Raw genomic sequence first — 72,089 nt, forward strand, 5'->3', positions numbered from 1 at the left:
TCAAAAGAGCCCACAGAAAAAATATCTTTATTTCGATTTCCAAAAGAAGAAAACTTACAAAAAAAATGGATTAGAGCTATTCCACGAAAAAACTGGAAATTGAATAGTTCACACAGAGTGTGTGCACACCATTTTTACGAGGAGGACTTTCAAGAAGTTTCTGCTGATAAGCGACCCAACCGACGCAATGCTAGAGAAACTCAACAGTTGCAGTATATTCGTTTAAAGGCTACAGCTTTTCCTCGTAAGTTTTTGCCAACATATCTTTCTAGTTCTTTGCCTACATCTCGTCCAACAACTTCCAGCACTTTTGCCTCCAGGCGAGATTCTGAAAACAACAGAATCAAACAGTTAAATGAAGAATTTATGAAGAAGGATGTTTTAATTGATTTTTCTTCGGCAGTGGCTATTTGACCAGCTCCGGTCTTTGAATCTGAAACACTATTTGACCGGTCATGACGTCACTTCATAAGCACTTTTTTCTTTTTCTTTTTCAAAGCAAAAGACGATAAGCGCCTTAAGTTTTAAATTCAACACGGATTTTTCAACTGAATCCGTGGCGCATACGTAACATCTCGGGGTGCCATTCCAGAGGGAATGAGTTCGATTATACTCGGAAGCGTCTCTTTTTTTTTTTTTTAACTAAATTTTTAAAAGTGGAAAGTTGTCTTGAAGGGTTGGTTGAGATGATGATTTGAAACTTGACTGATTGTTGTGCGACAATGAGACTGGATTTAATTTTTAACTTCGGACTTCAGCGAAACGTAATCTTACAGCCTATTAGAAGGTGTGATTTTTTCAGAGAATTTGTGCTAAGAAATGAAAGGAATTTGTTAAAAATAAAAACTAGAAAAAACTTTTTTAATTCGTTTTGAAGCTTTTTTATTCACTTGTTGATTCATTCATATCAGTTTGTATCCTTTTGTAGTTAAAAAAAAAGAAAAAAAAAAGAACGCTTCCGGATAGTATCGAACTCATTCCCTCTAAAATGGCAGCCCGAGACGTTACGTGTGCGCCACGGACTCAGTTGAAGTAATCGTGTTGAATTTAAAACTTAACGCGCTTATCGTCTTTTGCTTTGAAAGAAAAAAGTGCTTATGTAGTGACGTCATGACCGGTCAAATAGTGTTTCAGATTCAAAGACCGGAGCTGGTCAAATAGCCACTGCCTTTTTCTTCCTTTGTGTCACAACTGAAAGATGTGATTTTGCCTGCAGGGTTTGTAACAGTTGTTGAAGAGAGATTAGTTACATTTCACTACATCAAGCATGGTGATGATGCATCAGTAGCACCACAATTACTTGTGTCTCTTACTGTAATGGAAGATTTTAGGATTTCTGCTTTTGTTTCTTCTGTACTCGTTCCAAAAAGTGCTTATAAGCATTTGTTGAGCTCAGATTCCTTGAAAACAATGACTGAGCTGGCTAACATACTTGCCTTTTGCAAGTCTTTGAGTAATGTCCAGTCCAGCAAAGACAAGCCTACTATGGATTGTATTGGTGTAGCTGTGATATTACTGGAAAGTTTCATTGCAAATGAAATAACAGATGATGATCATGATTGTGTTTTAATTGGATTTATTACTGAACAGTTGAAACTTCTTAAAGTTCAAAAAAATGGTCGACGGTACTCTACAACCATAATCACTACATCATTTCTGTGGCAGCTGACAAGCACTGCACTGTACAAAAAATTATGCAATGTATTTATTTTACCTTCCATTAGTACATTGCGCAAGCTTTCTTGTGCTACAACAGTAGGTACTGGAACAATAGATATGCAATACTTGAAGCAACGTATGTCCATTCTCTCTGATAAAGAAAAGGTTGTGACGCTAATGATCGATGAAGTTTATACCGCTCAACGTATCGAGTACAGTAATGGCATGTTTGTTGGTCTAACTGAAGATGGATCACCTGCAAAAACTGTGCTAACTTTTATGATCCAGTCTACATGCTCCAAGTACAAAGACGTGGTTTGTTTAATACCAATGAGTAGACTGAACACTGAATTACTACGGTCATGGTTCGACAAAGTAATGCTGGCACTGGATGAAGTCTGCTCGGTTATAGCTGTTTCTGTAGACAATCATGTTTGCAACAGGTATGCGTCCTATAATCTTATCTTTTTGTTTGTTCTTGAAAGATGAAACTGATTTATATGCATTATATATAGTATAAACAGGACAAAGTAAAAAGTATCTGCTTTTGAAAATATCGTACTTGAAACGTATGTATCAAGTACATTATCTTTCGCTGAATTGATTTGGACAACCGTTCAATGACCTGTGTCAGAATATGAAAACTTTTATTCATCCATGAGTAACACTCTGTTTCATTTGCAGGAAATTATATGTTGATTTGTGTGGGGGAGACTTGAAGACATGTATTAGCCATCCTACACAGCCAGATCAGCCTTTGTTTCTTCTATTTGATTTTACACATAACTTTAAAAATATTTTCAATAATTGGCTTAACAAAGGTAGGATGTCCATTCCTACTAATGGCTTTGAACACTTACTTGGAGAATCTTGCACGGCTTTATTTAGCCATATTAAGCGATTGTATGCTATTAAGGAGAACAAGGTCTTGAAAGTCGCACATGCCTTAAAGAAAGTATCCTTGGACCCAAGTAACATCTCTCGAACTTCTCCTCAACATGCGTTAAGTAAGTACAACATCAGCTTAAACTGAGCTGTGATCTAACATAGACACACTTGTCAAATTGAAACGTAGGCAATATGTGTTTGAAATATGAATTCATGGAAACAAATCACTTGAATTTTTTAAGGACAATAGTGTGATAACTACACCTAATCCTGAATTTTCTTAACCTGGTTCCATATTGTCAAGAAATTTGACAATCCAGTGTATGTATCATTTAACAATGAGCTGTTTTGATCAATGACTGGTTTGCTTTATTTTAATGACTTTAAGATCAGGTTTGCTGGACATGACTATCCCCAACCACTAGAGAAACTGCATTTATTGTTTGTTTATTTATATATCTTTAGGTGTATTTAGTGAATCTACAGTGCGTGGACTCCAGTTTTACGAAAACAACAATCCTGGATTCACACAAACATCCAGATATGTGCAATTTATTGTTGATGTATGGAAAGTCATGTCACTGAAATCACCAATGAAAGGTAAATAGCTATAAGGCCTGCAAACATTATGTTTATTGGTTCATAATTACACTTTTCATGACTATGTCTCTATGTCACAATATTTTATGATAGCCCTTTATACTTTTATGCAGTAATATTCATGATCAGTGTCAACACAACTTTTTGTACAGTAAAGGCTGTTAATCCTCCAATTCAAAAAAAATTACATTATGTAGAACATGTGTTATTTTGATATCTTGTTCAAATGGGAAAGGCATGTTAAAACTACCCATAGCACTGCTAAATGTTTCTATAAATGTATGTGAGATGCATATCCATGTATTAACTATGTCAAAATGCTTTAGTACCTTTTGTGACCGCTCAAAACCTTTGTTCAAATTTTTACGGTGTGTGTTTCAGGTTATCATAAAAGAGGTGAAATGTGCCAACCTCTTCGACTTGCTGAAGAAGGGACTCACAAAGGCCTAAAGTTGTTGGCTGATGCAGCTAAACTGTTCAAGCAATGGAAGTCATCAAACAGCGTTGGCTTGACAAAAGAAACTTTTTTAGCTTGCAGCCAAACCATAGAAGCTATGCCTGCCCTTGCGAAATATTTGCTGCTGAATCATGAGTTTGATTATGTTCTTCCGGGAAAGTTTTCATCAGATCCCACTAGAAGGCAGGTTTGGATGGTATCGTCAGTCCAGTGGTGGCAACTTTTATATGTCTTTAAAGCAGTTGCTTCAAGCTGAAAAAAAGATACGCTGCCTCAGTTTGTTTCAGCAGAAGGCAATCGTTGGCGCTGGTTGCCTTTATTTGCATAGTGGTTTGCTTGATAGAAGTGAAGATGGAAATGATGACACCACTTGGCTTAGTGAGTTTTTAACCTCTGCAAGTCTTCATGACTTATCCGATTCAGATTGCTCTGTTATATACTACGTCAGTGGCTACATCGGAAGATCTATTTCCCGTCGCAGGAAATGTCAAGGATGTACATTGTACAGACCTGTTGATAACAGGCGATGAGGAAGAACATCGTTACCCTTCTCAATGTTTTTTACCAGAAATGGTACGTTTGCTGGAGATGGCAAATCGAGGTGGTTTGTCGAAGCCATCGGAATTCTGCTTTGCAGTATGTGCTTTAGGAGTGAAAGCTTTTAAGTGCATTTCAGAAGATGAACAGGTTAAAAAAAAGTTCTTAACGTATCACAATTCTATTCAAGCGTATTAAACGTGGCTGAGAAATCTGACATTGATTGTGTTTTAGTCAAACAAAAGTGTTGTGATGGCCATTTCAATTTTGAATTTATTATTCAAACGGCCTTCAATTGCTTTGCAAAAAATGAATTGAAACGTTTGAATAACGTTGTCATTGAGCCTCCAGCAAAGATGACTCGCACTGTTCGAAAACTCACTAGCAGAAGTTCCACTAATTCTACTTTGTGATAAGTTTTTTATTGTATGCTATGCTATTTCATCATACTTGTAGACCGTTAGAGCTACTCACACATTTTCAACATGATTGATGCTGAGGCAATGTGTGTGTTCAATTCGTATTTTTTCAAATTGCATTTGGTGTCTCTGTATTTTACTGTGTTACTGTCCACTTTAACTCGGTAACAGTCAGCTGCAAACGTGAGTTAGCGAGCCCAACCTTTATGAATCCTTGGTTTGCAAAGTTTGCTGTTGTTGTTTTAAATGTAATTGTGTTTGATACCTTATATGTTGTTTGTTCCACACAACTGCGTGAGTGTGTTGATGCTTCTGCGTTGCTGTGGAAACGTGTTTGCTGATTTGCAAAGTTGCATTTTGTGTTTCCGTATTCTACTGCGTAAGCGTTTATTTGGCGTTCTTATATGATCTGTCACAGCATAGCCAAACTTGTTCTAAATATCTTCATCATCATCAAGTTCCTTCCTCTCGTCGAGGGTTGGAGGTAATGAGGCGCCAAGTTTCTCTGTTGTGAGATTTTTCTACTGCAGTTTTGTAATTAAGTCCTGACCAGTCTTCAATATCATTAGTCCAAATTCTTGGTGGTCTGTGCCCCTATTTCGTTTGCCGTTCTAAATATCTTATTTACGCTTAATTTTGCATTGTGTTCTGCTTTTGAACAAATCTTTTAGCTGTAGCATAACGATTCAGAAAGACTGTTTGGAAACGTTATGCATATATGGTGATTTTACTGATTGCATATCAAAGTTATTGCAAACCGTACATTCGAAATGGGTTGAAATACTTAAATGTTTTGAATGTGCTTGAAAATACACCATTCAGATTATTTGGAAAATCGAAATGATTTATTGCAATGTGTAAAAAATAGTGTTAGAATGTTTTCGCAATCTTAGCTATTTAACACTCCGCTTGTCAATAGCAAAAATGAGTTCCCCATCCCTACCTTATGAATCCCTGCACTGACCCTTAGAATTAGGTATGGTACCGAGAATAGCGACAGCTGATATCAAATAGCCTAATTTGTACCGGTTTGTAGGCCTGCTGGAAAACCATTCCCTCTTTGTTAGGTTATCATTCTTTCCCAAAACATTTTCATTTTGCACAGTTTCTGACAATTTTTCTACCGACCTAACACGTGTTGGCCTTGGTTGAATTGAACATGTTGAGGTTGCCAAAGGAGGGGGTAGGGGGGGGGACAAAATTGTTTAATCATCTTAGCTGTTAACTAAACAAAACAATTGTAGTTAATTGGGCCTAGGTTGGAGCTCTGCAACGGGAAACATGGACAAAATCATTATAATTGTAGCTGTTACTCGAGAATGTTGGGATTTTGCCAAAGGGCAAAATTTTTTTCAGAGGAGGGGGCGAGGCCCCCCTGGCCCCCGGCTGGCTACGGGTCTGGATCATATACTCGATTGTCAAACTTGTTCAAACAATAAACCATCCCTGGAGTCTATTAGAATTGTAGGCTACGTAAATGCTTCACCGAATTTTATCCTGAAATCCATGAGGCTAATTTGCTCATAAAATCTTGCAATCCTCGCCTCAATAGGCATATGTTTGCCGCAGGCGCCTCCTAGGCCTATCTGCTAAATGTCTTCACGTAATTTTGCGTCATTGACTTGTGTTTTTTCCCAGGCAATTAAGCATCATGTGATTTTGCCTCTCCATGCAAACATTGATCCGGATTCATAGGAACAACCAGGGCCGGATTAAGGTTTTGAAGGACCTGGGGTCATATGGTAATCTGAGGCCTATATTTCATTCCCCTCATTGTACCAATCACAATTAAAATGAACTAACAAAAATTATACCCGAACTACAGTATTTACTTATTAAACACATTCAAAGGACATGTTTTCTGGATTTAGACAAAGCAAAGAGCTTTACATTCCTTAGCTCTACTCTGCATTGAAAAGAAAGCTTTGGAAAAAAATATACACCGATGAAGTTATTACTAGCTCTGGAATGCAACCTTTTCTGGCCCATGGATGAACGCAGTTAATTCTTTACTCTTTTAAGCACTGAAAATGAGCGCTCAGCACCTGAGCAATTAAAAATCATGAGACAAAGATACATTCTTAGTAGGCTGCAACAGATAGGCCTCCGTTACGAAATGCATACATCAACTCATTTTCATTAATAAATCTAAACATTTGAGTTTCTATCCTGCATCGCTGTTAAAATGGAGTTGTTTTAACAGTGCAGAAAAATGAATCATCTCTTCAAGCAGTAGGCTAATTCTTCTAGATCATCTAGATAATTGCGAAGCAATGTTTTTGCACTCTCTTCAATGTTTCAGTTAGACATGGTGTTTAATTCCGCCAGAAACGAAAATTTTATTTGAAGACGATCAAATGCTGTAATTCGGGATTTCATACACAAAATAATTTGGGCAATGATGGACAAATATGAGTCTACTTTGAATCTGCTCGATGGATCAAGTGTTGTGTCTTCAGATCCACCTCCGCTATCCAAGCATACTTTTCTTCTCTTCTTTCTTGAAATTTCTTCAATATAATGATGACAGACACTTAGGCCTAATACTCTACTCTTTTCTTCGAGATCTTGAAATTGGGATCTTAATGTTTTAACAAAATAATGTAGACCATGAAGAAAATTTGTTAGCCTACCTTATTCAAAGTAGTTTTGCTATCCTGCAGCGCCGGACTAGTTTTATGAAACCGTTCCATTATGCACGACCATAACTCAATTAAATTAACGGTTTCAAGTTGTAGAGCACGTTAGGTCTCGCACCCCCCTTGGAAATTAGCTTACTCCTCCTGGGGAGGCGTACCCCTAAGAACCACTGGTCTACACAGTTAGCATTCGTTCTATGATTCTCGTCCTTTATTCTTTAGATCCTGACAGTAAGCATGTCAGTTGCTCTTAGTAAGTTGTTATCGGTGTGCCTATTTTCTTGGTGGGCCCATGGCCACCTTGAGATGTAGCCTGATTTGTCACATTTTGCAAATTTTGATTACAGCTACTGCTAGTGCTTGACTGACATTTTTTGAGATGTTTTTACTTTTTGTGGTTTCCTAATGACAAAAAACTTTTTTCTTGCCTTGAGGAAGCAGTAGCAAATGAGAAAAAGTAAGTTGAAAAACGCAAAATCAGACTGTTATTGAAAATTAACAGTCTGACTAAAATCTACAAAATCAAATTTTCTTTGTTTTTTAACATATGAGGATGTTAAAACCTATTGTGTCATCAGGGGAAAAGAATAAAGGAAGCGTAAAAATCTAATTTTTAGAAAAATTTATTTAAACGTTCGCCCAAAGTTAGAAAAACCTGAAAATTTCTGCAAAATGTGACAAATCAGGCCGTATCTTTAGGTGGCCATGGTGGGCCTGGGGCTGCAGCACCATCAGCCCATAGCATCTTTTCACAAATTGGGACTAGGTGGGCAAATTTTCAAAAAAGGGCACTTTTAGCGCGAGAGTTATGCTAAAAAGGGCACTTTTCGCACGTAAATGATGGAAAAAAGGGCATTTTTCCACGAGCGTAAAATATGTAAGCTTAAAAATGTAGATTTATCAGGCAAATTGTAGGTAAAAAGGCATATTATAACTAGACTAAACTTTTGAGACCCATAATTGATTCCTATATTCATCCCCGTCCACAATATTTTATAAATAATAATGTAATAAAATTTAATCTAGCAACATTTAGTTGCAAAGTTCTCTTGTACTAAAGTAAAAAGAAACAACTATGATAATATATGAAACACAGCTGCTAAGATATTATAGTGAGTTGAATCTTTTCAGAATTAGATGATTGTAAAAAGCTGGTATTTTATTTTGATGAAAATCAGGAAACAAACTTCGGTAATTCAGACATTTAGAATCTCACACAAAACTTGAGGTACTCACAACACAAATTGATAATTAATCTGCTTGAATGGAACATTAAGGATATTATAAGTAAGGTCAAAGGTAGGCTCATAAATTCTAAATGTATGCTGAAGCCTGAAGCTTTCCATTTAGCTGTTCATTCTTTAACTAGGATAAAACTTGGATCTAACTTAAACAAAAATTAGGTTTTTAAAAATTGCCCACCTAGTTTTAAACTAGGGGGGCAAAGAAAAGGCTAGGGGGGCAAGCAAAGGGACTAGGTGGGCAATTGCCCACCTAGTTTATATGTGAAAAGATGCTATGCATCAGCCCCCACCTTAATCCGGCCCTGGGAACAATTTGCTAGTGACAGATCGCTCTGGAGAAAAAGGGTAGCCACTTTAACAAGTCGAAATTCTGCCACTAAAAATGACTAGAATGAAACCGCCAACCAATCATAAGCTACGGTTTAAGTGACGTAAAAAATGGCGAATAGAAGATGATACAAAGCAAATTAAGTGATGGATTTTTTGTCAACTGGTTGGCTTAAGAGTTAGGGTTAAGGCTAGAAAGCAGTTATTTCATTGACCCGGGTTCGATTCCCACCACTGCTATTGCTCTTTTTCTTCTGTAATTACCAAATAAAGTTCAAAACAAGGATTAACTCTTTGGCTGAGTGCTAGAACGGTCACAATTGGACGGTAGCTTCTTATAACATGTTCTGATTGGTTGGCGGTTGCATTGTAGGCTATAGTCATTCGCAGTGGCAGGATTTCGACTTGTTAAAGTGGCTACCGAGAAAAAGAACTAGGGAAGGTACAAAAAAAAAACAGGATACAAAAAGCCCAAGAAAAACGAAACATTGGAAAAGAACAGCTAAAACTACCACGCTCCCTTACCCTCCATTCTCCATACAAGGTGCCTTTTGCCCACGTCTTTTCCATCATAGACTGGGCCTCCAAAGCCACATAAGACATCACCATTCAAAGCTGTTATATACTAATCTGATGATCTAGTATGATACTTCTTATGACAAGTTTAACAAGCACAGTTGTCAGCTCATGTCTATTATCAAAAAAAGTTCCCGCGCTTTTCAAAGCAAGCAGCAAAAATTTCTCTCTCCAGGCCCAAATCAAAAAATGGACTCAAAAAAATAATTAAGGCCTGGAGAAAAGCTAATTCTAGAAAAAGCAAGAAGAAAATTTGATTGTAGTCATATCAACACCAAAACTATCAAAATCAACCAGGAAGTTGCAGAGATAATTAAACTTGAAAAGACCTTCAGTTAGGCTAGCTAAGAAGTCAGCAGTCGTTGTTTGTTTGTTTTTTTGCATTTACGAAGATAATCACAGCTGCCAGTAAAATCCTCAAGTTTAGAAGACAAAGTAAGTTAAAAGGACTCATTTTTGACTTTCTTATATTTTCTAAACCCAGCCATTATTTTTCACCCAACCGTTCCTAATAACCTTCAACCCAACCAAGACCAATTTCAGCACGAGCTCAACCATCAACACCAAAGAGGTTAATTTATTGGAAACAAATCAAATTTCAGAAGAAAAAAAGATCAAATCTGGACAGTTTATTGTACGCTACCACTCCATTTTTTGTTTAATTTTAGTTTGTTATTCTATTAATTTGTAGTTCTACACAATTTTGAAGTACAGTAATCAGATTCAGCTAGGTCAAGACTGACTAATATTTTTCCCCTAAGTTTCATCCTTTGTGACGTAATAATAATATTTTTGAAATCTTCACCTTCCGAACTCGTATGTTTTTTTTCTCGTACTGTATTTTACAATTCGTATTCCGACATTGATCGATATCATAAACCGACTAACTTAGGCTACGTCTACGTAAGTATATCCATTATCCTCGCCAGTCTTAATTTTCTTTTTAAGGTGCATATTTTAATCAGGTCATTTTAACACAATTCATTTGATTTTATATCACTGCTTGACGGAATTTTGCCCTGAGTTACCTCTCATCAACTAAAGTACCGTAATTTAATTTAGTTCTTAGTTTCAAATTAAAATTATTACTTAGTCAATTTCCAAAATCCTTGCTAAATTAAATATTTTATAACGCAATAATAGTGTTTTGTTTATTTTAAACCAGACTTGTTATTTGTTCTTTTTCGGTGCTTGTTGGTCACCGTCCTATTTCGTCACACATAAGTGAATTCTTTGATTATCCTGACTACAAGTAATAAATGCAGGTGTTGGTGATTTTGCTTTTAATCTGTTTTGTTGCAAAGTCATTTTGTAATCTTTCGTGTCCTGCGTTATTGGTTTTGTATTCATCTGTTGGTCATACTTTGTTTGTGGCAATGTCTGCGGATTGTAAAAATTTTTATTCAAAAAACTCCTTCTCTTTAACTAACAATATTAATAGGAACCAGCTATCGATTTTACATGTAAACATGAGAAGCCTAGTTGGCAACTTTGAAAAATTAGAATCACTGCTTGTCGAAATGCAAGAAGCACCGGACCTTATTGCTGTGTCAGAAACCTGGCTGAATGAAAATCGATTGCATTTTGTTAGCTTGCAAGGCTATAATTTTGTCCACTTTAATAACAAAAAAACTGATGCTAAAATACAAGCAGGTGGTGTCGGGCTATACGTAAGCAGTTCAATAAAGTATAATCAAATTAATAATTTAAGTCTAAACTTACAGGAATGTGAAGATCTCTGGGTGGATATTACTTTATCAAACAATAGACAGTGCACAGTTGGTGTAGTATACAGGCATCCCAAAAATAAGTTAATTGAGTTTCAAACCAAATTCTGTGAGTGCATTGATTCGTTAAATAATTTCAAAAAACAATATTACATTTGTGGTGATTTTAATATTGATATGTTAGCAAAGACAAAAAGTTCTGCTGTAAAAAATTACTGTGATGCGTTTCTCTCTTTAGGCTGCAATCAATTAGTACAATCCCCAACCCGTGTAACTTCCACAAGTTCAACTTTAATCGATCATGTATACAGCAACGACCAATCAAATAAAATTCAATGCCATGTTCTTATTCACGATGTTTCTGACCACTTTCCTATTGTAGTTGTGATAAACTCTGTAAAACCAAAACAAGAAAAATATACACAAAAAGTAAGGAACATGAAAAACTTTGTTGCTGATGAATTCGTTTGTGATCTGGAAAATAGCTTGACCAACCAATACACAGAAAGGAATGATTCAGTTCATAGCAAATTTAATCATTTCATCGACACTTTTAATGACACTTTAAACAAGCATGCACCTTTACGATTGTTGTCTCGAAGAGAAAGAAAACTCAAGACCAAACCATGGCTAACAAAAGGAATTTTGAACTCCATCAAAACTAAAAACAGACTATATCACTTAAAAATAAAAGACCCAACAAACACTTCTGCACAAGCAACATACAAAAAGTACAGAAATGTACTTACTCATACCAAAGAGCAAGCAAAAAAAATGCATTACAGTTTTCTTATTACGCAAAGCAAGCACAACACTGGAAAAATATGGAAAACCATAAGTGACATCATCAAGTACAAACATAAGCACACAGCTCACATACCAGAAGAAATAATTAGCACTGACAATGAAAAAATATCTGACCCTGCACAAATAAGTAACTGTTTTAATGATTATTTCACAGAAATTGGTCCTTCTATGGCATCTAAAATCCCTCTACCGTCTCCTGGCTCATTATTGAAATTGCAAAGTGTCCCATTCTCCTTTTTCCTAAAACCTGTCAATCAAGAAGAAATATTAAAACATCTTAATAATCTTTCTGTCTCTAAAAGTACGGGACATGATGGAATACCTATAAGATTTGTCAAACTATCCTCACCAATAATCGCCCCTTTCCTCACCAACTTATTCAATGAGTGTATCGATAAAGGTGTATATCCTGATGTACTAAAGGTCGCTCAAGTTACCCCAATCTTCAAAAGTGGCTCCAGGAAAAATTGTTCCAACTATAGGCCCATATCACTATTGTCCCCCTTCACCAAAATATTCGAAAAATGCCTGTATGAACAAATGTACAATTATCTAACAAAAAAAGACCTGATCACACCACATCAGTATGGATTTAGACCAGTGCTCTTCAACCTTTTTGTCAACATGGAACCCCTCATGTACTTTCGCGTTTGTCACGGAACCCCACTAAAAAAAATTTACAAATTACGAATTGCTTGGTCAGAAAATTAAATATTTCGTTATTAGGCTACACTGTTACACTTCAAAAAATAATTAGACATTTCAAAACATAGACAGTTATTACAAAAGTTATAAAGTCATACACTTAATGACTCTGTTGTTGTTGCTTATCTTTTATAATCTTCTTAAATCGTGGTTCAACGTTGCTTAATGCAATTCTCATACACATATCGACACCCTTCAAGCAACTTCTGTTTTTGTTCTTAATTGTTGTTAAAGCAGAAAATGCTGTTTCACACAAATAGGTATTTGGAAATTGACACAATAGTTTCAATGCTTCCTTTGAAATTTCTGTCCCTTCTTTGTACAGAAAAACCCAAAAATATTCCTTTCCGTTTTTTTCAAAGATTTCCTCCAAATGAATATCATTGCAGATATCCAGGAGTTCTTCATGTTGTTGGCAAGGGAAAACGAAAGGATTAACCACCCACTTTCGCAAACGGAAAATCTCAGATTCTTCTTCAGGAAAGTAGCGGTTGAAATTTTTCCTCAATCGCTTTAAATGCTCCAACACTAATTCCTTTGTTTCAGCTGTATCTTCAACTTCGGAGTCCTCACTTAGAAATTCATTCAAAAACCGAAAAGGAGAATAATCATTTTTTGAAACTTTATTGGCCCAGCAGTCAATTTTTCTTTTAAAGCCATCAATTTGGCCAACTTGGGAAAATATATCTGATCTTTTCCCTTGAAGGCTGGTGTTGAGTGTGGACAACATATCGAATATTGAAGCCAGATATGCCAGTTTGCAAACCCATTCATGATCAAGAAAATTGGTAGCATATTCATGATTTTTTTCTGCAAGAAAAACTGATATTTCCTATCTTAATTTGAACACCCGAGCCAAAACTTTGCCACGAGTTAGCCAACGCACCTCTGTATGCAGCAAAAGAGTGACATTATCTGACTCCATTTCTTCACATACTTTTTGAAAAACTCTTGCAGATTTGCCTTTACCACCACATTTTATGTAATTCACTGTTTTCACAATTATATCCAAAACCATTTCTAGTTCCGTTTTTCTCTGCTTGTCAGAACTAAGCGGTTTTACAGCCAGAGCTTCACGATGAATAATACAATGTTTTAATACACAGTTAGTAGCAACTGCCTCGACACGAACACCAACTCCTGAAAAGCGTCCAGTCATCACAGCTGCCCCGTCTGTAGTTAGAGAACAACACTTTTCCCATGGTATTTCTTTTTCTTTCAAGAATTCGTTGAGCTTACTAAATACTTGTTCAGCAGTTGTGCTCACATCCAAGTCTAGGCAACACAAATATTCGTCAACAATGCTGTATAAATCAATATCAGGAATTCTTATATACACAAGCAGTTGTGCTCTACTCCCAATATCAGTTGATTCATCCAGTTGCAGCCCATAACATGGAACATTTTTGATTTTATATAAAAGTTGTTCCAACAAATCTTCAGCCATATGAAATCCCCTTCTGCTTACATTACAGTGGTATCAGACAGAGGTATGCTTTGTAACTTGCGTTCAGTTTCCTTGTCAAGGAGCTCCTCTGCTACTATTTGCATCGCTGGTTTATGAACTTCCTCGACTAAAGTAAATGGTTTCTTTGTTTTAAGAATATGATGTGACAGTCGATATGAAGTCAACAAGATATTTGGATTGGTTTTCACTGCTCCTAAGAATGACTCTTTTTGCTTGTGCACGCTTCTTTTCATATGTTTAAAAAATGAGATAGTCTTTGTCGCGTACGCAGAGTGATTTGTTTGCAAGTGTCTTTGTAATTTAGCCGGGACCACGGCTGAATTAGAAAGTCTGTTACAGCAAATCAAACATTCGGGCTGAGGAGCTACATTCAAAAGTTGGTCATCCGGCAAAAAGAACCCGTATCTCAAATATGCGTCGTCCCATTTTCTAACCTTGACAATTGAATTAGGCTACATTTGATCCGCTTCGGCGGAGGTGTCTCTGTTATAACTGAACTACAAGGCTCATTTCCGCCCACACCTTCGCTGTTGCTATTCTTTGGCTTCATATAAGAAAATATGCTATTTTGTTTCATCTGGCTTGACTAAACAATAAAAATTTGGTTAAAAACTGTTTTTACTTTATTCTCACAAAGGATCAACAGCAGCTCAAGTCTCTACTCAGTCTGCTTGTACTTCTGTGATCTGTACACCGGCTACATCCTATCACTGTGATGCAACAATAACGTTATTGTTAATGGAATAACAATGAATAACCAGTGACGCAACAATTATAGCAATGTTTTATTCGGTTGGTGACTGCAGTCAACCCCTCGTTTAACAAACTGGCCTACTTGAAGTGTGAATGCGGTGCAGTGATGTAAAAAATCGGAATGACGCATCAAAATGCTGAAGCAAGAAATCAATTTCCCTAAATAAAACGAGGAACCCTTGCGGAACCCTTAAAACTCACGGAACCCCACTGCATGTTCCGCGGAACCCTAGGGTTCCGCGGAACCCCTGTTGAAGAGCACTGATTTAGACCACAATATTCCACTTCGTTAGCTGTGTCAAACGTTTGTGATAACATCTTAACTAACCTAGATAATAAAGATACAACTTGCTCTGTATTTCTTGATTTAGCTAAAGCCTTCGACACAGTTGATCACACTATTCTCATACAGAAACTGCAAACATACGGTTTTCGGGGCCTTTCGTTACAATTGTTAAAAAGCTATATCAGCAATCGTCTACAGCACACGGTCGTCAATGGAATCTCTTCAAACTCAAGACAGGTTACCTGCGGTGTGCCCCAAGGATCGACATTGGGACCCCTTCTTTTCTTACTCTATATAAATGACTTACCAAATTCAACAAACATGAATGTTAAACTATTTGCTGACGACACCAATCTTACGATGAGCGACAAATGTGAAATAAATTTGCAGAACAATGTGAATGCCGAAATGCAAAAAGTTTACAACTGGTTGAAGCTTAATAGATTATCATTAAATTTCTCAAAAACTGAATACATGCTAATAACAAATAAAAAACACATAAAAAATTTTAACATTAACATTGGTAACACAAGCATTCAACAAAAAGATCAAATAAAATACCTTGGCGTTTACATAGATAACAAATTAACATGGAAATATCACATAGATAAAATTTGCGGAAAAGTAGCAAAAGGTTCATGGGCGTTGCTTAAACTCAGAAATTATGTCAACACAGACACTTTAAAAGATGTGTATCACGCTTTGATTTACTGTCATTTGCAATATTGTATTTCAAGCTGGGGAAAGGCCTGTGACAGTGCACTGGATCCATTAATAAAATTACAAAAAAAGGTTATAAGAATAATTACGAAACAAAATTACTATGCTCACACTAATTTTTTATTTTTCAAAATGAACATCTTGAAACTAAAAGACATACATAACATTGAAATAAAAAAACATATGTACAAAGTTCATATGAATGAGTATCCGTCTACGTATTGTGATTTATTTACAAATGCTTCATCTATTCATCAGCATAACACAAGATATCAAACAGGCAACAATTATTTTATAAACAGATCAAACACAGAATTTGGCAAGAAGTCCATGCAGGTATTGGGACCAATGCTCTGGTCAGAGGTTCCAAGTAGGCTAAAAAACTTATCATTTCATTGTTTCAAAAAAGAGATCAAAACGTTAATTTTACAAAGCTACAGTGCATCGTAAGTGATATGTTATGGAAACCAACTTGTCAGTTGCTTCGGAAACTTTATTATTCTCTGCTTGCTTCATGGAATTTTGTGTTTTGGCCTACATTATCATCAATATGTTTTTTTTGTGCGTATGCTGTTGTTGAAGCGCGGGAACGTTTCAATTATTATTTTTCTCTTGTAAGCTTATTTTAAATGGCAAAATCGTAATTTCCGTAGGGTGGCAATTGACTAGTAGACCGTATGGTCGTCTCGTTGTCTCCCTGTCGGTATGGGAACTTGTGTAACTTTTGTACTGTGTATATTGCATATTTCAAACATGTACCTATGTTCCTGTTACTGACAAATAAAACATTGATTGATTGATTGATTGATAGGACTGCCAGTACAGTCACGGTTCAGCGCTTACGATATAAAACAGTGTTTCCCACTTATAATGTAACAACACATTGTCACAATATCACAAAAGCCAAATTCGATTTGAAGACAAACCAATGCTCGGACACGAGCTAGAGTCGACGACATTTTTGCCTCTCCTCTTTTTTGCCGTTTCATTCTTATGTGTTTATTTTTTCTGATTTTTGTTTATATAGGCTACTCAGTTGTGTAGCCTAATTTCAATTTATGAAAAACATCAGTCAGTTTGTTACTTGAAAAGGGCTAACATGAGTATGGCCGAAAACGTTCGTAATTTTAGTTTATTTTCATGTTGTCAATATAATTTGTTCCTAAATTCCGGTTTTGGTTGAATGTGAGAGCCTGCTAAGGGTTAAATGTGCACTTCAACCAGTAGCCTTGGTCACAGCGGTAAACCATAATCTCTTCGTGGGAAAATTGTAACATAAAGTTCCCGGATCCGTTCGTCTGTATGTAATGACCGAAAAAGAAACACTCCTTCGAAACGTCTATTCAAATTTGTATTTCTGTAAAATTAGCCACCTGGCTGTCGAAAATGGAATGCAACGCCGTACACCACTAAAACTTGTCACTACAGAACAGATTACTTGGATAAAAGACGGAAAATTTGTCCAGCTAGCAAGCACCAAGCAAACAGTTAAACTTGCGACTGACTTCCAACAAACAATTTTACGAATGACCAGAATAGATAGCAATATCTCAAATGCACGTATGCAGTACTGTGACGCAATAGTGAAAGACATTGTCACGCAATTCAAACCGGTGTTCAAAGGTAGTGATGCAATATTTCATCAGGTCTTACGACCGATGGTGCAATATTTGGACATTTTCTAGCAATTTCCATGACGTAAGATGCCAGCTAGGTTAAGTAGACCATAACGGTTTTTATATGACGTTTGATTTGGTGAACAAAATTGTCGAGAACATAGCGGCCCCTAGTTATGACAGTCTAGCATGGCATAACTAAAAAAGAATTGACGACAATTGTGAGCCAATGAATAAAAACACACGATACACAAATTGTTTGAATCACTCACTTTTAAGTTAATATATGCAAATACAAAGGGCATGCAAAGAATGAACAACAATACGGGATAATACACTACGATACATGAAATTGGTACCATAGGTACATGCTAACATGACGCTATATACAATGGTTGCGATAATAACCGACTGTTCCGGGCTCAGACAAGGGTCGGCCACCGCAGACAAAACCAGGCTCAAACCCTAACACTTAGGTGTTCTTTACGGGGGCGAGGCATGAAATATCCCTCAACACGTAGTCTACTTTCACTTTCCCCGTACTCTCATCATAGTTGTAGACGGCTGTTCCAGACGGTTGTTCGCCTGGTCAAACGTCATGTAGAAACCGTTCGGGTCTACTGAATATTACGTCATGGAAATTCCTAAAACATGAGCCAAAATTGCACCATCGTCCGTAAGACTCGTGTCAAACCTGTTTAAACCTGTTTCAGTTGAAACCTGTTTGGACATGAAATTGCGTCACACGAACTGCTCTCGTGCCTTTGAGTTATCACAAATTTTTCTGATTCATTCTCGAAGTTGTTTGTTGGAAGTCGGTCGCACATTTAACTGGTTTATTTGGTGCTTGCTAGCTGGACAAATTCTCCGTCTTTTATCCAAGTAATCTGTATCGTAGTGACAGTTTTAGAGGTGTACGGCGTTGCATTTCGATTTCGATAGCCGCGGGCTAATTTTACAGGAATACACTTTTGAAAAGACGTTTCGAAAGAGTGTTTATTTTTCGGTCACCTACATGCAGACGAACGGATTTGGGAATCTTATGTTACAATTTTCCCACGAAGAGATTATGGCTTACCGCTGTGACCAACGGCAACTTTAGCTCTACGAACCACAGGCTTCCCTTTCCTAATTTGTGGAACTACCTCATGCACCCTCCCAAGTTGATACTTCCCACGTTTACCAATGTCTTGAAGAGAACTCACCACTACAAGTTGACCAGGCTCCAAATTGTCGGCCATTTTCAACCATTTTTTCCGGCCCTGAAGACCTGGCAAGTAAAAATCGATCCATTTGCTCCAAAACTGCTGAGAAAGTGACAAATTGAACCGATAATCCCTTCTTAATTGGTCACGATCATGTGGTTTCCCAACAGCACAGTATGGGTCCAAGTATGGGGTCAAAAGTGAGGCAGGGGTGATGACAGTAAAATCCCTAGGGTCGTCACTCAAAGGTACCAAAGGGCGTTCGTTCACGATCCAAACGGCACTGCCTGTGTACGTAAGCAATTCAATAAAATTGGGCTTACGTATTGAAGAGTCCAAAATGTGAAAAAAGTATTTAATCACATCGGCCATGAAACCAAACATTTCAAGCTGAAATCTAGCCAAGACATCTGCCAGAGGGTTTAAAAAATCAGGACCCGAAAACATTACATCATTAACACAAGTTCCTCGAAATTGAGACTTGCCATCGTAAACAATACGCTTTTTTAATTGTGACGTCACAAAGTATGGTAAATACCACTGAAATCCTTTTACATTTTCTGCTTCACCAGCACGCTCAATACAGCCATTAGATTTAAGATCTTTCATGGTGTCGGTAAGGAAATCACGAAGTTCAGGTTGTTTTAAAGCCTTCTTCCTTAAAGCAGCAGCTCTATCTCACGCCAACACAAAATTGTTAGGTAAATCAATATCTTCCTTCAACGGTACAGGTATCTCAAATCGACCATCTTTCAACTTAATATTCGGTTCAACAAGTTCTCTAGCCAAAATGTCATTGCGAGACAATTCACAGGTTTCATTTTGCAAGGTCAAATCCTGAATGACTTTATTCAGGTCTGCTATTTGCATATCACGAGACTCAATTTTACGCTGAAAGCTAGAGATGATATCCGACTCTGAAGATGTTTGCACTCTGCACACGTTAGCAACGCTTTCATCTAAGGGCGGAATTCAGAAACCAGACTTAAGGCGGCTTAAGTCTGTCTGGACAAAAGTCTGCGTTAAGCGTCGGTTTTGCGATTCAGAAAGCAGACTTACGCTTTAGCAAGGCTTATACTCGGCTTAAAAGCCGAAAGATATAAGCCACCTGCGGAGGTGGTTTAAGCCTCTGTTGAAGGAAAAGTGTTTGGCTAATACTGGAGGTATTGAAAGTAGGAGGTTTGTTACAGCATTTTTTTTTTAAATAGACCGTCTGGTGCAAAGGCCACGAGACTTTTTTGATAGTTTTTAATGTGAAACAGGTGTGCCTGTTATCTTAGCTTGGTTGCAGGCAGAGTTTCGGTCTGACAGTTGGCTTGATCGGGACTGTTCCCTCGAACTAGACTTCTTTCAGACGCTGACAATAGTAGGTTACTAGTGTTATTGCTGGTGGTGTAAATTTTGAAATGCCTATTTTGTGTTGTTGAATAACCAGACGCTGACACGCAGTTTAGTAATACTGTTTGTAACATCACTTTTGCAAACATATAATTGTGATTGGTCATACTTTTTCCTTTGTCTGCAATGCCAGGAAAAAACAACTCTATTAACTGTCTTACATTTGACAGTTTTCAGACCAAAGGGAGTCTATGCGCCCACCCTTTTAGTCATAAACTGGCAACAGTATTCCTACAATTGTACTATTTTTAACTTTCAAGGCATCAAAAATAACCTGAGTCATCTGATTCTTTCAAATTAATGAATTATTGCAAACGAAAACCATGTGCGTATTGGCATAACGTTGTCTTAACGTTGTTTCAGTGCTTAATGAGTATTACTTGCTTGTGAAGGAAAGTTTTGTGCCAGATCTGCTGCGTCATGGATTACTTAGCATCTACGTTAACGAACGACTTACTGATGCAACTACAACGTTTCTATTTCAACGTCACAAAAAACGACTTTTTTCTAGTTGTAGATTTAAATAGCACAACATTGCATTATTTGTTGATTTAGCATGAATATAGCTCAGGTATACGCAAACACTTCTTCGCGTCAGTTAACTATCGCTAAGATATGAACTACTGCTTTAAATTCAGTGAGCAACTTGATGAGGGAGTTTACTGCGCTTTTAGATAAACATAGTTTATACAAATTCCCGTAACCCTTTAATGTAAATTGCATTATCATTTCTTATTTCAATAAAAATACCAAGAGGATTTAATTACAACGATTCTGAACGCCAACTGCTTATTGACCTCATCAAAGACTTTCCAGTGGTGGAAAATAAAAAAAATAAAAATGATAAAAAAGCCTTTCCAAGATAATCAAGCGAGGAATGATTTAACTAAAGTTTTTAACGCGAACAGCTCTACTGAAAGGACCACCCAGAGAGCAAAACCCGTTATATTTACATTGATTCAACGTCTGCAGGCGTTGAATCAATGTTAAAATGACGAATCTTGCTGTCTGGGCACAGATCAGCTGAAAAAGTTAGGGTTAGTTAGTCCATCTGAAACTTGGCGTTATTGACACAGGTTTTGGTTTGATACTTAGGTCACAGTATATTATTGCATATAATTGTATTTTCGTTTTCTCACAAATTTGCAAACCATTGCTTTTAGGCAACTCTTCGATGAAGAGTATGCAAATATTCACATTGAAAGGCCTGTTCGCGATCATGCAGATCCTTTTATTCAACTTAGCGACAAGCAGTTTTGTCAACGTTTCCGTCTTAGCAAAACTGCAACTATGGAACTCTTTGAATTGTTTAAAAATGACGAAACGTTGACAGCCCAATCGCATGCAATACCGCCCATACTGCAGCTATTGATAAGCTTTCGATTTTTTGCAACTGGCCATTTCCAGAGAAGCGATGGCGACTTGGGCGGGGTTAGTCAAAGTTCTGTTTGCAGAATTGTAGCGCGTATTTCTCGGTGCATACCCATTGTCACCCAATAGGATTCCATCAATTTCTCCATTCTCAAATTTATCTCGAATGATGCTGTTGTCAAAAATCCGCGCATCATGTGTCAATCCTGGCCATGATTGTGCAAGCAAAGTCAAAACTTTCCTATTTAGGCATCAAAAATAACTTGAGTAACCTGATTCTTTCAAATTTATGAATTATTGTAAACGAAAGCCATGTGCATATTGGCATAACGTTGTTGTACGTTGTTTCATTGTTAAGTGAGTATTCCTTGCTTGTGAATGAACTTTTTGAGCTAAATCTGTTGCGTCATGGATTACTTGGCATCTACGTTAGTTAACGAACGACTTACTGATGCAACTATAACGTATTTCAACATCATAAAAAAGTGCTTTTTTCTAGTTGTGAGTTTAAAGCACAACATTGCCTTATTTGGTGGTTCAGAAGGAATGTAGCTCAGCTTTACAGCCTTCAGTTTCACGCTTCATTACCTCAAACAAAGAGTTGCTATAGCAATTTCTCTTTCGCGCGAAAACAAAGAGGCTTAATACGGTCTTTTATAAGTCGCGCGTAAGTCGAGTTTCTGCATCGCAAATAAGCTTCTCGTATAAGCCTGGCCTATATAAGTCTGACTTACGCATAACACTGACTTATTTTGAGACGCAAATCTGAATTCCGCCCTAAGGGTGACTTACCACCACAAGCCAATCAACCGAGAGGAGTGAGCAAAGCATGTGGTTCACTACGATTCTCACCAACACGCTCTTCTTTAGCACACATCAAATAAGCGTTGTCGTTTCCAATCAGTACATCTACAGTACTACAATTATTCAAATGAAACATATTCACGCCATTAAAATGACGGAAACTACTTAAATCCTGCTTATGTGGTAAAGTTTTAACATCGTCAGCCCAAGCTGGGTTAACTACCGAAGTTATATCACAAAACAGTTCATTCGTCTCTAACGACTGAATGTTGAGTTTAACAAGGTCAGCACAAGTAGGTTTCTGACCAGCCAGAGTATCCATTTTAAACGACGCTTTGTCATACGGTTTAACGTCAAGTTCGCAGACCAAATCACTCGAAACAAAAGTCAACTGCGAACCAGGATCATGCTGACAATACACCAACTTCGATTTGCCAGTCATTGGATTCGAAACACGAGCAGCAGTAATGCGGTTAAAGGCTGCTTTAACATTTCCAATCTTAACATTACGCACAGGAACTCTGGCACCAGCATCATCTTTACCGACCGAATCTAGAGAATCACGTGACGTCACATAAAAATCATGCAGAAGAAAATAGTGTTTCCTATCGTTGTTAGGTCCACACTTACGACAGTTGTTTGCATGAACGCAATCCCTAACCATATGCTGGCGCAAACAATTCAAGCATTTGCCAGCTTTCACAATGACATCTCTCCGATCTTTAGGTGTCAAGCGCAAAAATTCTTTACAATTAGACAAAAAATGATATTCAACTTGACCACGTGACGAACAATAAAAACATGCCGGTATGTCTCTACGTCTGGCCACACCACCGCGCGGTGCGCCAACAGCAGTCGAGTACTGCGAACTCCCTGAAATCACATTATCATGGGGTTTTACAGACGTCTGCCTAACCGGACATGAAGGCAATTTTCCTTTGCCAGACTTTTTAAAATGCTGCGACTCACCAGAAATCGCCCATTAGCATAATGCTAAAATCAGTCGACTTGCGCGTTTCCTCCCATACTACAAATTCAAACAAACTCTGAAAAGTAGGCTCATCAGTACCACCATACTGATCACCTAAAAAGTCAAGGTAACGCTGCTTAGCGTCCAACGGGAGTCGCTTAGCCAAATCCAAAACAAAACGTCCTTCCAATTTGTCACGCTGACCATAAGCTTGCGCGTAAAGCAGACACTGCGACAATTCATCTTTAAACTCTTTCAGATCACTGGAAGAGGTCGAAGTCAAATTGCTACCATAGCGATACTTTTTAATTTTTGGTTCGGCGAAAAGACCTCCACGAACCCCAAAACGCTGGGACAAGCGAGCTAACGACATTTCTATCCTGTCTTCTTCTGACAAGCCAGGAGTGTCGGAAACCAAATTAGCAATCGTTTGCGCAGCTGTTCTAACACAAGCTGCTTGTAACAAAGTCAAACGAGTTCCTTTAAAGGGTGAAGCTGCCATTAAGGCCGTAACACGATTTTTAAAGAAGATAAATGGCATAATATAATATTATTACCATCGTAACCAATCAAGGCCGCCTTATCGAAAAACGTCCTACTATTTTGGTATTCAAAAAAGCAATCCTGTTGTTGAGAACTCGATTTAGCGGGAGAAGACAAGCTATATATCCCTTAAGGGGCTGAGTGGGCTCAGTCACATGCACAGCCCGATCACGATCCTCACAAACGTTAAAATCAGGAGACGCGATACGCCTCTCACAACCACCCAAATTACGTGTAGCTGGGCGATCAAAAACTAGCGGCCCAGAAAACTGTGAAGGGGGCAAAGCATTACTGCTAATGGCGGTCCCGTGACCTGTACGCTCTGGGGGAGGAGTTCTGTTGTAATTCGCAGGCTTTGGCTTTAGATCCTTCGGAAGATCCTGAGCTGCGGCCCCGAGACCTCCTGAAACAGTTTGAAAAGATGTGGATTGTACTGGTCCACTTACAGATTGAACAGGCGTCTGGAAAAGGTTATGTAAATTAAACTGTGATTGATGTTCACTTCTGGAATGCCTAAAAGATCCCTTCTTAGAGCTATGCCGGGAGCCCAACTCTGAACGATATTCAGCTAAAACTACCTCCTTACGTTATTCAGCCCTCAACTGAGCGTCTTTGAGTGCAAACTCAGCAGCTCTAGCTTCGGCCTCAGCTCTCGCGGCAGCCTCAGCTCGTATGGACTCAGCTCTCGCGGCGGCCTCAGCAGTTCTCGCTTCGGCCTCAGCTCTCGCGGCGGCCTCAGCTCGTATGGCCTCAGCTCTGACGGCGGCCTCAGCAGCTCTCGCTTCGGCCTCAGCTCTCGCGGCGGCCTCAGCAGCTCTCGCTTCGGCCTCGGCTTGTATCTGGAGCTCCTCTCGTCTTAGCTGCAGGTTAATTTGTGCAATTATTCGTGACGAGCTCCTTGACATTCTAGTGCTTACATTTGAGGCGCTATCCTCAGGATATATGTCAGCATCCAACATATCTGAGAACTCACTTACTTTTTGTTCAAAGTTATTTTTTAACGAGTTAAATTCGGGGTCTACCCTATCACGAAGTTCTGCCAAGATTGCAGAGTTAAAAATGTTAGTCAAAAGAGCATGGAAATGCCGTAATTCCTCTTCTAAAGTAGAGAACTTAGATCGAAAAATTAACAGTTCCTGCATATCACTCAAAGAACCTAGGGCTACAGAAAGTTTCCCAATTTGAGTCAAAATATCCCTTCTAAGATGCCGAGCCTCTCGAACTGACTTAGCCTCATCGTTACTGGGTCCCTCCCCAGAATGGCCTGCCCGACCGCAAAGAACATCATCAGGCTTAAACTCAGTCGAGCCGACGGCGGCCGAGTCCCTGTCGCCACCGAGTGTAGACATATTAAATGTTGGGGCTAAATTTAACAATTAAAAAAATTGAGTTACACAAACACACAAAATTAAGTTATAAAAAACTTAACTGCAAAGACCGTACAAAATACAAAAAAGAATTTAAATGCACAATACCGTAGATGTAAGGGTATATGAATGAAGTCCAAAAGTTTCACAAAACTTGCTTGGATTCGTTCACTTGAATCTTCAAGCACAGATCGATTGTCTTTAATCTTTTTTCTTCAAATAAATGTCAATGTTGTTTTTTCTTCAGAACCAACAAAGAAACGCCTTTAATTATTAACTTGAAGTTCTTCAGTACCAACTGAGAAGAAAAGTCTTTAATTTTCTTTTGCTTCTGTAGACTACCAACCAACAAGATCTTCTTTTATTATTTTGCTTTAATTTCTTCTTGACCTACCAACTGACAAGAACTCGTCTTTTATTTTTTTTATGTGCTTCTAGTGCTTCTTGGCCTACCAGCTAACAAGTCACGTCTTTTATTTTTTTTGCTTCAGTACCAAACACTAGACAGAGTAACGTCTTTTATTTTTTATGGTCACAGCGGTAAACCATAATCTCTTCGTGGGAAAATTGTAACATAAAGCTCCCGGATCCGTTCGTCTGTATGTAACGACCGAAAAAGAAACACTCCTTCGAAACGTCTATTCAAATTTGTATTTCTGTAAAATTAGCCACCTGGCTGTCGAAAATGGAATGCAACGCCGTACACCACTAAAACTTGTCACTACAGAACAGATTACTTGGATAAAAGACGGAAAATTTGTCCAGCTAGCAAGCACCAAGCAAACAGTTAAACTTGCGACTGACTTCCAACAAACAATTTTACGAATGACCAGAATAGATAGCAATATCTCAAATGCACGTACGCAGTACTGTGACGCAATAGTGAAAGACATTGTCACGCAATTCAAACCGGTGTTCAAAGGTAGTGATGCAATATTTCATCAGGTCTTACGACCGATGGTGCAATATTTGGACATTTTCTAGCAATTTCCATGACGTATGATGCCAGCTAGGTTAAGTAGACCATAACGGTTTTTATATGACGTTTGATTTGGTGAACAAAATTGTCGGGAACAAGCCTACCACCGCTAAATTTCACGTTTTCATCTACACTTCGGCAAAATTGCGAGTAAAATGTTGCTCAAAGAAAATAAATCGAAGTTGCAGGTTTTTGTCTGACTCTTTTCAAGAGCTATCGTCAGAATAAAATAAACCTAAATGTAGTGAAGTATTTAGCCTACAGTAGGCTAGAAGAAAAACGCAATGTGAATTTGGCTTCGGCAAAGCACAACGCAAAAAGACCGTGAAAATAAATGGTAGTCCACTAGTGTTCACATTTAGCCTATGCGCAAAAAGGGTAGGTGTGGACGTCGCTATAATAGCATCTGGACTGGAAGCCAAACATTGCCGTCCAAGATGAAGCCTGAAAAGGACTGCCATATTGGCGGTTTTAACGCTAAATTTGAGAAATTTGGAGTTATTTTAGTGCGTTTAACAAGCTATTTTGAGGTGGTATTTTGGCATATTTTTGGCAGTTTTTAATTTTTTTAGCATTCTAAATAGTGTTAAAAACTATATTTCATCAATTCGCAGAAGCGTATTTACAAAACATCAGGTTAGAAAAGGCAACTGTTTTTGAACCATGATAATATATTTCATAAGATTGCATTTGTGTTTATTTTTGTCAGCAGCATGATTACCACTAGTCTATAGCTTAAAGTGTTGCGATCGTGCCATATTTTAACAAGCCATATTTCTTTTAATCCATTAAAACAAATTTGGAACGAAAACCCAAAACCGCCGATATGGCAGTCCTTTTCAGGCCCCATCCTGGACGGCAGCGTTCGGCTTCCAGTCCAGATGGGAGGTAGGCTACTGGTGGAGAGCGATATGGCGCTACTACACTGTAGCCTAAGGTCCAATCTTCCCAAATCTTAAATTAGCTGCTTAAACGGTTTTTAAAGATGTTGGTAGAAAAAACATTTTTTAGAGTAGATCTTTCTAGAATCTAGACTATCTTACATGGACTACAGTCAGGGCCCACAAGAGGGGGGGGGACAACCGGTGCAGTACACCGGGGCCCAGTGAGTTCAAGGGGGCCCGACAAAATGTCAAAATTCACGCAATAAAAAGATTGATTTCAACGATTTTGTATAAAATATTGTTTTTATATTAGTTCCGTATGTCGAATGGGCTCCTTTGTGGGTAGCCTAGGCAATGCCCTTTTTTAAAATTACAGAATTTTCAATTTTTTGAGTTTAGGGGGGCTCGACAAAATGTTTAAATTTGCGTGCTCAGGTGGATTTTGCATAAAATGTTGTCTTTTATATGAATATTAGTTTTGTATTTTAATTGGGCCCCCTTATGGGTAGGCTATGTCCTTTTTTAGAACAACAAAATTTTAATTTTTTTGCGTTCAGGGGGCCAATAAAATGTTTAAATTTGCGTGTTAAGGTCAATTTTGCATAAAATGTTTTTTATATTTTGAAGTTGGTATTTCTTAATGTCATGAACAATAGCAATGCATTCATCTTAAGTTTGCTATTGCAATTTTTATCTTCGAAATGGCTGATTTTACCCACTTGTTGCCATGGTTACAATCAGGTGTTGCCAGAGTTAGGAAGGGTTGGAGTTGGGGAAGGTTAGGGTTTTGATCTTTGCCCAGGACTAAAAACAATTTCCAAAATACAAGTGTTTGTTTTCAACAGCTATAAACTTTTCCTCAAATTAGGGCAGAATTCCATATCTGACAACGCTATTGAGGCTATATTTACACTATGTAGTGTTTTAGCATTTTATCTTGTGTATAATTATTAACTAGTGTGTAGGCTATCTGTGAATTTAAAGTTATATTTACAATAGTGCATTGTTTGTGAAATTATGGAGTGTAAATACTTTAACCTAATTTATCTTTTGTAAGAACGCGCACCGCAAATTTTGCTTGTGATTAGTGAGATATCCAGCAGCAACATCTGCACCGGGGCCCGGCAGGCTCTTGGAGGCCCTGACTAAATAGCTTAAATATATGGCCCTGAAATATTGGAGGCCCTGACTATAGCTTAAATATATGTTGTTTTCGTAACATTTTCTTTTTTTATTTTCCCTTTATATCTTAAATTTTTCTGAAGGTGTTGCGACCGTGCCAAATTTCTTTCAACTCAATAACTTACTTCGGTCTCAAGCACGTTTTAACGTTCGCGTTTTGTCGCTTCTACCTTTTTCTCGACCTTTGCTATGCTGACGTGTATTGTTTTGATATGATGGTCAGAAATAAAAACAACTGAACTGAACTGACTACAATCGCAAAAGCGACCAGTTTTAAAACGCAATTTGGCCAAGTGCAGAACTAGTTTTGATTTTTTATCAGGGCTGTGGAGTCGAAAGGATTTTGGCATATCTGAAGTCGGAGTCGTTAAAACAAAGGCCGATTCCGGCTTGATACAAAACGATAAAGATTTTGTTTGCAATCTTTTTTCAAAACATTATTTCTTATTTTCTGTATTGACCTCTACAATTTCACCGAAAAATACAAATGTTTGTCTTGTTAGTTTTACGAAAGTCACCGTTTCAATTTCGATCAAAACTTAGTGATATAAAATTCTTTAAAAATGAAAAAAGTCAACAACTAGAAAAAATCTGACGTTACAAAACCTAAAAGTCGTACATTTTCGCCCGACTCCACAGCCCTGCTTTTAATAGGTCATCTTAAAACGCGACAGTTTTATTGTAGACTAGTACAGACGCGCTCCTATTCTGCAAAATATTTCCCTTTTAGAACAAGAACAACCATCTTGTGACTTGAGTGTAATAACATCAATAAATCGTAAGTGGGATTAGACTAGGCCTACGCCCGGAAATGAGTCACTATGTAAGCGAACATGCTCTGGGGGGGGGGGGGGGGGGGGTTAGAAAAAGCGTCGATATATGCGAATTGACGATAGACCCGAAGTCAACATAGGCGAATGCTATTGTGGTTCATTTCCACGTGAACAGCGGGTGCGGCAAACAACGTGCTCTAGATCAGGGGTCACCAAACTACGGCCCGCGAACTGATTTCATCCGGCCCGCCACGTGCTGCGGAAATAACAGCTGCACTACAACTGTTAAGGAACAAAGTTACCAAACTTATTGTAAAGGACTGAAGTTGCTGTTTATCATTAGGCCACCACAAATGGGGACGGCCTAGGCCAAATTTGGAAAAATGTAATGTTTTTTCAAGAGCACGATGCCCTGTAAGTGTATCACAGCAGGGGATAACTTTTTCAGCAACCTTTCGATTTTCATCACAACTTTGCTATTCCACCGCTGACTTTGTTATTTATTGTGCTCAATTCAAGTCAATGGAGATTCTAAATAGTTGTACTTTTCTTTTCGCAATTTGCATCCGGCCTGCAGCTGTTAATCTCGCAACAATCCGGCCCCCAGAGAAAAAAGTTTGGTGACCCCTGCTCTAGATAAATGAGTCCTTGTTTATCCAACGGTGTTCATGGGTAGCCACTTTAACAAGTCGAAATTCTGCCACTAAACTTAACTAGAATGAAACCGCCAACCAATCATAAGCTACGGTTTAAGTGACGTAAAACATAGCGAAAAGAAGATGATAGAAAGCAAATTAAGTGATGGATTTTTTGTCAGCTGGTTGGCTTAGGGGTTAGGGCTAGAAAGTAGTCATTTCATTGACACGGGTTCGATTCCCATCACTGCTATTGCTCTTTTTCTTCTGTAATTACCAAATAAAGTTCAAAACAAGCATTAACTCTCTGGATGAGTGCTAGAAGGGTCACAATTGGACGGTAGCCTCTTATAACATGTTCTGATTGGTTGGCGGTTGCATTGTAGTCATTCGCAGTGGCAGAATTTCGACTTGTTGAAGTGGCTACCGTGTTCATGTGGCATGACCAACGGATCCAGGTGGTGCTTAAGAAAGTGACCCCTCTACAATTAACTCGAGAAAATAAAGGTGGTAGAATACTCCAAGATTCAGAAATAGTATGCACAACTGTCACCAATTCTCTTTGCCAGCTGGTGTGATCAAACCGGCCTATTTGTTTCCTTTCATAGTAACGTTTGATGGAACTTTTTAGGAATAATCTTTGTTTATTAACCAATGAAATTTTCAACAGAGTAGAACTACAGTTAGAAGATAACAGAGTATGGCATTGTACAAGAAATTGTTTTCCAAGTTCTGATCATAACTGAAAGTGTGCGAAAGAATAAAAATCTTTGATAAAGCTCTTGCAGTAGGCTAAATATTGCTTCATGCTATTGCTTGGTCCAAAAATCACCATGGTGGGCCAGTTCACTTCACAAAGTGTCCTTTCTTAGCTTATCCCATAAAGTTGACAATTACGAGATGCAGCACAAAGTGGGCAAACAGGAAGTCAGCAAATGCTCGTTCAGGGGCGACGGATTTGAAATCTCGAGCGTTTTCAGGATTAACTTGAAGTCGTAAGTTTGCTGAAAAAAAACAAACAACTGATTACTTGCTGGTAAGAAATGCTACACAACATATAAGGGAGCGTTCAAATATTATGTAACGCTATCGAGGGGGAGGGGGGGGGTTATGAAAAGCGTTACGTTAGCGTCACATCGGGGGGGAGGGGGTTCAAGCAAAACGTTACGTAACGCTTACAAGTACGGTAGTTTATTTGTGCTGGCTGGTATCGTCGTTTGGATACTAAATTAAGCTGAAATCATATCCAACGGCACCTATTCAGCACCAACAAAATCTTTATCAAGTATCAACTACGGTACTGTAATTCCATACAGGTTGTAAGTGCTCAAAAGCTCGCATTGCGAAATTGCAAGGCAGCATTCTTACATCACAAAGCTTGCTTTGATGTGAGTGAACAACATTAGGGTTGCCAGATGGCCTTTTTTTAGGCCAAATTCCGAAAATCTGGCCTTATTTGGCCCTTTTTATGGCTGCAAATTTTGACCGGTTTAGAAAGTATTATTTTAAGTAAATTGCAAATAAAAGTATCACTTATTATCACTTTAAAAAGCAGTGGTTTTCAAACTTTTTGGTGGAACGGAACCCAATGAAACATTCCAAAAGCTCGAGGAACCCCTGTTCAATAATTTAATTACCTTATGCAAAAAACATCATTTGATTAATAAAATTAAATTACTCATGTTCAGATTTATTTATGTATAATAAAAAAAAAACTGTAAAAAACCTAATAGCCTACGGGCAAAACAAAATGATCTCTAACACGTTCACGGCAATTTGACCCACCGGTGTACAAACGAACTGTCTGAAAAAACTCCTTGAAGCGAAGAAAACATGTCGACAAAATTTGGCGGGAAAGCAAAAAGTTAAAGGTTATCGCACCACACAAAAACAACAAAAATTCGAGATCGCAGCGAACGTGTTAAAGTGTAGAAAATTTATTAATAGTGGCAAACCTAATCAATATTTGATTATATTTAAACAATATGCATATAATAATTTTATAGACTCTCGGATTTGAATGTAAACTTGCGGAACCCCTAGACTTACTGGCGGAACCTTACGGTTCCGCGGAACCCTGGTTGAAAACCACTGACTTAAAGCCTGAACTATATCCGTTTTAAATACCAAGTAGAGACATAGAGAATAGAGAATGTGTTAGCTGTGGACAGGGTGGTTCTATTGAGTTGAACCGGGTGGGCTACTAAACGTTTTCAGTAGGTAGGCTACATAACGTTTTAATTCCAAAAAAAGAATATAGCTAAAATTTCATGTCTTAAACGTAAGCTTTAGGTGCATACAAACCAAGATATTTTTATCAGCACGTGTTTCCACGTCATAATTTTGGTAAACTGGCAAAACGGGCTTTATAATGGAAAAGCGTCACATGGGGGAGGGGGGGGTCAAAAATTCGGAAAAACAGCGTTACGTAATATTTGAACGTTCCCTAACTTCACCACTGCCGTGGCTGAGCGGGACGAAAGCGTTTGATGAGCTCTTGTAACCGATGGAGAGAACGTGTAGTGACTCACGCTAATAGAATCCATAAGATAGCGAGATGAGATTAGGTTAACAATGAAACCAATTCGATGCTGGAATATTTCAACACATACGCGATTGGCCGCAAGCTACTTTTTTGCAAGACCGGAAATTTTACACACCAAGATTAATACAATCGAACAAAATGTGACCAACTGTAATGGGTAAAAGATTATGAGGTCTTTGTCATTGCTTCTGCACAAGAAAAATTTTATTGCAAAGCCACGTTTAAAAGGGTGTTTTTCCATGAACAATAATATCTAAAAAATTGATAATTAAATTCTTTTTAAAACCTGTGTATTTGACAGAAAGAGGTGAATGATATGATGTGTTCGATCAGGGCTGCCCAAATCGTAATTCTAGGATTGGCAAATAAATTAAAGGTGGGCCTACAAATGGTTAGTTTACACTGTAAATTGTCATATTAGGCAACAGCGCATTTCAAAATTATGACATATAGCCCAACAAATTATCCCAGCTGAAGTAACATACGTGGTCTAAGTTTCATTCATCTTTGATTTAAATCTTTTAAGCAGTCATAAATTTTGTTTAATTCTTTATGCGCGTACAAACTTGGAAAACTTTTGTATACTATATATTGAGAATATAAAACTTAATTTTAGTTTAGAAAATTCTAAGCTGTCGGTAATTTTTTCAAGTAATGGGTTTCTACATATTCAATTTTTCAACTATAATGTTAAGTTACATGTTGTGAGTTAAACATCAGAGCACCTTACCTGCCAAAATAAATGATGCAACACACGATATGAACCCGGACAAGAACGAGTTAAATGGAAACGTCCCCACTAATGCACAATACACAAATTGTATGATGCCGGTGATGAGAATGTATGTCATGTATGCATCAATAATCTGAAAAAATTTTGAACAACGTATTAGAAATGATCACACGTTGCAGTTTTGGCTGAACAAAAAAATGTGTATTTCTAATGCTGTTGGCTTGTAGTTGTAGCTGGCTGAAGGTGATTTTAGAGAGATAAACTATGGTTGTTGAACTGGTTGTAAAAGTCAAGTCTTACGATTCGCAAGCTGCAAAAAGGTTTTTGAGAAAGATGATTTAGCAAGTTTGACATTATTATATCATCATCATCCAAATTCGGCTTTGTCCCCCACTAGTGGGGGTGGCCGATTCTTTCTTTACAGCGACTGCCTTCACTCCTATTCTTCATCTCGTTCTGTCCATCGCATCTTCTTCTTTCAGTCCGACTTTGTCTGCCTCATTCTTCACTTGATCTTTTAGGTTGTCCCCGTTTCTTCTTTCCATCGTCTACAGGCCTATGGCCTACTAGACTTTCTTCCCGGCAGCCAAATAAAATATCAGTCAAAAATCTGTTTTTTTGGGTCAGAATTTTTATCATAGCCTTTCCCAGCTCATACTTGGTGGAGCGTGCTTTCAGTGTCACGACCAGGCTTCTAGATAAAAAATAAATCGTCTTGACATGGTTAGACGAGGAGACTTAAGATTGTTTCAATCCAAACAAAAACCCGATGTCAAGAAGCTGATGACATTGCACCAGACTCATCTGTCTCATTAGAAAAGGACTTTAAGTTGTGATGAAAGGAAAATAACTTTGTTTTTTTGGGAGGGGCTCTCGATACTCTGTTTGTTGTCCAGGGGAAGCGCTATTTAAGAAAGATTTGGAAACACTGGTCTAAATGATCAGATAATAAAATAAGTTAATTCCTAAATCACCGGGCTACACAGTAAAGGCGTCTGCCTGACAAACAAAAAGATATGCTTCGACCACTATGTAATATGTATCCTATAAAATACACATTACTTAGAATAATGCCTAAATGATCATTGATCATGCTATAAACTGAGCTTACACCTAAACCGCCCAGCAAAAACGCCTAGTTGGCAAGTGGTTAAAATATGTACCGAAAAGATAAGCTACGCTGCTCATTAAAGACAAATTTAAGCAATTATGTCAACGTAGTTGGTTAACCCTGTAGGCTACCTTTGTTTGGTTTGTAAATGAAATGAAGATACAAACAATCAACATTTATTTAAACTAAAGCCAAGATGGATAATTGTTTCACATTCACAGTATTAGGTGGTTTTGATTAAATGCTTTAATTGCAACCAAACTACATAGAAACTTGTGTAAAATTTGCACAAATTTTTGCTCCAAATAAGAATTGACTTCACAAATTAAACAAAATAAACATAAAATTTGTGTATATATAACAAAAAAAAAAACAGAAACAAACCTTCAATTTTTGGGGAGTTTTTGAAAGGTAATCATTATAAAACTTCACACCAACAGACACAATATTTTCCGAGGACATGCTAATAATATAGTTTGCTTTAATTTCAACAATCTACAAAACAATTTCCTAAAATTAAAATGATTAGAACAAATTAATCAAAAACATTGAAGAGTCTCTCGCAAAAGAAGAACAACCCTTTTCGTCACATTATTGCTTGCTAGAATGGTGAGAAATACCCAAGTCACACACCACAGCACAATGTGCTTTTGTTCAATTTTCTTTTGAGTCTATTGCTTTATTTTCTTATATATCTTCACAATTGCGGAGAATGGAGAAATGTCTGGCTGGATTAATGTTTTCAGGTGTAATCGCATTACTCTCAAGTAATTATGCCTTGCAGCATCATGAAATTGTTCAATTGGTTGTTTATTATGAAGAAAAAAATACATCTGCAATTGTCACTGTAATGTAAATAATGCATATCTATTTTTCTTCAGTTGTCATAATTGCGGGAGCAAGTCTTTTAGGCGCAGACAGTTAGGCGCCAGTCAAATAGGCGCGCACACTGCACAGTGCACACTGTGGCGTCAGGATATTTAGGTGCGGAGCACTGTGGCGCCTGTTCATTTATGTGTTATTCCTAGTAAAGTCTGCAGATTGTATCAGCTTGGCAGGTAGGGCAATTCTAGCGAGTACGTATGAGACAACACTCTACATTCTACAACATGAATACATTACTATAGGGTCATTTCATTATACTGTAATACAGACATTGGTTGGCACCATCTAATTTTTTGGCTTAAAAGGTGCTTCTCAGTTTTCTGAGAAGAATGGTGCAAATTTGATGAAAATCTGATAACCGGTTCTCGAGTTATAAGTGAAATAACCCTTGGCCACTAGGTGGCTTCATAGATAAGCAGCAATAGAAAAACGGCAATATCTCAAGAACCGCTCAACATATTTGGATAATTTTTAGCTCTACCCCCATGTTTTCTGGGGTGGGCTATATGTATATGACCATTAAAACAAGTTTTGGCTACTACTTTTTGAGATACAAAAAAATTGACCTCTTGTTGTTACTCACCAATAAAACTATGATGCATAACTTTATAAAAATATTTTTTTTTAATTGGGTAGAGGAAAGATTGAATGATGAAAAGTTTGGCAAAAACCGAAAACTGCTGAAGTCTCAAAGTCCTGCAAACTAGTTCAAATTGGATGGATTAAGAGCAACCATATTTCTTTTAAACATGTCTATGACAGCACAATGGTGTGATTAAGGGAATACAAACATGACTATCACATCACAAACGAGTATTGAACCTCTTCAGGGAACCATCTTTCACTACTTTTAAATGTGATTTGTGCAGAAAGTTGAGACTTTAGCACTACACTGTTTTCGCCAAACTTTTCATCAATCTTTTCTCTACCTAATTAAAAAAAAAAATTTTTTTTTAAGTTATTATCGATTTTTGAGCTGGTGGTCAATCCTTTCGAAATGTTATTGACCAGACCTCGATAAACAACAAAGTATCCCTTTGTACGTTGATCCAATGTCTCACTGCTTGTGATAAACGCAAACATGAAAGTAACACACTCAAAGACTTCAACTTTCTAGAAATGCCACTGTGTTTTCAAATCTTCCTTCGAGTCGTGGAAAAGATTGATCTGTCAGTCGGGAAGTTATCCCAGCATGTTGCAATGTTGCATAATGTTGTTAACTTTTGAGCTGGTGATAACCTCTGTGAAATGTTTGACTCCACATCGATAGATAGTGATTTTGTGTAATGGTTTTTGCAACATCGTACTCCACTCCATTAAAAATTTTTAATTTGAAGTAATGTGTAATTGCGAACCAGGTGACAATTGGCGGAAAGTTTTAACAATAGCTGCGAAGCGTGGCATAGATTGGCCAAGTTTGGCAGCTAATTGCTAATGCTTTGCTGACTTTTAATGAAGAGATCACAACCGCAGAACGTGGATTTAGTTTGCTTTTTCGGTTGCGAACTCCAGCAAGAAATCGCTTGCGTTGTTCAACTGCACATAAACTTATGCGTTTGAGGTTGAATGCTGCATCATACAAAACATTCAATTATGACGCGGCATACGCGCACTGGCACGGCAACGCGAGCACGCTACAACGTGAGCACGCTACAACGTGAGCGGTGAAATTGTTGACGAGTTAAATCACTTTGTAAATGCGAACCATTAGAGCGTAACGTGTTTTTTTATTTGGTTATTCTTACTTGTTTTTATTAGTTTCCGTTGTGCAATAAAAGATGTCTGCGTCTGCGGTCGGGCGTTCGTTTCTCAGCGAAACTTCATGTTGTAGCTGGTCAGGAAGTGCAAATTTTGCTTTGTATCAGCTACTTGAAAGGAAATATTTTCGTCAGAAAAAATGACCAAAATAAATAAAAAGTTGTGTTATTGTCCTATATCACGAGGCTCGACCGCAAAGCAATCTTACTGTTGTCAAAAATGAAGAGCCCAGTTCCAAAACCACTTAGGCGCCACTTTTACCAAAATTGAGTTTAGAGTGTCATTAGGTAGAGTATTACCATAGGTACCTACTATCCATTCCTTTTTTTCCAAAACCTTCTCTTTCTGCTTCAAATTCGACACTAAAAATTGCGTTTTCTTCCAAAACCGCTTACGCGCCATCACACTTTGTTTCCAAAACCACTTGTATCCACAATTAACCAATCATATTAAGCCATTGTATGACGTGACATATCGCTGATTGTTAAACCGTTTTCGTCATCGTTTCGTAATTTCGTAAAGCAGCAGTGTTACCATTTGGCAAATTTCACTACCAAATTCGAGATTTGGCAGAATTTTACGTTGTTTGGCAGTAAATTTTGAGTTGGCAGAACTTTGGCAAACATTTTTGGTGAGTTGACAGTCAGTCTCTGGTCAGTTTGGCAAAATTTGAAATGTGTTTCAAAGTTTCAATGCTTCATCTATTCATCAGCATAACACAAGATATCAAACAGGCAACAATTATTTTATAAACAGATCAAACACAGAATTTGGCAAGAAGTCCATGCAGGTATTGGGACCAATGCTCTGGTCAGAGGTTCCAAGTAGGCTAAAAAACTTATCATTTCATTGTTTCAAAAAAGAGATCAAAACGTTAATTTTACAAAGCTACAGTGCATCGTAAGTGATATGTTATGGAAACCAACTTGTCAGTTGCTTCGGAAACTTTATTATTCTCTGCTTGCTTCATGGAATTTTGTGTTTTGGCCTACGTTATCATCAATATGTTTTTTTTTTGTGCGTATGCTGTTGTTGAAGCGCGGGAACGTTTCAATTATTATTTTTTTTTTGTAAGCTTATTTTAAATGGCAAAATCGTAATTTCCGTAGGGTGGCAATTGACTAGTAGACCGTATGGTCGTCTCGTTGTCTCCCTGTCGGTATGGGAACTAGTGTAACTTTTGTACTGTGTTTTTTGCATATTTCAAACATGTACCTATGTTCCTGTTACTGACAAATAAAACATTGATTGATTGTTTGGTAGTTTGAAGCATCTACTATCTGGCAACACTGATAAGCACTGTTATAGGCTTGCAGCCTATTGTTGCAGCTACCAACGGTGCTCAGACTGCTTAGTAGCCTACTTGAGCTTTATAACTGTGTTTTTTTGCTTTGTTTAAAGTGAATTTGGATTGTGGTGATGAATTAGTAGTGGTCAGCTTGGAAAAATGGTTTCAAAAATTGGTTTCTGTCATTCTGGCAATTTTTATTCTTCAGTTTATTTCCAAAACCGCTTATATCCACATTTCTAATTTTATAAAAAGGCGATTCTAAGCCTTCTAATATTCCTTAGATCTGGACAAACGTCATGGCTCAATTCAGTAGGTAGTTATACATCGTTAGAAATCAAAAGCGCATTACATTTACCAAGCGAAACTGTCATAAACGTTTTTCGTGGTTTTCTCGAAATCACCGAAAGTGGATGTAAGCGGTTTTGGAAACAAGCTCTTCAAATATAGGTATTAATAAATAGGTTATTGAAATAGCACAAAATTATGATTCTACTTGTCGTTTTTGTCAACAATCTCTGCAATTCCATGTGACCAAAATAGAATGGGAGAGAAAAGAAAGTTTTCTGAAATAACACAAAAAAGCACAAATTATGCATTTGCCTTAGCACAAAACTGCAAGGAAACCATGATTAATGTGAGTTTTTACATTGCCGCAACCAGTGGTGGATTTCCAGAAGATTAGCTTCCGGAATGTTAGTTTTTTCACTTTCCAAATGCGCTAGGTGCCGTAGAAGAGATTCAGAATTATGCCCTTATATAAGACTTTGAAACAACACACATAATGTACGTGTTTAACACGTTGCTGAAGTAAGTATCATGGTTTATAGATGGTATAGCGTTGTTCAGTGCAAATATTCGTATTTTAGTGAAACAATAGCACAAAAAAATACAAGTTATAACCTACAAGTACAGTTTTTTAAAACATTATCGTATTCAAAACCATAACACCTCTGGCGACTTCTACGTCCCTGGCGCAACCAGGATCCAACATACTTCGCTGGTGAAAACTTTCTTAGTGGAGGACCGACCATTCGTATAAAGAGTAAACTTGAAACAGTTACATAGTGTGTAGAGAAGCACGGTCTGATGTCAGTACGAGGTTCATTTGTGAAAATCAGCGCTCACACTCGCTCGATGAAAATGGAATGGATTTTAGTGACGTTATCAAATTTTGAAGACTCTGGGATCTTCTTTTCGTAGTTACTGTATATATTCACGAAGTCCTCTCACAGCTTTGCGTTCATCTAAGCGCAATCTCTTTGCCACTTCAATGATTTCGTTTTCTCCGTGTGTCATTACCGTGTCCTCTGGCCTAGTTGAATCAAGCATTTTGCAGCTGTTAATAAATGACAAGTCTGTTGAATTCAACAAGCGATCTAAGATGGAACTTCCTAAGTGATGATAAAAAATGCGGGGATTAATTAGCGAGCTATTTCTGCAATTGTTTGCATACAATTCCACACCTTTGAACTCTAAGTTTTCTTCAGCATCCTTGGCAATGCGATAATGTCGTCCGGATTCGTTGCTACGTGTTTCAAATAATTTGCAAGATTGTTAATGTTGTTATCTGCATCCCTAATAGTACATGCTCTGTTTTGCAGTTCGAGGCTTAGGCTACTTCGGATAATTCTTGCGAGGATTTGTACATCAAAGGAAAGTCCAACAAGAAATCCGTGGATGTTATCTTTGACAAAAGTCCTTGATATTTTGCATGTTCCCGAGAATCGTTGGGTCGCTACTATAGTCCCCTGGAACATAGCCTCAGAGGCTATATTTACAAATTACTACCAAGCTATGGTAAGCGGGCCCTGATGGAATCCCAGCAGAGATTTACAAAGTAGGTGGCAGTTTAACTGCTAATCAAAATCTGGACAAATGAAATTGTTCCATCTGATTTCAAAGATGCTAATATCATCACCACAAGCGCAAAGGTAACCGATCAGAGTGTGGAAATTATCGTGGGATCTCTCTGTTAGCAACTGCTGGCAAGATTTTAGCACGTATTTTGAACAATCGCCTCAAGCTGATATCTGAGAAGATCCTTCCTGAATCTCAGGCTGGCTTCAGGCCATCGCGTAGCACCACAGACATGATATTTTCCCTCAGACAATTGCAAGAAAAGTGTCGTGAACAACATCAACCACTGTACAAGGCGTTTATTGACCTCTCTAAGGCCTTCGACCGCGTCTCAAGAGATCTCCTGTGGGATGTACTTTCGAAATACTGATGTCTAGACAAATTTCTTCGTATTCTGCGTCTTCTTTATGATGGTATGTTTGCCAGAGTACAGACCAACAACAACAGTTCTGAACCTTTCCTGGTTAACTCTGGAGTGAAACAGGGCTGCGTAATAGCACCAACTCTTTTTGTAATTTTTATTGCATCTATCTTGGAAATAGTCCACCATGACCTTCCATCTGGCATTGACATATCTTACCGCATGGATGGAAAGCTCTTTAACCTCACCTGCCTTAAAAGTAAATCAAAGACTACAACACGGAGTATCATGGAATTTCAGTATGCCGATGATAACTGTGTAGCAGCACTGAGTGAAAACCACCTACAGCAGATTCTGAATGCTTTCCATCAAGCATACAAGAGGCTTGGACTTAGCGTCAATATTAACAAGACCCAGGTCCTCTTTCAACCACTTCTTAAAGATCGTACCAGTGCTCTGCTAGAAATCCTTCTCGATGGTACACCTCTAAAGAATGTGAAACACTTCTACCTTGGAAGCGAAATTTCAGACAACATTGACCTTCAGGATGAAATACAACATCGTTTAAATTGTGCTAGCACTGCTTTTGGAAAACTTCGCTCACGAATATTTGACAACCATAACTTACGAAAAAGTACAAAGCTCGCCGTCTACAATGCAGTAGTTATCACAACACTACTATATGCTTCCGAGACCTGGACCACCTACCAAAACCACATTACAACTCTTGAAAGATTTCAACAACGCTGCCTGCGCAAAATTCTGAATATCAGCTGAGAAGAGAAAAGAACAAATTTGAGCGTGCTAGAAGAGGCTGAAACAACAAGCATTGAGTCCCGCATTATTCAAAATCAACTCAGATGGTGCAGGTAGGCCTTAAAACTCGTGTTTTTTTTCCGGCAGCCATCGTGGCCTACCGAGAGCTCCTTCTCGGCGGCCATATCTGCGTGCTTGGAGGCCAAAATACAATAACGATAGCACAAGTAAATAGCATTAAACTTGCAACAATGTTAAAACGATCACTTAGCGTTGTTGAAGTCTGGGCGACGTCCTGCAATAGAATCGTTGTACCACGCATTAAATGCTTTATCGGGATTGTAATCCGGCATTGCGGGACCATCTAACAAACCTAAATTGTTTTCACTGCTCGCAGCTCAGTAAATTTTTTCAACTGCATACCGCCTTTCATAAAACCTGACCATTTATTCCGTTATGTCAGTGTCACCATTGAGGGTGTGAAGTCACTAACCCACAGCGTTCTCAACTATGAAGACACGTGTTTTACCCACGGATGTCAACTAACCTAGTTCTCCTTTTTAACAACGATTCAATGTCCGACAACATTGAATCGATATACAAACGACAATATTGCCAGCCGATGTAAATTAGCAGTTCGGATTAACACTTCGTTAAAATAAACATCGGGAATTGCAAACAAGACTTACAGCGCTGGTGATCGCAGCTGGATATATTCAATACAACAGTAGTGACTATGATGCGCTGACCTAATTCTGCGTCACTCTTTGATACTACATATTTTCGACATTTAATACACGATCATTCTATTACGAAATTAAATAATTGGCTAGAAGAAACCGGCGGCCAAACTTGGCCGACGGAGGAGTTAGCACAGGCGGTCATTCAAGCACTACTTAGCGGCCATGGCCGCCGGCTGCTTTAAGGCTTGTGCGGGCATGTAGTGCGAATGCCAGATCAGCGTCTCCCTAAGCAAATGTTCTACTCGGAATTGGCTAAGGGTAAACGTTTGGTAGGTGGACAAAAGAAGCGGTATAAAGACTCACTGAAGAGTAATCTTAAAATGTGTAACATCAATTATACAAACTGGGAGTAAACCGCAGAGGATAGGCTGCTTTGGAGATCTGCCACTCGTGAAGGTGTTGCCACGTTTGAGAAGAGCAGATCTAAAAGGTTACCGTAAAAGAAAAATAATGCAAAGAAAAGAACGACAATTACACCCACAACCAACTCTCCCAAAGGATCTTAAATGTACCAAATGTATATAACCGAACGTTTAAAGCCAGGATTGGACTTAGCTACGGATTTTCGCTTACGTCATGGTGCCATCCCAATGGGTTTTTTTTTGCAAAACTTTTTGCCGGCGTTTTGGCTGTAATATGGGCTTGTTAACTCATTTTAAACTACTCCGAATGGCATATCTTCTTCAAACCGTAAATCAGCTTCTTTTACATAGATTCAACATATTCAGGCCTTCAATAAATGTAAAATGACTTGTTCAAAAACCCTCGTGATGAAACAAATCTTGGCCTGCTTTTGAAACTCCTTAAAGGCAAATGAACTCATGCAAAACCTATTCAGCTTCGGCAATTCATTAGGCGTGGAGTAATCAGCAGTTTTTACATGAATTCAACGTGTCGAACTGTCCAGGCCTTGAATCAACGTGAAAAGACTCATTGAATAGCCAGTTTGAACAGAATTTCTGAAACCTGCTTGTAAACAGACCAGCTTTTTCCTTACAAAGCAAACCTATAACGATGATTTATTGAAGCCAAACTATTTCTGATACCTAGATAACAGAAGCTTTAGGGTATTCACCGAAACGATACAAGTTGTATACGACCATAAACTTTGTTCCAAAGTTAAGCAACAAGAATTTGCGTCTATAGACGCTTGCCGTGTGGCGCAAGCAAAACGCGCGCGCGTCTATAGAGGCTTGCCGAGCGTAAATGGTTAAGAACTCACTGTTAGCTTTTATTTTATTGCGAAGGCCATCATCCTCGAAGACGAGGGATAGCCATCACCAAGCTATGGTACGAATAGCACTGCATTCCATAAAAATTTCTATAAACAGTTCATTTTTTCCACTTTAAATTGATTGATTGAATTTTTATCCTTGGATAGGGAAAGCTCAGAACTTTGAGAACTTAATCTTGGCAGATTCACATATATACTTGTATAGGATTTGAGCCGCTGACACAGGCCTGGTTAACGTTGAAGTGTTGTTGCCGGATGATTATTCCATTCATTAGATGTCGCTGAATGAAGAACAGTCCTTAATGTGCATTGCTCAAGCGCACACCCCGAGAGTCAAACCAGCGCTACTTGATCTGAAGCTTCTTTGTTCACAAAGTCAGCTAGCCAACTAAGTTATTGACAATATTGGAAAGTTGAGGGTAATGGAGTACGACTGAATGTAGTGCCCCTCCGCTACTGCTGCTTTGTTAAAAAGTAGTGTCGCTACTCCAACAAAAATGTGACACTGCTACCAAAAAAGAAGTGCACTAGTGGTCGGCACTACTGTGTACCTTTGTCTGAAGCTAGCACAGCCACAAAACAATAAGGAGGCACCCATCCACAACTGCATCAATGACAAAAATCTGGCTCAATGACTGGTTTCGGCCCAGCCTTTTTGCCCATCTGAAGCTGCTTTTCAATTGCAGCAGTCCTACTTGCACTTATAACAGTATGCTTATGATTTTGTCGCTTCTACCTTTTTCTAGACCTCTGTTATGTTTGGCATTTACTTTTTTATAATCAGAAATAAAAACAAAACTGAATGAATGGTCAAAAACTTCCAAATCATCTCCCAAATGCAAGTATTACAATGCCACTGCCAGGGTCCATTCGTCCATACTATAATTACACAATGCACTGATGCAGAACAAACATTAAGTCAAAAATCCGACACGTTTACATCACAAAATCGCTGTAACGAAAAGACGTGTTTAGACTTCAGACTGAAATAGACAGTCTGTGTCAAAGCAAATCCGAGTCAAATTAAAAAACACACACACACAGATTGCTTGATTGTGATAATCTTTATCCTCGAACCGAGAAAGCTTCTTTCAGAGATAAATCCTGCTAGTTTTGCATAGCCTACTTGTAGAAATTTTGAATCACTGACAATTGGCCTGGTTGTAGCGGTGAGATGAATAGGAATCAGCCAATAGCCTGCCAGGGGGCATCAAACCTATGATCAAACTACGGCCCGCGTGCCGGAACCGGCCCGCGAACTAATTTCATTTGGCCCACCACGTGCTGCAGAAAAAACAGCTGCACTACAACTGTTAAGCAAAAAGTTAACAAACTTTTTGTGAAGGACTGAAGTTGCTGTTGAGCCACAGTCTGGTTGAGCTACACGCACCACAAATGGGGACAGCCAAGGCCAAATTTGGAAAGATGTAATGTTTTTTCAAGAGCACGATGCCCTGTAGTATATCACAGAAAGGGATGAATTTTACAGCAACCACTCGATTTTCACAGAGATGTACGTATACGCAGTGGTGCCGAAGTTAGTTGAGGATTGGGGGGGATAATTCAACAATTTATCAAATTTTAGACGATTTTTGAACATTGAGAAAGATGCAAATTTTTGTACACAATTTTAGTGGTACCGGTATTAAGTTTATTAAACAATCACCGGACTTCGGTAAATTAGCTGCTAACGGCATAATATAGGCTACAGATAGGCTAATTAAGAAATCATGGAGATGAAAGTGCTACCAGAGCGCTTGTGAATGCTTGTTTCTTATTCTTGCAGCAGTCAAAGAAAAATTGGTACCTCCAGCAGGATTCAAACTTATCACCTGCCAATGAATAGGCTACTTAGTTTTTCAAAAAAAAAAGAAGAAGTTATAGGCTACTTTTCTGCTTGTCCTCTCCTTCACTAGAATCACTACACTTAGTGCACTATAAGACAAAGTCAATAGTCTGGATACTGAAAACAATCGAAGCTACAGAAGACCATCTGCAAATTTATGACTAAAATAATAACTTTCAAGCACTTAACAAGAACTTGTTACAACCGAACATGTTGCGTCTTACGGTAGTGCACATTGAAAACTCATCAGCAATGTCATATATGCTGATGTCATGAAGAATATTTTGGTGAATGTTGCAAATAATTGTTTGTTTGTTTATCTTTATCCTGCATTGCGAGAAAGCGGACTTGAGCGCTATGCATCGGTGTACACCTTCCGACATATACCTGACCCACGCTGCAGCCGACGGCAATGTCAGTTTCCGGTTGTCTACTCTACTTATGACTTAAATTTGGTACTACCCATTACTCGAAATCGATCACTAGGTAGAGGCAATTATCGTTAAGTTTCTTGCCCAGAGAAACAACAGCAAGTGCGGGTGGCTGGAGTCGAACATGCAGGCTCCTGTCCCTGTCCCAAATTATTTCTGAGAAAGGTTTTCAATCTACGAAGATTGGAAGATGACATCTTACAAGCACCGTCCATGCTTACCGGGCAAGCTACGAGGATCTTAATCAGCTGAAGTATTTGAAAATAGAGAGGTTTTTCCAACTCGGACAATGCCTGGTAAGCTTTTTTAGATTAGAACAGCAGACACTATAGTTAGAAGCTGCGATTAATTGCAGGAGATTAATCCATTGCATACCAGAGACACAAGGCCTGCACAGGAGATTAAAACAATGAGTCCCCTCATAAGCATTACTGCTGTGCCGTGCCCGGTGGCCCTTTGTCCAACTCGTCCTTAATACCTTCAATGAAGGTCCTTCATTGTCTAGCGTCAAATCCAAGACAATTTAGAACTGTGATCAAACATCAATATAAGAAAAACAACAGCAATGCACGATGCTTGCAAACAACTAAATCAAAGTACAACTTCATAGCAAATATTTTTTCTATATTATTGGGGGGGATGCTGCCAAAATATTGGGGGGGATATATCTCCCATCCCCCCTACTTCGGCACCACTGCGTATACTTGCGGCGTAGACTTTTTGTTTACGCTAATCCTTGCGGCCACATTTTTTTGGATAGTTTGCGCTTGAGGCTACGCCGTAAAGTTTTCGCGGTTTTTAGCGCATAGCGTCAACGCATACTTTTCAATGTATTTTTTTCTCTACAACACGCCAATACCTTCCAGCGCTGCAGTTGAAAGAATGTTTTCAATGGGCAAAGACATATTGGAACCAAAACACATCATAATGTCAGATGAACACTTTCAGATGCTTGTGTTTCTTCGTGGAAATTTAAAATAAAACTTGTTTGCTTCGAGTGGTTTGTACCGTGTGAATGTTTGGCACCTAGCAAACAAAATGAGTTTACGCTAGTGTATGCGCTGACGCTGACGCCGCCAACTTTTTTTACAAGTTACGTTTACGCATATGGCGTATAGTTTTTCGAACGTTTGCGTTTACGCTGACGGCGTCAATATTTTTTGTATGCGCGTACATCACTGGCCTACTGGTTAGCATATTTTTAGGCAGTAGGCCTACTGGTTAATTAAAAAGTTGAGAAAAGAAATTGAATCTGGTAACTCTAAAAGTAAGATTTTCCGAATTGATTAAGAGTTAACCCTAATAGCCTACCCCTTAGCCCTAGGTGGCCGGTCGATTGGTCGAAAGACATTTGGTCGACAGTCAATTGGTCGACAGACATTTGGTCGACAGGACGTTTGGTCGACAGACAATTGGTCGACAGACATTTGGTCGACAGGGCATTTGGTCGACAGACATTTGGTCGACAGACATTTGGTCGACAAGACATTTGGTCGACAGGACATTTGGGTTAGAGTTAGGGTTAGGTTAGGGTTAAGGTTAGGGTTAGGATTAGGTTAGGGTTAGGTTAGAGTTAGTTAACCCTAAAATTAATCGTTCTGTCGACCAAATGTCTGTCGACCAAATGTCCTGTCGACCAAATGTCTGTCGACCAAACGTCCTGTCGACCAAATGTCTGTCGACCAAATGTCCTGTCGACCAAATGTCTTGTCGACCAAATGTCTGTCGACCAAACGTCCTGTCGACCAAATGTCTGTCGACCAAAGGACTGTCGACCAAATGTCTTGTCGACCAATTGACCGGGTACCTAGCCCTAACCCTAGGCTACTCTTTTTGAAAAGCCTTTGTACACACAAAAATTAATTTAAAGAAAAAAAAAATTGACCTTGATGACCGTCATTTGAAGAAGAATAGGACTGTGCAATGTCGGTGCAATGTGCATAGGAGTTGTAAAATTTCGATAAATTATGTTTGTGACCTACACAATAGCTCATTATCGAGTAATGATACAAGAACTAGGGCCTACACGCTACACCTACCGGAATACAAAGAAAAATGGCACTGAAGGACATCATGCCATGTTATAATGATGTGACCTACTGTGATACAGAATTTTGTGTGTGAATAATATTTTTAGGCAAAAATGAAAGATCATAATTAGGCTAAAAGCGAATAGCAGAATTTATTATATTGAAAATGTGCAGTAGCTCACATGACCTTAAAAGGGCACCATTGCCTCCCCATCCAGAGAAAACTTTATTGCGCGAAAATTTTTGACTAGAAGTTGAAATTTTTATTTTGCATGTTTAGTTGATTTCAGCAACATGGTCCTGTGTTTTGCCATGCTAGACAGGTAGCCTACTTACTACCTGGTCTAGCTCCCTGAAGAAGTCAGTCATGTCTGATTGACGAAACGTCGGAATAAAAGCAGATTGTTACTTTATACATCGTGTTCTTTTTCTTCTTTGTTTGAACCTTCTTCGCCACTTCAAGGGTCGAGGGGCTCTGCCTAAGGCCCTTTTACCACCCTTGGGCAGTGGCGGCGACGCGGTCTAGATGTTTGGGCAAATGTCGAGCAGCCATTTAATTGATTCGTCATCCAGTTCACGCAGACCACGCACACCGTTTGGCGCATGGTAGATGGCGCAGTTACAGATGGTGTGGTTTGCGGCTTGTTCCTCCTTGCCGCACTCACAGATCGCGCATGGAGCCATCCCCTATTTGTGCATTTTGGAGCGGAATAGTCCGACGCAAGTACGCAGGCGGTTGAGCCCCACCCAGGCCTTTCTTGGCAAATGCATTCCGGTTGGGTGGGGGCTGGTGTCAGAAATGAAACTTTGAAGTCTTGAGGAGTTCTTCTTCCACTTCGAGCTCAATTGGTGGTCCGCCCAGGTAGCCGCACTGATGGATTGGTCTTCAGCGGTTTTCATCAGGAGTTGTGCGGCACGTACAAATGAGTGTCTCGATTTCAGTCATCGAGGTTGCACGCTCGCAGACTCGTAGAGACTTGAGTGGTGCAAGTGGTTGGGGTTCGTAGCGCGGCGAGTAAGAGACAGGATGGCTTCTTCGCGACGAAGCTCAGCTGGTTGGATGCCTGCAAGGACAGGGAGATTATCCGATGGTGTAGGTCGCAGGCATCCTGTCACGATACGCAAGGCGTCGTTTATGGCAGTGGGCACTGCGGCTGTGGGCACAGGTGCACAGTATTCTTCTGGGGCATAAACTTGCGCAATAGTGGCAATGCGCAAGGTGTCAACTCCTGCTCCCCAGCCTGAGGCGGCCAGACGCCTTAGCAAAGCTGTGCGTGTTGAGATCTTTTTGCGTAGTGACTCCAAATGTTGAAGATAAGTGAGCGACCTGTCCAGGACTACCCCTAGATATTTAGGGTTTGGGCAGAAGGGCAGGGTTTTTCCATTGGCGTTGATCTTGAGCTCACGGTTCGCTTCCCGGTTGTTTAAGTGGAAGGCTGTCGTCACTGTTTTGGTTTCGCTGAGCTTCAGTCTCTATCTTTGGAGGTATGCCGAAAATGTCGACATGTCCTGGTTTAGAGTCCCTTCTAATGTTTCCCATTCCATTCGACAGGTGCATAATGGCCAAATCATCGGCATATGCGTACTTTGCGGATACTGTGTTTGGTAAGTCGTGGGTGTAGAAGGGGGGCCAGGACAGAACTCTGAGGGACGCCATTCTTAAGGCGGCGTTACCTGCTTGGTTTACCACTTCCTGTGGTAAAAGTAAAGCTTCTGTTGTAAACGAGCTCCATGATCATGCAGACCATGTGCCTGTCTGGGAGCAGGCGGAGCAGTTTGCAGGTGAGGCCTTGGTGCCATACGGTGTCGTATGCGGCTGTGAAGTCAAGAAACACAGCACCAGCCTTCTTTTTTGCGTGATGTCTTGAGTCAGTTCAGTTCAGTTGTTTTTTATTTCTGACCATCATATCAAAAAACAATACATGTCAACATAGCAAAGGTCGAGAAAAAGATAGAAGCGACAAAACGCGAACGTTAAAACGTGCTTGTGACCGAAGTAAGTTATTAAGTAGAGAAATTTGGCACGGTTGCAACACCTTCAGAAAAATTTAAGATATAAAGGGAAAATAAAAAAAAGAAACTGTTACAAAAAAAATAAAATAAACAACATACTGTATATTTAGGCTATAGCCTAGCTTTATTAGCCCAAATAGTTTTAGCTGATATATTTAAGATTTGTATGGACAGTTGCTATGAAGATCGGCCATGGTGCGTTATCAAGAGTGCTGATGGTCGTGAGGGAACGCGTCTTGATGCGTTTAGCTCATAGTAAAGAAGAGCAAGGCAGGCAAAGAAAACCTCACAAAGAAATCCTACCACGGGCAAAGCCATTTCAACCGCAACGCACCAGGCCTTGCACGACTCACAAAATAGATACAACTTGGCGATGCGAATCAATGACAAAAACAAATAAACAAACTAGCAAAAACAACATCATCATTTTGCGTAAATTCAATTATACCCAGGGAAGTTATGTCTTGAAGATGTCAAGCGTGCTTTGATAAAAGTTGCGTTGATAAAGCGATAATTTTAGACCCTAGTCAGCTAAACTCGTCACCTCCACACTGATCCAACGTTAGCAAACGTTGAATTAATGCAAAAATGACAGGCATCGCTAGCTGGGACGTAGTAGTGGCATGTCACAGTAATATGAGAAATTTGGGTTACCATATGTTTTACACGTTAAACCATAATAAAAGTGAAAAAACTTCGGCATATTACGTTAGAAAAAATAGATAAACAAACAAACAGACACTTGGTCTACAGTAGATCTTCCATGTCGAAAACCAGCTTGCTTCGGAAGGCACTTTAACATGCAGATATCCAATCCACTTGTATTTAATTTTCAACAAAATACATCAATCAGCCAACCAAGAACACTTTGAGACACTGCACGACAAAGGGAACATTGGAAAACTTTACGAACTGAGCATCTAGTTCATCAAAGGCCACATGGGCTATGATACTGTTGATGATGATCCAATCCATGGACTTCTGTCCAATCCAACCACGAACCAATGAGATGCTACGTTATCTGTCCAATTGTGACCATTCCAGCATTCAGCCAGAGAATTAATTATTACTATGAAGTTAGGTAATTACAGAAGAAAAAGGAGCTATAGCAGAGGTGGGAATCAAACCCACGTCAATGTAATGACTACCACCGCCCTAACCCAATACGCCAAGCCAACCGATGGCAAAGCATTGATTTAATTTAGCTAGAATTTGCGTTTTTCCTTTATTCTTCCTGAACGCAACCTTGATGACGCCATGAACAGCGTAGCTTCTGATTGGTTCGTGGTTTATTAGATATCTTCTCTGTTGCTAACTTTATAATACAATTTGGGTAGAGAGGTAACTCTTTTAAACCATAAACAGACATAACTAAGCAACATAACTAAGCAACTAGTTCGCTTGTTGTTTTTTGTTTTTGTAATGTTAAATGTAGTGTTGTTGCTTAGTTATGTCTGTTTATTAGATATCTGCTTGTTAAAGTGCCTACCGCTTGCTTCCTGGGCAAGAGTGAGTATATAATTGGTTCGACTCGAGTGTAGATAAGACGTTCGAAAATTTTAAAAGGGATGCAGAGAAGAGATATACGTCGATAGCTTTTCGGATCATCTTGTGGCTTATGAGGCGTATTGCGACTACTTTGGCACGTCTCCAAATTTTGGGGATCTTGAGTTGGGATAAGCAGGAAGACAGGAATTTGCGCAGCCAAGACTTCATGGCGGTGCCAGCATGGAGTACAAGTTCGGGGCAGATGTTATCGGAACCAGGAACCTTACGGATCTTAGTTGATTGTAGGGCAACAGAGAACTCATCCAATGTAAATTCACCATAAATGCTTTCCTAATTGTCTGGTGTTGGGATTTTCCAGAGATCAGACGTTTCCCTCTTTACAAGTTTGGAGAACTTGCGGTCGCCTATTTTGTAGGTCCCGTTTTTCACTAGTTCTGATGCGATTTTATTGGCAGTAACGGTGCATTGGCGGGAAGGGCGTGCTGAACGGCCCGTAAGGTTGTTGACAGTAGCCTACTCCATGCCATCCGGCTAGAGTGTGTAAAGTCGATAGTGTTGACGGTGTTTTTTCATCGCTCTAGCCTCCGTGAGTCCAGCCGATTGAGCAGTCTTGTTGCGGCTGAGATAGAGGCAGCACCTAGTGAGGCACGAACATAACAGCGGTATAAAGTTTCGCATTCTGAATCCCAGCACAGCGTGTGGTTCTTTCGGCGGCCGCGAAGGATAGCTTGTTTAGCTGCGGATTTGATAGCACGGCAAAAGTCTTGGTAAGCCTCACCTACGTTGGCGGTAGAAGGTGATGGTAGTTCCGCCGCATTTTGATTGGTTATATGAGGCTGTAGCGATTCCAATTGGCCTTTCTGCAGTTCCATCGCTTCACTGGGACACTTGGGATGGGAAGGACAAGCTTAGGGGCAGTGATAAGCGAAGGTCGGTGTTGGGAACGTGGGAACTTCTCTAGCACACGTCTGTCAGGAAGAGAGCTGTCTGTGTCCATGCTTGCAAAGGCCAGGTCAGGGTTTGTGCCCGTTCCCCAGCGTCTGGACCAGAATCTGGCTGGATCTTTTGGGTTGTAAAGGAGGGCGAGGTTGTTGTTCGCAGCCCAAGCAGCCAGGCATTCTCCATCGCTGTTGATGTACTTGTAACCCCAATCGGTGTGCTGGCAATTAAAGTCACTAGCATAGATACTGGGTGAGGGGAATGTGGGTATAGATGATAGGTTCAGGCGTGAGGATGGTGGCTTGTATACATTGATGATGTTGTAATTTTCAATGCTCACACTCACCCATTCTATTTCCTCATTGACGAAGGAGTTTGCAAGCGTCCAGTTCAAGCTCTCATGGACGAACGTGGCAAGGCCATGCTTCCTGCTTTGGGTAGACTCAGCTAGTGAGTAGTGTGAAATTACTAGCTTGTCTACAAAAGTGCAGTGGGTCTCTTGGAGGAGGATGACAAAAGCTCAGTTCTTATGAGCGAGCTGCTCGATTAGCCTACATCAATCTTGCTGGAAGTGATGCCCTCAGCGTTCAGCTGTAAGATGGTGGGATGACGGTACTTGTCGACAGTGGGACTGCCGCGCTCTGAAAAGAGCGGTTCTCGTGGGATCTTGTGCTAAGCGTTCCGGGTCGAGGTTCGGTTTTGATAGTCTTCGTTTCGCATTTTTATAATGCTACTTACAGGGGAGACCGCGTGAAGGTGACTGTTCTTCCCTCCCATCGTGTGATAGTTTAGTTTAATTTGCACCAGTAGAACACGTCATGTTATTTAACTAAATGCCTGGTGAACAGCCTCATTCAACTTTCAATAAGTTTTATATTTGTATACCGGTACTGCAAAAAACTGAACTGAACTGAACTAGTCAGTTGCGGTAATGGTTTATTTATGAGACATGAATTGATTTGAGTTCCTTTTGAGATCGAGACATTTTGCGCAGGCCCGTAGCCAGCCGGGAACCAGGGGGGCCTCGCCCCTCTGAAAAAAATTCGCCCCTTCTGGCAAAATCCCAACATTCTCGAGCAAAAACTACAATTATAATGATTTTGCCCATCTTTCCCGTTGCAGAGCTCCAACCTAGCCCAATTAAGTACAATTGTTTTGTTTAGTTAACAGCTAATATGACCAAACAATTTCGCCCCTCCCCCCTACCCCTCTTTTGGCAACCTTAACATGTTTAATTCAACCAAGGCCAACACGTGTTAGGTTGGTAGAAAAATTTGTCAGAAACTGTGCAAAATGAAAATGTTTTGGAAAAAAATGATTACCTAACAAAGAGGGAATGGTTTTCCAGGAGGCCTACAAACCGGTACAAATTTGGCTATTTGATATCAGCTGTCGCTATTCTCGGTACCATACCTAATTCTAAGGGTCATTGATAACCAGTGGCGCGGGAACTATTTTTCTCTAGGAGGGGGCTGGGTCAACATTTAGAATTGGTAGTGGGCATTTGGTCACCTCCCGTGTAAAAAAAAAACAGCGCTAAAACACACACATTGTAAACTGTAACAAATGAAGAACGGCAAATAACAAACCAGCTGTTACGAAATTAATGAAAGTCAACATATTAATTAGAAAGTGATATGAAAACGACAGTTTGTGGAAATGAGCTCTCACACGTTTCCGAAGATTGATTTTCGCTCAGGTGTTTTCTCTATGAATTGTGTCATGAGTTCTTTGACCAGGGCCGGATTTAGCAGTAGGCAGAGTAGGCAGTTGCCTAGGGCGGCAAATTATTGGGGGCGGCAAAATATACGAATATATTAGCTCGGGGTGTATGGGGGTTTGTGTGAAAGGTAGCACCTCTAGTTCTTCCATTTTCTCATATGAGAGTAATGGTAACATTGGTCCTTCATATAAACCCCAAGTCTCATTTATGGCTCCACGAAGTTGGTAATGCACACCAACGGCCACACCCTGGTAACGGCATAATGCTGGCTAAACTAAATGAGGCGCATGTTAGAACAGCTTTAACATGGCAGGGAAGTCAATCCCTTTAAGTGCATAAAGTCTAGAATGGCTGAAAAGGCAGAAGAACCATAAGTAGTCAATGGCTTGGAAGGCATGATAGCAAAACGATGTGACCCGTTTAGGCACACTTTTGACGTTTAGAGTACAGTGGCTGGTCACCTTGGAAAAGATTGGAGCCTTACCAAGTATATATTCCATAGTAAACAATGTTAGCTATTAAAACGAAAATGAGTCATGGAGACTGATCAGGGCCCCCTGCTGTGAAGTCCCCTAAAAGCTACAGGGAAGGAGGAACCTCTTCTATGTGCACAGCTGCTCGTGATGATGGCTTATGCCCAAATCCCTCTGGAAGGCATAAGTCTGATGGTAGACTGCTGAATACTAGAAAAAGGGCACTCAAGATAGGAACATGGAATGTAAGAACCCTTTATAAAGCAGGTCGATACGAAAATTTAAAACAAGAGATGTCGGTCATGAACTTTGATTTAATTGGGATAAGTGAAACTAGATGGATAGGTGATGGTAAAGTGACAGAAGATAGATTTGTTTTTGTATATTCAGGAGGAGAACAGCATATGTACGGCGTCGGTATGATAATGAAAAAAGAAATAGCTAACTCAGTCATTGGATTTTGGCCAATTTCTAACAGAGTTATGATGATTAAATTGTCTGCAGCACCATTTAATGTAAATATATTACAAATCTATGCACCAACCCAAGAACATACCGATGAAGAGATTGAGTTGTTTTATGAGTCAATAAAGGATGTACTTAAATATACTAAAAGTGGAGAAGTTAATATAGTAATGGGCGATTTTAATGCAATAGTGGGTGATCATCATGAATATCCCACAACTGGTCGTTATGGATTTGGCAATTTAAATGAACGTGGAAGAAGGTTGCTGGAGTTTTGTAAACTTAATGATTTAGTAATAGCGAACACTCTTTTTCAACATCCTGCTAGGCGGTTGTATACATGGCAAAGTCCAGGTTATCAATTTCGGAATCAAATTGACTATGTTATGATAAACCATAGGTTCAGAAATGCAGTAAGACAAGTTAAAACGTATCCAGGATGTGACATAATGTCTGACCACAATCCAGTTGTTATGAAAATCCAAATAAAGCTAAAAAGAGTAAAAAGAACAAATATGTCAGAACATATGGACATGAACATGCTTAAAAATGAACAATATCGAGAAAAATTCAGTATTACAGTAAACAATAAATTTGAATTATTACAGCAAACAGAAATTCCTCAAGTAATCACACAAGAAACTATAGATAGAAGTTGGAATGAAATTAAAGAAACCTTAAATGATGCAGCTGCCAATATTCTACCATCAAAGAGGAAAAATATTAAACAGCCTTGGATTACTGAGAAGATACTTGACTTAATGCAACAGAGAAAGAAAAACAAATTCAATAATCACAAGAAATATAAAGCTTTAAATAAGGAAATATCCCAATTATGCAAAGATGCTAAACAAAGGTGGTGGGAAAATCAATGCAGTGAAATAGAACATCTAGAAGCATCTCATAAGTCACTTGAATTACACAATAAAATTAAACAACTAACATGTTTGAAGAAAGTTGAACAAGCAAACAGCTGCATCATGGATAGTGGAGGAAAAATGTTATTTCAGGAAGAGGATATAAAGAGTAGATGGGAAGAGTATGTAACAGAATTATATGATGATGATAGAACATGTATGCCTGAAATTACCAATAACGAAGGAGAAGAAGTATTGATATCTGAAGTTGAGAAAGCCATTCAAGATCTGAAATGTAATAAAGCTGCAGGAAAGGATAACATTTATCCAGAAATGCTAAAAGCACTCAATGGCATAAGTTTAAAACGCATACACAAATTATGTAATGAAATATATATGACTGGATTTATACCTAAAGAAATGAATGAAACTGTTTTTGTCAGACTACCAAAGAAATCCAAAGCAAAGAACTGCAGTGACTTTAGAACATTAAGTTTGATCAGTCATGTACTGAAAATTTTGTTGAGAATAATTTTATTAAGAAATCGAAAATCTATTGAGAATGAGGTTAGCATGACGCAAAGTGGATTTATAACTGGTAAAGGAACACGAGAGGGTATACTTAACTTCAGAACAATTTGTGAGAGTTACAATGCAGTAAATAAAGATGTATATGCATGTTTTATTGATTATCAGAAAGCATTTGATAGAGTTAACCATGAGAAACTGATTCATTGTTTGTCCAATATTGGTATGAATGGCAAAGACTTACGTTTTATTATTAATTTGTACTGGAATCAAAAAGCATTTATTCGCATGGAAAAAGATTTATCTAAAGGGATTGATATCAAGCGTGGAGTACGCCAAGGATGTGTACTTTCTCCATGTCTTTTTAATTTATATACAGAAATGATTTTTCGATACATTGATGATATGAAAGGAGTAAAAGTTGGTGGCTTGAATGTAACAAATTTACGCTATGCTGATGATACTGTTCTGTTGGCTGAATCACAAGAAGATCTTCAAGAAATATTGGACAATGTTAACTCAATTGGTAAAGAATTTAATATGAAAATTAACGCTAAAAAGACCAAATCAATGATAATCTCAAAATCACCAGACACCACAGTACTCCAAATTATAATTGACAATAAAATTATACAAAAAGTAAAATCTTTTTCATATCTTGGTCATTTAATAACTGAAGATGGGAGGTGTGACCATGAAATTCTTAGACGGATAGAAATTGCAAGAACTACATTTGGAAAAATGAAAAATATTTTAACCAATCAACGTTTAAATTTATCAACTCGTCTCAGGATCTTAAAATGCTATATCTGGTCGACCCTATTATACAGTTCTGAAACTTGGACAATATCACAAAAAATGGAGAAACGGATCGATGCCTTCGAGCTCTGGACATACAGGCAAATGTTAAAAATTTCATGGAAACAAAAAATCACTAACGATGAAGTACTCTCCAAATTCAATTCAAGCAAAATGCTCTTACAAACAGTCAAAAGAAGAAAATTGAAGTATTTCGGACACACAATAAGGCAAAATTCATTACAAAGATCATTAATAGAAGAGAAGATAAACGGTAAAAGAAGTAAAGGCAGACCAAGAATGATTTGGACAACAAACATCACAAAATGGACAAAATTAACTTATGAATGTGCAGTACGCACAGCTCATGGTCGAGAACAATGGCGCATTGTATCCAACCCTCCAGACGAGGAAGGAACAAAATGATGATGATATTAGCTTACATTGATCATACTGTACGTGAATGTAACAATTCACAACAGATATATAGGAATTAATAAATATGTTATCACATCACACACATTTATAAACAGTGCGCCAAGTCATATTATTCCCGACAATTATTTACCAAATCAAACGTCATATAAAACCGTTCAGGTCTACTGAATCTTAGCGTATTACGTCATGGAAATTGCTAGAAAATGTCCTAATATTGCACCATCGTTCGTAAGACCTGATGAAACATTGCATCACCACCTTTGAACACCTGTTTGAATTGCGTGACAATGTCTTTCTTTATTGCGTCACAGTTACTGTAGCCTATACGTGAGTTTGAGATATCGCAAATTATTCTAGTCATTCGTAAAATGGTTGCTTGAAAGTTGGAGGCATATTTAACTGTTTGCTTAGTGCTTGCCAGCTGGATAAAATTTCCGTCTTTTATCTAAGTAGTTTGGATTGTAGTGACAAGTTTTTAGTGGTGTACCGCGTTGCACTTCATTTTCGATAGCCGCGGGCTAATTTTACAGAAATACACTTTTTGAATAGACGTTTCAAAGGAGTGTTTCTATTTCGGTCATTACATGCAGACGAACGGATCCGGGAATCTTATGTTACAATTTTCCCACGAAGAGATTATGGTTTACCGCTGTGACCATAAATAATAAAAGACGTGGCTTGTTAGCTGGTAGGCCAAGAAGAACTTGAAGCAAGAAATAATAAAAGATGATTTTCTGGCTAGTGTTTGTACGGAAGCACAAGCAAGACATAAATAATGAAAGACAAGTTCTTGTCAGTTGGTAGGCTGCAGAAGCAAAAATAATAAAAGACGATTCTCTGGCTAGTGTTTGTACAGAAGCACAAGCAAGACATAAATAATAAAAGACGAGTTCTTGTCAGTTGGTAGGCTGCAGAAGCAAAATAATAAAAGACGTTACTTTGTCTAGTGTTTGGTACTGAAGCAAAATAATAAAAGACGAAGTTGTTGGTTGGTAGGCTACAGAAGCAAAGAAATAATAAAAGAAGATCTTGTTGGTTGGTAGTCTACAGAAGCAAAAGAAAATTAAAGACATTTCTTCTCAGTTGGTACTGAAGAACTTCAAGCTGAAAATTAAAGGCGTTTCTTTGTTGGTTCTGAAGGAAAACAACTTTGACATTCATTGGCAAGAAAAAAGATTAAAGACAATCCATCTGTGCTTGAAGATTCAAGTGGACGAATCCAAGCAAGTTTTGTGGAACTTTAGGACTTCATATACCCGTACAACTACGGTATTGTGCATTTAAATTCTTTTTGTATTTTTACGGTCTTTGCAGTTAAGTTTTTTATAACTTAATAATTTGTGTGTTTGTGTAACGTAAGATTTTTAATTGTTAAATTTAGCCCCAACATTTAATATGTCTACACTCGGTGGCGACAGGGACTCGACCGCCGTCGACTCGAGTGAGTTTAAACCTAATGATGTTCTTTGCGGTCGGGCAGGCCATTCTGGGGAGGGACCCAGTAACGATGAGGCTAAGTCAGTTCGAGAGGCCCGGCATCTTAGAAGGGATATTTTAACTCAAATTGGGGAACTTTCTGTAGCCCTAGGTTCTTTGAGTGATAAGCAGGAACTGTTAATTTTTAGATCTAAGTTCTCTACTTTGGAAGAGGGTTTACGGCATTTCCATGCTCTTTTGACTAAAATTTTTAACTCTGCAATCTTGGCAGAACTTCGTGATAGGGTAGATCCCGAATTTAACTCGTTAAAAAATAACTTGGAACAAAAAGTAAGTGAGTTCTCAGATAGGTTGGATGCTGACATAGCCTACATCCTGAGGATAGCGCCTCAAATGTAAGCACTAGGATGTCTGAGAGCTCGTCACGGATAGTTGCACAAATTAACCTGCAGCTAAGACGAGAGGAGCTCCAGATACAAGCTGACGCCAAAGCGAGAGCTGAGGCCATACGAGCTGAGGCTGCCGCGAGAGCTGAAGCGAGAGCTGCTGAGTTCGCACTCAAAGACGCACAGTTGAGGGCTGAATAACGTAAAAAGGTAGCTTTGGCTGAATATCGATCAGAGGTGGGCTCCCGGCGTAGTTCTAAGAAGGGCTCTTCTAGCCATTCCAGAAGTGAACATCATCATCATCAATCGCAGTTTAATTTACATAACCTTTTCCAGACGCCTGTTCAGTCCGTGAGTGGACCAGTGCAATCCACACGTTTTCCAGCTGTTTCAGGAGGTCTCGGGGTCGCGGCTAAAGGTCTTCCGAAAGCTGTAGAGCCAAAGCCTGCGAATTATAGCCGAACTCCTCCCCCAGAGCGTGCAGGTCACGGGGCCGCCATTAGAAGTAATGCTTTGCCCCTTCACAGTTTTCTGCGCCGCTAGTTTTTGATCGCCCAGCTACACGTAATTTGGGTGGTTGTGAGAGGCGTAACGCGTCTCCTGATTTTAACGTTTGTGAGGATCGTGATCGGGCTGGGCATGTGACTGAGCCCCATCAGCCTCTTAAGGGATATAGCTTGTCTTTTCCCGCTAAACCAAGTTCTCAACAACAGGATTGCTTTTTTGAATACCAAAATAGTAGGACGTTTTTCGATAAGGCGGCCTTGATTGGTTACGATGGTAATAATATTCTTTAAAAATCGTGTTACGGCCTTGATGGCAGCTTCGCCCTTTAAAGGAACTCGTTTGACTTTGTTACAAGCAGCTTGTGTTAGGACAGCTGCTCAAACGATTGCTAATTTGGTTTCTGACACCCCTGGTTTGTCAGAGGAAGACAGGATAGAAATGTCGTTAGCTCGCTTGTCCCAGCGTTTTGGCGTTCGTGGAGGTCTTTTCGCCGAACCGGAAATTAGAAAGTATCGCTATGGTAGCAAATTGACTTCGATCTCTTCTAGTGATTTGAAAGAGTTTAAAGTGCCTCTGACAGGAAAATAAATTTGCTAAACTTACTTAAGATACCAAAGAGATGACACTAACAAACTTCCCTGACCAGCAAATCGTAAAAAATATCAACAGGCTACTAAGTTACACGTTTGCAAACTTTCGTTCACTTTCGGCGAATCTGGCACTCATTCAATTGCCAAAATAAAAACGGCAACACCGCTGTGACGTCACCATGGGTTGGAAGTTTCTCTGTGGTGAGTTGGTAAGGTATGGTACGACTGCTTCAAAACGTCAATGTGTGGGGCTTTATTGGTCTAAAGCATGTGCAAAATGAGAATTACCGAAATGAAAAAGTCAACTTATTATTACTATCAGGTTTAGATCAAATAGATTGAGTTTATTTTATCTTACAGCATCTCAATTCAACTGAAATTGCAGTTTTTTTAAACTCTTGTAGGGCTACAATTTGGATAATTTTTTATTTGTCCTAATCTGGCTGTAGCCATTTGCAGTGTAACAGCAGTATCTCACAAACAGTACCCTTAATTTATGGTTGAGGTAATGCCTGGAAATTTTTGTTTATGTGGCAGAGTCAGTGACAAAGACGTGTGCTATCTTTTCATGCTTTCAAACAAAACAAGATGCTAAGAGGAAAATAGTCAAAGTTTTCTTCAAGTGTTCGAAAGTGGGATGGACCATACAAAACTAGTTGTATATGTTCTCTTCACTTCACTGGAGATGATTTTGTTAACACCACCAGCCCGATTTGGATCTTCTCAGCAATGAGTGGCGTGCTGGGAACTGTAGGTGGTGCGTTTGCCACAAGTGCGAGTCTATGTCCCAGCCCAATGAATGTGTATGTTGCCATGAAGTGCCACAGACGAAAGAACTTTTGAAGAAAAACGCATCTAGCTGTGTTACTAATTTGATCGATTTTGAGGCACACTTACATCCTGCAGTTCTGAGGACTTTTTTTTATGAGGAACAGGAAGAACTGGAGAAAAAGCAATAAACCGAAAGGAGAAAACGGAGACCTATCAAAAGAGTAAGGATGCTACATTAGGCTAAAAATACCCTAAACGCTAAAGAACACACTAAACGAAGCGATTTTATTTCCTTGCAGGCAGTATCGGTAATTAGTCGCTTACAGGCATGTATTGGAGTGGATACTACAAGGTGGTGCTCTCGGAAGCAACAATCGGATTGTGCTGCCGTCATGCATTGTTTGGCGAATCTGAAACAATTTTCAAGTCCAGATGGCCGTTACACCGGATTTCAATGGCCAACTGAAGGCACATTATGAGAGAAAAAGAGAACTTTTATTTATTTATGAATAGTGATGAATGATGATGAATTAAATATGAATGATGATTCGTACGATTTCTTCATTTTTCACTTCAAGTATATTTTAGGTTTTGTAGGAACGTATCCAGTACAGTTTTATTAAACTACAAAAAACAATAAATCTTTGAAAAAAGCAACCGCTTGTACCCACTCCGACCAAACTGTGATCCACCAATTACATCTAAAAAGCATTTGTTTCATCCATCCAGAGGCGGCGCCAGCCAAAAATGAGTGGGGTGGACAAACAGATTTCGAGGTAATATACTACCGTAAAGTATGGTCACTAAGATTACCGATTGCGATGTGACTCACTGCAGCTCGGTTGCCAAATTTATTGAAAAATAAACAAAGGAAATTTAAAGGAGGCAAAAGCTGGTTTTCCATTGAGCGCACTTTAAATTATGAACAAAATAATAGAATGGGGCCAAACGCTCCCAAACATTTCCTCTGCGGTCCATAGAATTGCCGACTACGATCTTGATGTTAGCAAGCTTGTCGTTATTTTATGTCATGGAGCTGCTGCAATGATAGGCGGCCTCATAAAAATTTATTGGGTGGCCCCTTAAACAGAATTTTTAAAAACCTGGCTGTTACCCAATATTACCCATAGCCATAGGTTATAAGAATCACTGCACTAAAGTTTTATTCTGCGCTCGCAGGTCAGTTTAAAAGCTTTCACCAATTTTTGAGGACCAGTGTCATCGGCAATGTCTCGCTCACTGCTGATCTGCAGCAGATGTTCAAGTCTTTGTGATGACATGGCAGGTCGCAGATAATAGTTTATTGTCTTAACTTTGCTGTGGATACGTTCACAAGATGCCACACTCATGGGCAAAGTAGCAACAGTAGCAATAATTTGAAACAAATCGCTGTAGCCTAAAAATGATTTAAGGTCGTTTTGTCCACACAAATTCAAAAGTGAAGGCGAACACAACCACGCGGTCTTGGTCAATCCACTTTGGTGCTTTTCAAATTCTAGTTTCGACTTGTGACAATTAGCTGACCTCAAAAAAAGAAGATCCTATTGCTGCCCAACCTGATTTTCATTGAAATTATAGAATTTGACTAAATATTCAACTTTAGGCAAATTTGATGAAGACATGTGCGTGAAATAAAATGCACTTGCATTTCACATTAATTCACATGCTTGATCTGAGTAACGCTTTTTAAGTTCATGTAGCATTCTGTCAAAGGATGAAGAAAAATCTCTTCTTAACTTTTCTGTAATGGATTCAGATTCACTCCAAAAAAGACTGTTGCAACCTATCAATATAATATCTTACCATCTCGGAAATGGCTTGGTGGGTAGCGGCATCGCTTAGCCGGCGTGGTGGTTTCACTGGTAATTTGATTTCTATCCGCAAACAGCGATGAGTTGAAAACCAATTTGTTAATATCTTCCTCTGAACGCACTTAGTCAAATGCTCTTGTCAAGTCGTTGATAGCAACAACCCCAGTGGTGAGATCCATTTCTTCACTTTTTAAATAATCTGAAGCGTGTTTACTTAACGAAAAGCATTTATGAGGAATAAGACTAGCAATAACAAATTCAGATTGCTTGATGCGGAACAACAAACCAGTAGCTACATCATTACCTTCGTTTGACATTTGTTGGAACATTGACAGCAGTGCTGGATAGAGGCTACATTAAAACCCCATCCAGATAATCTGAACGTGCAGACCATCTAGTAGCCTATCAGATAACGAGTGCAATGCAATTTTTCCAGACGTGATTCTCTCCTTTTTCAAATGCTCTTCATACAAAAAATGTCTCTTGGGAGAACAGTCGATAAAGTGGTAGCCTAGATGCAGGGATATCTAAAGAAGGGGATACGAAGGCTTTTATTACGTCTGACAATAGAAGGGCTTTTGTTTATCGTAAATAATCTGTGTTTATCGTAAAATGACAATTGGCACCAATAGTAGTTTAATAAATCTTGTTATGATAACTTGCATTTCGCTATTAGCATCAGGTCTGGATATTCACAGCATGCTAATGGTTGCTTGTTAATTCAACTACCCATATACTTGCTTTACATCTAGCCATACTGCAACGGCTTTGTTAAAAAAAACAGTTTACTGGTAACTTTTCAACTGTCTTTGTAAACAAGTATTCTTTAAATATGCTCTACGTAACATTTGCTAACTGCTTACTGTAGCTCACTGTACCAGCTGCACTACAAAACTTTCTACGATTTTAAAAAGAACCACATGTTTAAAGCACTACAAACTACCGCCCTGGTAGTGTCACAAGAATAAGGCAATCGCTGCGAGCCTTCATATCCCCTTCTCTAGATATCCCTGCCTAGATGTTACCAATTGTTTCAAAAATTGTTTTGACTGTCGCTACGTTTTCAACACTGCGCCCAAGCACAAGATTTAATCGGTGTGCAAAACAATGAAAATATACCGACAGTTTTTGGCACTCGCTGCAAGTAGGTGTTGCTGTAGGCTACACCTTCATCCTTGCCTGACATGTTGGTGGCCCCATCAAAACCTTTGCCTATTAGGTCTTATAAAGCTTGTGTCTCAGCTGTGGTAAAAGCCATCACCTCAAAATGGTAAAATTAGACTACGCAATCAATCAATAGCTTACAACAGAGCGATAACAATTGAAGATTCTTCATTTCTTCGTATGTCAATGCTGCAAAAGTTTCATACGTAAGAAGTTAAAATTAATTTATGACGCAGTCACTGGGCCCCCCTAACCCCCTGCAAACACCCCCCAAGTTTTCTCATCGGATCTCAACAAATTACAAAATTGACCCTAAATAGGAGTCGGGTGGACATGTCCACCCCAGTCCACCCCGTGGCGCCGCTACTGCATCCGTCGCTAACGACGCCCACCCAGGATGACGTAACACAACCAAAATCGTCCCAGAGCAGTGAAATATGGAGTTTCGCCTGTGGTGGCGCTGCGGAACTGTCGTTTTGTATAAATTTTGCCCTAACCAGCCGAGCTTCGAGGTTAAGATTAAAAAGTTCGCTAAGCATAATTCTGCGCTAGAAAATGCTTAGAAAAGTTACTACACTTGGATCCAACCTGTCAGGGGCACTTTAAAGATGAATTGTCGCAGTGTCTGCTTTACGCGCAAGCTTATGGTCAGCGTGATAAATTAGAAGGACGTTTTGTTTTGGATTTGGCTAAGGGACTCCCGTTTGACGCTAAGCAGCGTTATTTTGACTTTTTAGGTGATCAGTATGGTAGCACTGATGAACCTACTTTTCAGAGTTTGTTCGATTTTGTAGTACGGGAGGAAACGCGCAAGTCGACTGATTTTAGCATTATGCTAATGGGCGATTCTGGTGAGTCGCAGCATTTAAAAAAATTTTGGCAAAGGAAAATTGCCTTCATGTCCGGTTAGGCAGACGTCGGTAAAACCCCATGATAATGTGATTTTAGGGAGTTCGCAGTACTCGACTGCTGTTGGCGCACCGTGCGGTGGTGTGGCCAGACGTAGTGACATACCGGCATGTTTTTATTGTTCGTCACGTGGTCAAGTTGAATATCATTTTTTGTCTAATTGTAAAGAATTTTTGCGCTTGACACCTAAAGATCGGAGAGATGTCATTGTGAAAGCTGGCAAATGCTTGAATTGTTTGCGCCAGCATATGGTTAGGGATTGCGTTCATGCAAACAACTGTCGTAAGTGTGGCCCTAACAACGATAGGAAACACTATTTTCTTCTGCATGATTTTTATGTGACGTCACGTGATTCTCTGGATTCAGTTGGGAAAGATGATGCTCGTGCCAGAGTTCCTGTGCGTAATGTTAAGATTGGAATTGTTAAAGCAGCTTTTAACCGCATTACTGCTGCTCGTGTTTTGAATCCAATAACTGGCAAATCGAAGTTGGTGTATTGTCAGCATGATCCTGGTTCGCAGTTGACGTTTGTTTCGAGTGATTTGGTGTGCGAGCTTGGCGTTAAACCGTATGACAAAGCGTCGTTTAAAATGGATACTCTGGCTGGTCAGAAACCTACTTGTGCTGACCTTGTTAAACTCAACATTCAGTCGTTAGAGACGAATGAACTGTTTTGTGATATAACTTCGGTGGTTAACCCAGCTTGGGCTGACGATGTTAAAACTTTACCGCATGAGCAGAATTTAAGTGGTTTCCGTCATTTTCATGACGTGAATATGTTTCATTTGAATGATTGTAGTACTGTAGATGTACTGATTGGCAACGACAACGCTTATTTGATGTGGGCTAAAGAAGAGCGTGTTGGTGAGAATCGTAGTGAACCACATGCTTTGCTCACTCCGCTCGGTTGGTTGGCTTGTGGTGGTAAGTCACCCTTAGATGAAAGCGTTGCTAACGTGTGCAGAGTACAGACGTCTTTAGAGTCGGATGTCATTTCTAGCTTTCAGCGTAAAATTGAGTCTCGTGATATGGAAATAGCAGACCTGAATAAAGTCATTCAGGATTTGACCTTGCAAAATGAAACCTGTGAATTGTCTCGCAATGACATTTTGGCTAGAGAACTTGTTGAACCGAATATTGAGTTGAAAGATGGTCGATTTGAGATAACTGTACCGTTAAAGGAAGATATTGATTTACCTAACAATTTTGTGTTGGCGTCAGATAAAGCTGCTGTTTTAAGGAAGAAGGCTTTAAAGCAACCTGAACTTCGTGATTTCCTTACTGACACCATGAAGGATCTTAAATCTAATGGCTATATTGAGCGTGCTGGTGAAGCAGTAAATGTAAAGGGATTTGAGTGGTATTTACCATACTTTGTGACGTCACAATTAAAAAAGCGCATTGTTTACGATGGCAAGTCTGAATTTCGAGGAACTTGTGTTAATGATGTAATGTTTTCGTGTCCTAATTTGTTATACCCTCTGGCAGATGTCTTGGCTAGATTTCGGCTTAGTAGATTTGGTTTCGTGGCCGATATGACCAAGTACTTTTTTCACATTTTGGACTCTTCAATTCGTAAGCCCAATTTTATTGAACTGCTTACCTACACAGGCAGTGCCGTTCGGATCGTGAACGAACGCCCTTTGATACCTTTGAGTGACGACCCTAGGGATTTTACTGTCATCACCCCTACCTTACTTTTGACCCCATACTTAGACCCATACTGTGCTGTTGGGAAACCACATGATCGTGACCAATTAAGAAGGGATTATCGGTTCAATTTGTCACTTTCTTAGCAGTTTTGGAGTAAATGGATCGATTTTTACTTGCCAGGGCTTCAGGGCCGGAAAAAATGGTTAAAAATGGCCGAGAATTTGGAGCCTGGTCAACTTGTAGTGGTGGGTTCTCTCCAAGACATTGGTAAACGTTGGAAGTATCAACTTGGGAGGGTGCATGAGGTAGTTCCACTAATTAGGAAAGGGAAGCCTGTGGTTCGTAGAGCTAAACTTGCCGTCTGCAACTATGATGAGAGTACGGGGAAAGTGAAAGTAGACTACGTGTTGAGGATATTTCGTGCCTCTCCCCCGTAAAGAACACTTAAGTGTTAGGGTTTGAGCCTGGTTTTGTCTGCGGTGGCCGACACTTGTCTGAGCCCAGAACAGTCGGTTATTATTGCAACCATTGTATATAGCGTCATTTTTGTGTGTACCTATGGTACCAATTTCATGTATTGTCGCGTATTATTCGTATTGTTGTTCATTCTTTGCATGCCCTTTGTATTTGCCTATTAACTTAAACGTGAGTGATTCAAACAATTTGTGTATATATCATGTGTTTTTATTCATTGGCTCAAAATTGTTGTCAATTCTTTTTTAGTTATGCCATGTCAGACTGTCATAACTAGGGGTCGCTATGTTCCCGACGATTGTTCACCAAATCAAACGTCATATAAAACCGTTCAGGTCTACTGAATCTTAGCGTATTACGTCATGGAAATTGCTAGAAAATGTCCAAATATTGCACCATCGTTCGTAAGACCTGATGAAACATTGCATCACCACCTTTGAACACCTGTTTGAATTGCGTGACAATGTCTTTCATTATTGCGTCACAGTTACTGTTTACGTGAGTTTGGGATATCGCAAATTATTCTAGTCATTCGTAAAATGGTTGCTTGAAAGTTGGAGGCATATTTTGTTGGAAACAGCGGTCGCACATTGTATCTTTCTTTGTGTATTTACCGCCACCTAGTGTGTTGATCCTGTATTTGGCAACTCTGTTTTTCGTACATTTTATCTGCCATGAGTTGTAATTGTCTTTTCGATCGTCGGTTATGGATCGCTCGGATGTGTGGTCTGGTCAATATTTTTTTGTAAATTGTTTGGTGCAGAGTCACTTAAAGTAAATCCCTGATCTCAATGGTACGGTTGTAGATTCTCGGCTGGTACAGTGTTAGGAATTCGGTAGTACTAATTGCTGTGCCCCTGTGGATTCTCTAGTAGTCAGGTAGCTTTATTTTGGGTTTCTCTCGCATCGAACGATCAGCAAGACCCACCACACTAAGAAGAAATATTTGGTAGGTACAGAATATTTCTTACATTCATTTACAAAAAAATAGGTAAGTGCTTGTTTATTATTTGTCACTATTTATCGATTAGTGAACTTTATTTGTGTAGTCTAGCTCTGTGTGAGTTAACTATATTTACGGGGACAGTATCGGCAACCTGTCAAACTTATTGTGTTGAAACTCAAGGTAAATGCTTGGGCACTGAATTCACTATTTATTGGTTAGTGACGTTGATTCTTTATTTGTTGTGGGCTAACTTTGTAGTTAGCTTAGGACTGTATAGTCTTGAGGACAGTTGAAGCCTGTCTAGAGTACGTACGGTACTTGGTTAAGTTGTTACTGTTACTTTACCGACTATTTAAAACGTAGCCTATTTACGTTTGGGTATGGCTGATGAAGAGGTTAGTGGTTCTACACCTGAGGTTCAATTGGGTGCTAGCAATGCTTCACATAATACTCAAGAGGGTAGTGATTCGTCGTCTGCTGTTGAATCACAAAGTGAGTCTGCTGAATCGAGTCATGGCAGTGATTCAGCAGTGGTGACTAAAACCTTAAAAAGAAAGTTATATCAAGTGCAGGTGAAGGTCGCTGCACTTAAAAGAAAATTTAATGCTTTGCAGTCTGAGCCCAACTCTCTGCACTTGATAGCCACATTAGAAAAGGAAGTTGATGATTACTGGGAAGAGATTTCAGTGCTTCATGTTGAAATCTTGGACCAGGAGTCAGCGTCAACAGAAAATTTAGAACTAAAAGCTGATCAGATTGAAGACTTAATTTGTAAATTGAAAGAGAGTTGTTTGCTTGCTGTAAAAACTCCCAGTGGTGAAGATAGGTCTTCAGGTTCTTCGCTTCAATCTGCGGATAACCATGATGAACCTTGTCCAATACTAACTGGGAATTTTGTTTCGGAGCGTCCCTTTGTGCCACCATCAGGAAATGTTAGAGAGAGCAGAGAGCCTTCAACATCTAGAGGCATGCTGAATCACCTAGAGCATCCACCTACTGTTCCCAAGGTTGAGAAAATGAAGTCTGAATTTTCACAGGCTAGGTACAGTGGTCAAACTTTAACCCTTTGAGGACCATAAACTTTTGAGACATGTTTTATTGAAATATTGATGATTTTTACTACAAGTTTATCACTTTAAAAAGGTATTTGAAAAAAAATTAAATTTTTTTTGTTTCAAATAGAAGTTACGCTGTGGTACATATGTGTACCATTGGTCCTTAAGGGTAATGTGTTTAGTATCATTGTTAGCATGGTTTTACACAGTGGCGGCTGGTGATGTTTGTGAGCAGTGGGGCTGCAATGAATAGTTGGGGGGGGGCGAAGTCTGCCGCTGAGTTTGCCGAAGACGAACGACTTCGCGGAGAGTCTGGGGGATCTCCTCCCAGAAAAATTTGAAATATCACATTAAATTTGGTGCGTTCTGAGCATATTTTTACCCCAAATTTTGAAAAAATGCATTCAAACTTTGTTGAAAAGTTGATATTCCTAAGCTGTATTTTAAAAAACCTAATAATATTGCTTTGGAGACAAACTTTACTGGTATTGAGCTTAGTCTTGACTAGCCTATAGCCGTTGCATGCAAGGTTCAAGTGATTTTGAGATGCCCTAGGCTGGACTAGCACTTCTTATAACCTGTTGAATACCCTAACTCTGCAGTTAACACTTCTACATTCATGGATCATCGCTACTCTGCGAAATAAAAACTAGCTTCAAAAAGTCTGTAAAGTTATTCGGTTAGGTGGGACTGTTTTCAGAGGCTCACACGGCGACGACGACGAAAATCATAATTGCTTGTACAGTAGGCCTATTGACATAATTCGCGCCAAATTATAGAAATTTTTCAACCGGAATTAATGCTATCAGTTAAATTTATCTTTGCATGTAGCTCTAAATTACATTCCTAAAATATTACGTGTTATTTATATTAAAATTTCACAACAACAGTCTTAATTTTTATGTTTTTCCCACATCACTATATCCCTCCATTAGACTAGTAGAATTTACCCTTCAGGCCCTTTGGTACATATGTGTACCACAAAAGTTTAGCATTGTCTAGCAACATGTTTTTTAATTTTTTTATGGTTTTACTGATGGGATAAGTCAGATTAATCACTAAACATTGATGTAGAATAAAAATTATATATTTTTTTTATTTTTTACCTGTCTTGTTGATCTTTCAAAGTTTACCATTTCAAACCCTGACCAATTCACCAAACAAAACCAGTTAAAGCAAAGCTAAAACGAAATACAATTTCTAAATTTTTTTTATTTATAAATAGATTATTTATTTAAGAAACGTTTAGAAACAAATACTTTTTGATAACTACAAGAAAATGATTAGAAATCGTAGAAAAAGTTCATGGTACACATATGTACCAACGGTCCTCAAAGGGTTAAATCCTGATGCGTACCCCTATACTGCAAGGCTTACGGTGGTAGAAGAGGTGGTCCAAGGGAATGCCAGTGTGTGTCATCCCCTGGCATATCGTGGACCTATCTCGGCTCCACCTGCTCCTAGGTTGGTATTGGATAAATTTGATGGAGATGTCATAAAGTTCTGGGATTTCAAGAAGAGATTCAGGCGCCATGTCGAGGAAGTGTACCCGTATTTTGAGGACCGCATGGCATTTTTAGAAAGCATGTGCATAGGGAAGGCCCATGAAGTTATAGCTGGCCTGAGTTGTCTCATCAGCAGCGAGGAGGCCTACATCAAAGCCTGGTCGCGTCTGGAGCAACGATTTGGAGATTCAAGAAAATTGATGCTTCGGTTGCGACAGGAACTTCTTGAGGGCCCGCCTATAAAGGAAGGTGATGCTGAAGCATTGCTTCAGTTAAGTGACCGCATGTACCGATGTGAGGTGAGCTTTCAAGGTTGGGATAAGGCCTGGATGCTAGATAGCCAGGACCTTATGCATGGCCCCTTTGAAAGATTGCCTTTCAAGGTGCGGTCACAGTTTGTTGCTGTAAGCAATGAGAGAGGTGGAGGGACCTTTGTGGATTTGAGGCTTCTCACTGAAAGGGCGGCGTCAGAAGCTGAAAGCGAGTACGGCCTGTTGCTGAGTAAAAAGAAGGATAGGGGGGTTGGTCAGCAGCGAACGAATGCAGAACATGGAGGTGGTAGAAGGTTTTGTGCTTCCCAGCAAGTGGTGAACCCCTCGGCTTCAGGCGCGAGGAGATCCTGTGTCTGCTGCCAAAAGGAACACCCGCTGTGGAAGTGTGATACTTTCCAAGCTAAGACTGTTGAAGGCAGAAGGGCCTTTGTAAAAGAAAAAAGACTGTGTTATGTGTGCTTACTGCCAGGCCATCAGGTTGCCCAGTGCAAAAGCAAGCTATTTTGTAGAGAGTGCAGCCATAAACACAACTCACTTTTGCACTACAGTAGGGACAGACAAAGTGAAGAAAGCTCTTTGGCAAATGAGGTGAACCCTAAAATAGCCTGTTCCACCAATGTAAAACAAAGTGAGTGCACCATATTCAAAGTGGTCCCGGTGAAGGTTTGGGCGAACAACAGTTCCAATTTTGTTCATACCTATGCCTTCATCGACGAGGGATCTAATGTTAACCTTTGCTCTTCCAGTTTAGCGGAGCGTCTGGGTGTGTCTCTCACTGCCACCAACATTGAGTTAGTCACAACAAATGCGACGTCAGCACTGAACAAACGGGTAGATGGCATGGGTGTACCCAATGGGTGTCCAAAGTACCCCATGGGTGTCCAAGGTGTGGATGAGGAGTCTGCCTTCATGTTAAATGACGTGTTTGTTGTAGATGAAGTTGTCGATGTTAGCAGCAGCATACCCAGTGCTGAATTAGTAGATGCATTTCCACATTTAAAAGGGTTAAATTTCCCTGTTTTAGAGGAGAAAAAGGTAGAATTGTTACTGGGGAGTGAGCTTCATCAGGCATTCCTGCTAAAAGATGTGGTTCAAGGAAAGCCTGGTGAGCCATGTGGGTTGCGTACGGCTTTGGGTTGGACTGTATATGGTGCCAATAGTGGGGACAAAGCGCTGCAAGTTGTGCCACGCTTCATGGTGAACTTTGTTGAAGGTCGAGAGAAAAACGAAGAGTCATGTGAGCAGATCCTTAAGATCTTAGCTCAGGATTTCAATGACTGTAACGATGTGGTGAACCAGCGTGCTCTTTCTCAGGAGGATAAACAGGCACTTGGGACTTTGGAAAGGATGGTAAAGAAGGTAGATGGTCATTATTCCGTTGGCTTGTTGTGGAAGGGAGATTACCCCCATTTGTCAGACAGCAGGAAATTGGCTGAAAGGAGGCTATATAGTCTGCAAAGAAAATTCCTTTCAAATCCTGAATTATTGCAAAAGTACTCACACAAAATGTCTGAATATGTCACTAAGTATGCTGAGCCTGTTCCTAATGAGCAGCCAGCCAATGGTAAAACCTTTTTTATTCCATATCACTGCACCTCTGACGGTAAAATTTAGAGTGGTGTTTGATTGCAGTGCTCGCAGCAATGGCAGGTCTTTAAATGATGAATTGCTACATGGTCCTGACCTCACCAATGATGTCATTGGGGTGTTATTGCGGCTTCGACAACACCCTACAGCAATTATTGG

At 39.2% G+C, this 72,089-nt stretch overlaps 5 protein-coding genes across 5 annotated transcripts; 2 read left to right on the forward strand and 3 right to left on the reverse strand.

Annotated features, from left to right (window-relative positions):
- Nucleotides 1-1,776: 1,776 nt before the first annotated feature.
- Nucleotides 1,777-5,472, forward strand: LOC145786847 (uncharacterized). Its single transcript, XM_082598588.1, has 4 exons — nucleotides 1,777-2,102; nucleotides 2,344-2,666; nucleotides 3,013-3,147; nucleotides 3,529-5,472. The coding sequence occupies exons 1-4, from the start codon at nucleotides 1,777-1,779 to the stop codon at nucleotides 3,858-3,860; spliced, it is 1,116 nt and encodes a 371-aa protein (XP_082454714.1). The 3' UTR covers nucleotides 3,861-5,472.
- Nucleotides 5,473-12,685: 7,213 nt separating this feature from the next.
- LOC145786848 (protein FAM200A-like) lies at nucleotides 12,686-13,315 on the reverse strand. The gene has a single exon (XM_082598589.1). It carries the CDS (start codon nucleotides 13,313-13,315, stop codon nucleotides 12,686-12,688), a length of 630 nt encoding a protein of 209 aa, XP_082454715.1.
- Nucleotides 13,316-13,417: 102 nt separating this feature from the next.
- Nucleotides 13,418-14,032, reverse strand: LOC145786851 (zinc finger BED domain-containing protein 5-like). Its single transcript, XM_082598591.1, has one exon. The coding sequence runs from the start codon at nucleotides 14,030-14,032 to the stop codon at nucleotides 13,418-13,420; it is 615 nt and encodes a 204-aa protein (XP_082454717.1).
- A 16,106-nt stretch (nucleotides 14,033-30,138) lies between these two features.
- Nucleotides 30,139-34,440, reverse strand: LOC145786396 (dolichyl-diphosphooligosaccharide--protein glycosyltransferase subunit DAD1-like). Its single transcript, XM_082598042.1, has 3 exons — nucleotides 34,313-34,440; nucleotides 32,815-32,950; nucleotides 30,139-30,543 (listed from the first exon to the last, which is right to left on the reverse strand). Exons 1-3 carry the CDS (start codon nucleotides 34,388-34,390, stop codon nucleotides 30,413-30,415), a joined length of 345 nt encoding a protein of 114 aa, XP_082454168.1. The 5' UTR covers nucleotides 34,391-34,440; the 3' UTR covers nucleotides 30,139-30,412.
- Nucleotides 34,441-69,845: 35,405 nt separating this feature from the next.
- LOC145786853 (uncharacterized) lies at nucleotides 69,846-71,957 on the forward strand. Its single transcript, XM_082598594.1, has one exon. It carries the CDS (start codon nucleotides 69,846-69,848, stop codon nucleotides 71,955-71,957), a length of 2,112 nt encoding a protein of 703 aa, XP_082454720.1.
- Nucleotides 71,958-72,089: the final 132 nt, after the last annotated feature.

This window comes from Aplidium turbinatum, chromosome 17 (assembly GCF_918807975.1).
Source record: "Aplidium turbinatum chromosome 17, kaAplTurb1.1, whole genome shotgun sequence".
NCBI lineage: Eukaryota > Metazoa > Chordata > Ascidiacea > Aplousobranchia > Polyclinidae > Aplidium > Aplidium turbinatum.

Coding starts and splice junctions, on each gene's coding strand:
- LOC145786847 (XM_082598588.1), top strand. CDS start 1,777: ATGCAATACTTGAAGCAACGTATGTCCATTCTCTCTGATAAAGAAAAG. Junction 2,103..2,343: donor GACAATCATGTTTGCAACAG/GTATGCGTCCTA, acceptor TTTCATTTGCAG/GAAATTATATGTTGATTTGT. Junction 2,667..3,012: donor TTCTCCTCAACATGCGTTAA/GTAAGTACAACA, acceptor ATATATCTTTAG/GTGTATTTAGTGAATCTACA.
- LOC145786848 (XM_082598589.1), bottom strand. CDS start 13,315: ATGTTGTCCACACTCAACACCAGCCTTCAAGGGAAAAGATCAGATATA.
- LOC145786851 (XM_082598591.1), bottom strand. CDS start 14,032: ATGGCTGAAGATTTGTTGGAACAACTTTTATATAAAATCAAAAATGTT.
- LOC145786396 (XM_082598042.1), bottom strand. CDS start 34,390: ATGTCCTCGGAAAATATTGTGTCTGTTGGTGTGAAGTTTTATAATGAT. Junction 32,951..34,312: donor AAACTCCCCAAAAATTGAAG/GTTTGTTTCTGT, acceptor AAATTTTTTCAG/ATTATTGATGCATACATGAC. Junction 30,544..32,814: donor TGCATCATTTATTTTGGCAG/GTAAGGTGCTCT, acceptor GTTTTTTTTCAG/CAAACTTACGACTTCAAGTT.
- LOC145786853 (XM_082598594.1), top strand. CDS start 69,846: ATGATTAGAAATCGTAGAAAAAGTTCATGGTACACATATGTACCAACG.